This window comes from Leuresthes tenuis, unplaced genomic scaffold (genome assembly GCF_036924035.1).
Source record: "Leuresthes tenuis unplaced genomic scaffold, fLeuTen1.0.hap1 SCAF_16, whole genome shotgun sequence".
Taxonomy (NCBI): domain Eukaryota; kingdom Metazoa; phylum Chordata; class Actinopteri; order Atheriniformes; family Atherinopsidae; genus Leuresthes; species Leuresthes tenuis.
Genome location: NW_027325370.1, coordinates 19,882,144 through 19,935,569, shown reverse-complemented (window position 1 = coordinate 19,935,569; position 53,426 = coordinate 19,882,144). Strand labels below are relative to the sequence as shown.

At 39.9% G+C, this 53,426-nt stretch overlaps 1 protein-coding gene across 2 annotated transcripts; it reads left to right on the top strand.

Annotated features, from left to right (window-relative positions):
* Positions 1-19,875: 19,875 nt before the first annotated feature.
* LOC140271454 (DENN domain-containing protein 2D-like) lies at positions 19,876-52,911 on the top strand. Of its 2 annotated transcripts, XM_072366679.1 has the most exons (17): positions 19,876-20,126; positions 25,613-25,679; positions 25,796-25,882; positions 26,816-26,878; positions 35,942-35,989; positions 36,286-36,378; positions 42,901-43,073; positions 44,659-44,771; positions 44,869-44,938; positions 45,031-45,108; positions 46,350-46,490; positions 48,525-48,673; positions 50,572-50,743; positions 51,032-51,082; positions 51,192-51,273; positions 51,352-51,597; positions 52,326-52,911. In XM_072366679.1, exons 1-17 carry the CDS (start codon positions 19,929-19,931, stop codon positions 52,391-52,393), a joined length of 1,899 nt encoding a protein of 632 aa, XP_072222780.1. In that variant the 5' UTR covers positions 19,876-19,928; the 3' UTR covers positions 52,394-52,911. The 2 variants fall into 2 exon arrangements, with proteins under 2 accessions (XP_072222780.1, XP_072222781.1); XM_072366680.1 differs by lacking the exons at positions 19,876-20,126; positions 25,613-25,679; positions 25,796-25,882; positions 26,816-26,878 and adding an exon at positions 31,117-31,291.
* The last annotated feature ends 515 nt before the right edge of the window (positions 52,912-53,426 follow it).

Here is a 53,426-nt window from a genome sequence, read left to right as displayed (position 1 = left end):
TTCAGCTGTAGAATTTCAAAGTAATGTTGCAATATGGAAACGAACAAGACTGGAAAAAAATCAAATCGGATCAAAATGTAATTTCAGTTTAAATTTGTGGGCACAAATGCACGGAGTAACTGACTTTGTCTTCTGAGAAGTAAAGCATTCAACGATTTAGAGGTGTGGAGCTGAATCAGAAATTCTTTTGCCCCTTATTCTTGGCAGAAATTGATTTTTTTTTTTTACAGGGAACCTGATTTCAGAAGTATTCTTTCTTTTATCTGATAAAAGCAGTCGACTCCCAGCTGGAATGTAACTGCACTTCCAGCCAGTGGACGTAAGCTGGGTGAGAGTTGTTTTGGTGAAGAGCAGATTTAGGACAGGATATTGGCTGGACTTCTAGCTTGCACAGTAGGGGAGTGGTGGCACAGCACATTCTTGTGTTGGCACCATAAAAGCCCAAAGATGATGAGTGGTTTCAAACTCTTGTTTCACGCAAAGCAGGTGAAATGTCTGATATAAGCTGACAGATATGAAACAAATGAGATACAACAAGTGGGAGCTTTACGGGTGTTGGTAGGCCTAGCCATGATCAGCATGTGTTTTCCCTCTACTTGTACAGTTTCAGGAACACCTGAACTAAAGGATGTACTGATTAGTTTTTGGTAGTTAAAGCCACTGTAACACCACAAAACAATTTTTTTGTGTTGAATAACTTGATGAAGTTATGACATCTGAAAGGCCAAAGCTCAGCTTTACTTTATTATTATACATAGAACTAGCTTTATTGTGGTTATGCTTTAAGAGAGGGAGGACATAAATTTATAGTTTCCCTTGGAACTAAATCACAAAGTAATGATACTGCTCGTCACAATTTTACCATAAATTCTTAAAGGTATGATGATATAGAACATTGTTTTTTGGTTGTGTGGTACAGTAGAAGATTAAGTGAACTGTGAGCTCTCATGGCAAATGAAGCCCCACCTGAACCAGTATCCTAAGATCTACCATTCAAAATAGCTAATTGACAAAATACTGGAAACAGTAAATTGGAAAAACTTCAGCATGAAGTTATGCTCATTATTTAAACCATGCAAAAGTTAGAGAGCCCAAGCCTGGTTGATTGAATGCATCTATAGGAGAAGTAAGACAGATTTCTTGGCAAAATACAGGTAAAAAGTAAGAATTCAGACAACAAGATAAGCTTCACAAATAAATCAATCGTCAAGAATCTAGAGTATGGACAAGGAAAAAGGCAAAAAATTGAAAATAAGCTGAGATCGAAATGGAAAAACCAAAGAAACTGTTCTGTATTTTAGTTAACTTTTGTAATCAGTTTACGTCCAGCATCTGATTAACTTCACTTCCTGTTTGATTTTTCTCGAGCTTTCAGTCTTGAATTGTCTGTTGAGTTTACTTTTTGTTTTACTTTTGCCTCACCTGTATCTTGTTTGTGGTTATCTCCCTCAGTTATGTGTCCTGTATTACAAGGCAGGTTCAGTATATCCAGAGTATCTTGCTGGCTTAAGTGATCTGGCTTAAGTGACCCTAAAAATGGAGATAACTTTTGCTATCTCCATTGCATCTATGTGATACTAAGATGCTGGTTATCAACTCAGCAAGTCAACCCAGGTTTTCCCTCTTCAAGTTTCAGTATTATTCTGTCAGATTTAATTCTGGCTGGAAATCTGGAGATCTGTTATATTTCATTGATGATTCTTTTTACTAATGAAGTCACACATTTTAGTTAAAAATCTTTAAAAGTCCAGCTTTAGAGCAGGGATGTCCAAAGTTAGTCCTCGAGGGCCACTGTCCTGCAGGTTTTAGATGTTTCCATGCTTCAACACACCTGATTCAGATTAAATGGATCTCTTCAAAAGAGTGTTAAATTCTGCACAAGCCTGCTAATGATGCATTGATCTAAATAACAGGACAGCGGTCCTCGAGGACCAACTTTGGAAACCCCTGCTTTAGAGTAATCAATCCCTGTTTTAGGCCATAGAATCATTTCCTTTGGCTGATACATTTCTAATTAAGATGCATCTGAGTGAAAGTCAAACTATCATGATTATACCTGGCTGTGGTGTTTAGGTGTGCTGAGGTACAGGTTGGGTTGAGCAGGCTGCAGAGTTTTCCTCAGGGCAGACCCTGGCCAGTTCCTGTTTACACACCTGTTCTCCTTTACCCATGTTAAGAGACCTTCTTGAGGACCGGCAGGAGCAGCCAGTCTTTGCCAGATTATCTTCATCTTCCATGTGGTAATCAGGTCTCCTCTGAGTATCTCTTGCTGTCTATCTAAAATAAGTTTCTTACCTGTTTCTTGGATCCGTTCGGTTTCCACAGTTCAACCTGCCTCTACCTCCTCGAGTTTCCTGTCAATACCTGCAATGGATTTACTTACCTTTGCGACTACCTGCTTGGATTCCCTGTCTACTCTGAAGTCTGTTTACGTTGGGCTCTTCAAGCCATGACACAAACTGCATTTTCACTTTTTAACTCCAGTAGGAATTGGACAGAGACTCCTGGCTTTTTTAAATTATTTATTTATTTTTTTTCTTATTCTCTACGAGAAGTGATCGTTCTTGAGGTGGAGATTTTTCCATGTTTGGAACTCTTTTCTTTGAAATCTAACCTGCCCTGGAGCAGGTTAAATTTCCAGAGTAAGTCACTGTGCTGATACAAGGTCCAGGTACTTAGGTTTTCTTTGTTCAGTTCAGTTTCTACGTTATTGTCTTTGTTATATATGGTCTTGTCCATCTCAGGTCACACTGACTTGGTTCTAAGTCAGAATTGACTCAACACTGTTTTAAGTTTATGGTTCTCCTGCATTCGGAGTGCTTTAATTCATCGACTAAAAGTTAATTTATGTTGCACCTGCCTGCTTCTGGATCACTACCTGTATTTGGAGCCTCATCTTCTCCACCATAACACAAATTATTGTGACAGCAAGAGCAAATGCAACAAAACTTCCAGCATAAATAACTTTTTATTGTGCCTCTTCAATAAATCCTGATGATTGTAATGCCAAAACAGCTGTTTTCACAGAACTTTAAATATTTATTTGATCTCTTTGACATTTTAAACATTTCTGTCTTTTAGTTAGGTGAAGAAGCTAAGTTGAATGTCAGTGTTTTCTAATTGTTGCCAGTCCACCTTGCTGGCTTGCAAAAGAAAGCTATTTTGATTTTTGTCCCACTTAATTTAATCCCTCCATGAAACAAGGCAATAAAAGTAGAACTGCATCATGCCACGGCTGACTGAACCACATTGTTCCGGCTGAGGTTGGTCTTGTCCGCCTGCAAAGGAGTTTTCAACAGCATCAAAAACTGCACTCTTTCAACAGACACTCCTGTTCATGATCATTTCTGAGTGTTTTGAGCTTTGTTGTGTTGTTTCATGTAAATAAGAATATAGTTTTCTCTCCATGCTCTGAAATATTGCTGTGTCATGAAACACATTTACTTTTGAAGTCCTGCTAAATTAAAAAAAGAAAAACCTGTCATCCGTTATAAAATTTTGAGGAAGGAGCTGTTCACAGCTGGCTTGATAAGGTATGGAGGGAGAGCTCTCTCTCCTTGTGGCAGCTTGCGTCACTCCAGATAGGGAAATTACTCCCGCCTCTTCCCATGCAGCTATTCTAATAAAGCCCCCACTTACATTTGATTCTCATGGCCATGAGTTGGCTGTTGTTGTCCAAAACGAATATGCTGGTAACAATTTGCCCAAAGTCTTTTTTTTCTTTTTCTGACAATATCAGCAAATCTGTGATGAAAGAATACAGTAACTTTTGTCTTTGGCGTCATCTGTTTGCTGCTGTCACAGTTTAGATTTACAGGATGTGCGTCTGTTTAATGTATCTGAATATCTATATCAATCATACATGGAGGTCAGATATGTTCATTCTTTCTTTTACTGTGGACTCCTCCTCACATGGGATAAAAAGTCATGCTTATCTTGAGCTGAGCTGAACTGGTGGGGCCAGCCCTGGGCAAAGTGTCAGAGGCTTACAATCTCTGCTACTCAAGTAGACTGATTTAGTTCAAACACAAAGGAGACACACAACCTCAAGGCCTCAGATCTAAAGGCTTAAGACACCAGACCTGAGGGGTTTTCACTAAATGCATGTTAGAATCGGGGCTTGATTACTTTACTTCCTGTTGAGTCCACCCATCTTGTCGACTGCTATCTCTTCCAGGATGGCAGAGAGGAGCCCAAATTACTGCACAGTGATTGATTTTTGACATGTATTTTCATGTTTATATCCACTTAAAGCAGTCACAACATTTCCAAGTCCTCCTGTACACCTTGTCTTTAAATGACTTGATGATTATCTCACACATTTTACAGAGGAACAAAAACCACACATTACAAAAGGGTCCTTAAGAATTCTTAGGTGTAAAACCCACCAAAAACAAAACCTTGTTTTTTTTTGTGGTTCCTCTTTGTTGTCGTTCATCATTTAACGAGCCGCTCTAATTTTCATTTCAAACTGATGTCACTCCTTAAGTTAACATCCAACCTGCTCGACAGATGAAGTTAGCTTCTGGTGGAAATGTTCTGTTGTCAGCTGTACTGAGCTGAGGAGCATGCGTCTTCCATCTATCAGCAGCCTCGGAGGATATACGAGTCCAAAATACGACACCTTTAAATTGCAATACCACGGATGACCACTAGGCTAAATCATCTCATGCTAACTTATTCTCATTCCCAGTTAATCACAAACTGACACCTGGTGAGAGGCCTTTGCATCATGTTTTTCATTCACAGGATACCCCTTTACCATGATCTTCTGATGCACAGGGACCTGCTCCGCAGCTTATCTGCATTTATTTGTCTGCAGGGGTGAGTGACGCAACATCTGCGGCAATAGTGAACACAGACAGGAAAATGTTATTCCTCAGCTTTCTTATAAACATGTAACAGGTATGGTGGTGGAGACACACCTAACAACGACCGAGCATTGGAACATGGGACGCTTGACTTCCATCACTCTGCTACGCTACTATTTTGTTAGACTTTAAAAGTTCTAGTTAAGTTCAGATGAGGTAATATAATTTGTTAAAGTCTGAGAATGTTGCTCGGTGTTCATATGCACAGTAACATACATTATGGTGAAAAGATTCCTTCCCAGCGACCAGCACATCACTACAATTTTTGGTGAGCTATATTGTCCTAATATGTATTTTCCACACTGTCATGACAACATGTCCCGACACACTTCCTTTATCAGCGTTAGAAGATCTACACACATGCTAAAATTACCGAAACAGTCCTGACCAAGAGAATTGGTCCATTAGACATCTCTTCTCTCAATAAACATCATCCCAGTACTGTACTGTAGTCTTTTTGCAAGTCTTGCTTTTTTTGTTCACCGTTCTAGTGGACATATTGAAGATAATTCCTAAATTAAATAGATATTAAGCTTTAAGGATAGGTATTTTTATCCAGTCATATGCTTGCTGATGTGAATAGGCCATCATGCCACAATTTCAGAAAGGTTTTTCAACAATTTCAAGAGACGTGTGGATCAAATGCACTCAATATTTGCAAAAAGATGACAACAAACTTATCTCGGGGACAAAAAAAGCCGCAGACCAAACTGGGACACGTTTGTCTTTTAATATTTTGTGACTTTTAAAATGATTAAAGTTGACTTTTCATCACTGGTGCAGGTGATGTGGTTACGATGTTACTGCAGATGTGTGTTAAGCAGCCATTTTGTGATTTGGTTAATAATCAGTCAGAATGTGTGAACCTATGATTCGTGTTAATGTTTTGTATTAAATTCTCGGCTTATGGGCATTGTTTGTTACGTTTTTGTATCCCTAGAAACAGAAAGTTGTCATCAGTGTGATTTGCAACATGTTCCTGTGTTTGATTTGTTGTCAGTTCTCGCAGCACAGAGTTCTGTTGGCAAGTGTTTTGTGTATTTATGATGGCTGTGTTGTCAATTACATGAAGATGGGTTCATAATTTACAGCACATTTGTTTAATGAGTTGTTTTTTTTAAATTTCAGTGCACTGACCTCTCTTGACAACGGCCTAATCAGGTTTGATGTATCACTATCCAGCTGAATTGATGGTTGAATCAGCTACAGTTTCATGAAACCTCCAAAAAAGTGACACAGTGTTGGTTTCACAGTGTCACACACTTTTATTGTTGCAGTTTTATTTTGTGCAGAGAGGCTGAGTGCCAGCGGGATCACCTGCGTCCGACTGTGATAGTCCACCATGACTGTGCTCTGTATCTCTCTGTCAAGGCTGCAGAGGGATCTGGATGCTCTCCTTTTCCTTGTGCCATATCAGCAGGGTCGCATCTGCAGCAGAGCAGCTGCAAACACAAGGTGCCTAGCAAAGAGTCAGCACTCAGAGTGGACCAACAACACTTCATCTGGAAGCAGCAACACAGCTGGGCAGACAGAAAACAAGAGGGGAAAAAAACCCAAGGCACTCTGAGTCCATAACTATCATAATAAAATTTTTTGACTAAGATGGAAGCCTTCATCAGGCTGTTTTACTATTTGCAGTAGTTTCAATATACATTTATTTCACAATAAAATTCTATTTATCTCAACAAAAAATTCCGTATTTGATTTTTAACAAATGTGTTAGTCCCGATGTGCAGTAGGCCCACGCTGCTGACCTGATGGGGTCAGACTGCAAAGGTCTCGCCACTGCTGATGCCAAAATTCACTCACCTTACGGCTTCTCCTTTGTTTAGGTAAGCCTCAATAAGACCAACGGCTCTGTTCTTCTGTGGATCAGCCAGCTGTGGCATTGTGCAGACATGTGGGAAAGATTTACCTCTGCGGTCCTTTTAAAGCCCTGAACTGCAAAATTTTATAGTCAAAAATGTTTGTCAATTCGCATGACGAGTGAGTACAGCTCAAGACTAAATCTTGACAGAGTTCTACTCCACTCTTTCCTAAAAACGTCCAACAGAAACACAGACTGAGGACAAACATGCGCATATGAAGCAGGTGAGGCTCAACCAGAAGATTTTTTTTAAAAAAAGCATCTCCTTATTAAGGAAATTTCCCCTAAAATAGATGAGGGTTAAGCATTGTGAATCCCCTGGCAATGTTTAGTTCACATGCTGAAATCCCAAAAGTTACCCTCTGAAGTCATCTCCCTCTGTGAACTCAAATATGACCTCAATCTCAGCTGCTTTGAGAGAATTAGGGTTATCTGTAGAGTTGTAATGTCTGGCCTTGAGATATTCTTCAACACTCACTGTTATTGTATTTTTAAGCTCAGCAGCTCAGCTTCTCCCATTAAAGTAATACAAACAGACCCCTCTACTGGCACTTAAAAACCAGAGTTGATGCCCTGCGTAAGTTTTAGATCAGAGTTGAGGTCTTCCAGACCTGTTGCCACTGATTTTCAGTCCACTTCTTGTGTCATTTGGCATAGCTCAGCCTTTTCTCCCTGTTTCCCTTCCTTGATTTATTGACAGCCACCCTTCCATGGAGACCTCTTCTGATGAGGCTTGGGCCAACAGTAGATGGATCAGCTGAAGGTCCAGATGCATCTCTCAGGTCCTGTCAGGTCTTTGCTGGATCCTATTCCCTGCTAGTTTTCAGCTAATAGCTCTTTTTGAATCATCTTGTTGCTGCAAAAATCCTATTTTCTGTCTGTCAAACTGTTATCTTTGGTGTTTTTCATAGATAAAACTAAAGAAATGAGAACCAATGATGTGTCTTTGTGACAGGCTGCAAAGAAAAACCTTGAGAGACCTTCAGAAAGCCTGGAGAACTATTTTTCCACTTTAAATTAACATTATGCAACAATAAAAAATGTTAATGCAGTCTTTAGATGTTCATCCTCTGGTAGAAATGCAACATTAACATAACTATGTTGCCATTACTGAAGAATCTTGTGAATATTACAATTGTTGCATTTTCATTACCTTAACACACCCACTGATATCCAATGACGTCCTCTTCCTAAACCATACATGCAAAACATCCCAATAGACTAGTCCCTACATTCTACAACCTGGACCTTTAAACTCAAACTTCCTTTTTTTCTGTGGTGAAGTGTACAAATGGGCTCATTGAATAAACTTTTATGACTCAATGAGACCTTCAGATTTACAACAACAGATTACTTAATGATTGTAAATCATGGATTTTGTCATCATAAGACAACGTTATGGTGGATGACAATCCAGACTCTTTTCATGTGTTGTTCCACGGTGTTGGAAGGACCTACTGAGAGCTACCAGAACAGGGGCATCTCTGTCTATCTTCAATAAACTCCTGAAGATGCTGTTCTTCAGAGAGCATCTCCTACCCTAGCATTTACCCTGTAATTCCTTACCCTCCCAACTGCACTTTCTCTTTCTGTACCTCCCTCTATACCTGCACTCTATTTCTACACTGTCATCTCTGTCACCTCTGACAGAGCCTGACTACTAGTTTTCCTTCTATGTAGCTTATTGTTAGCTTTGATGTAGCTGTCATGTTATATCCTCATTTATAAGTCGCTTTGGATAAAAGCAGCTGCCAAATGCATAAACATAAACAACTGCAGCAACAACCAAATAGTTCTAGCTCTATTTCAGTTTTCTTGCTGAAGTTAGGCTACAAACAACATGATCTTTCACCTTACACAGGCAGTTTGGTGTATTATCGTGGCAAAAACAACAAAACTACTAACTGGCATTAAGCTGTTTTTGCATTACTTATGTATTATTTCAACACCGTCAAAATTTTGGGTTTTATTTTACGATCTTTTTTCCCATTTTGCACTGCTGTTAGTTTTGCTTCCTGTTCTTTTGTTTCACGCCTGTTTTCACTTCAGTTGATTACCACACACCTGTGCTCAGATTGTCATCTCTCTCCATATGTATTCCTCCTGGGTTTTGATTTTTGGGTCTTCTAACTGCTTCACCATCACAAACAGGTTCCACCACCACATTATGGTGTGTTACAACGATTTAGGAGTATCTCTATGAAACCGGGTTGAATGGAACAAAACTGGTCTGGGATCCTGTGTCACATGCAAATTCTCAGCTGACCACAACATACTGTAGGTAAATCAGTCACCTGAGGATGGAGAACCACGGTGGCTGTCCTCAGGCAAAGAGAAAAAGGTAAGACTAGAGGTTACACAAAGTTTTTACTCAAGCAGAAGTACGTAAATCTTTTTTTGCTTAAAAATTAATTCAAATTTATTTCAGTGAAAGTGAAAAAGTACATTTTATTTATAGAAGTAAAAAGTAACCTTTTAAAGGACAGCTCCGCCTGCTGTTTCAATGCAAATCTTCTATAAATACTATTCATTAAGAATCATTCTTACGACCACAAACTTTAAACAGTTTACTTAATAAAAGGCCAAAGATGAGAATTCGCTCACTACTCCGAATCTGTATTATTACAGACCAGGTAGAACAAACTGTGAGCCAAACAACAAGAAATAAAAGTACAACATTAATGCAAATTAAAAGTTTGAAATATTAAAAACAAACTACAAGGTCACACGAATGCTAGTCTATATAAAAATGTGTTTTTAAGAAGTTATTGAAAAGAAGTCCCTGATCCTGTGAGCCTAATTTCTTCTCAGAGCAGAGCCGTTACGAGCTTGCGTTGGTGTGACAGCTTTGAGAACAAGGTGGTTTTTGCTGAAGAATGCAGAGTTTTCACATGTTCAGAACATTAGCTGTTTAAATTCCAGGGCAACGAACTGTTACTAGATTATGCCAATCCTCTCAAATAACTGCAATGAACAGTGCTTTTTTTTTTTTTTTTTTTTTTTTTTTGTAAATCTCCGCATTCACATGTATATAACCTCATAGCAAAGGGATATGATGTAGGGATGAATTTTTTTTTTTTTTTTTTCTGTAGTTCTTTCATCTGTTCTGGACAGAACTGATTATATAGATGTATTGAATAAACGGCTAGACCTGCAAGTATTTTTGGTGTTTGGAGAAGCCAGTCCTGATTAATACCTGCCCAAAGAAACCCTCTGAACAGTCCTTCATAGCACAGTTCTTGTTTGACTTCTGGCTACTTTGATATACAAATTTTGCACACATTTGTTGGTGAAATACTGCCCAATAAGCATCTTTTGCACGGCTCTAATGTATGTAAAGCATCATGTCACCTCTCAGTCACACTGTCAGATTGTAAAGCAATAAATCAGGAAATGGATATTCTAATTACCTTTGACTTCCCAGAGTTGGGTTGTGGTTGGAAGTTTCAGGGTTGTGGTTTCAGTATCCATGTCTTTTTATTGTGTTTTTCTTGCTTGAGCTGGCTTTATTAGCATATGTGGACATGTTGTACTTGTATTTCCCTCCCATAGCACAAAGGTAGAAATGTGCTGCTTTGATCTGAGCACAGCATCTGGCAAGCTGGCTTTAATGGTAGATTCAGTTCATTGAACCAACTTTTTTTTTTTTTCTTTTTTTTTTTTTGTGTGTGTGTCCTGGTGTAGTAATGAAACTAATCTTGGTTACTCTGTACACCCCTAATTGGGAATAAACTAAGATCTTCAAAACGAGGGGTAGAGAGTAGGATTGTCAAGAATATATGTTAATAACAACTTGACAAATTCCCCTCGGTACCTCAAAACTTTTACTGGACGCAGGCATAAGTTAGGCATTTTCTGTGAATGTGACCCTTGGAAATCAAGAGGGGATGTAGCCTCATTTTTGGGATGGCAAGCTTAAATCGTTAAAGAAAATGGTCTTTTGAATGCCAGATTCATCCTCAAACCCTGCGAGATGACTCTTTTGACAAGACCAAAGTTATCTGCTGTTACTGTCAACATTGAATGTCCAAAATATCACTTGCTAACAAACGCTCGGCTGATGCAGAGATCCACACTTCCCCTCGCCAAAAGCCGACCTCACTGAGTAGTTCGAACATCAAAGGTGACATATTAATTAGATCATATTTATTAGGGTGTCTGAACTCACCAACAAGTGTAAAACTCCCCCCAAAACATTCCTGGAATTTTTTATTTTCCCTTAGTCAGAAAGTTCCTCATTTAACGAGCCGTTCGGATTTTTATTTCAAAAGTAAATCACTCCTTAAGTTGACCACCTCCTCTGCTAAGCCCCAACCTAATTCTGGGCAATCATGCAATTAATCATGATTAAATATTTCAATCAGCTGGCAGCCCCAGTTCAATGTCATCAGAAAAACTGTACAAGAAGGCTTGAAAATTCAGTTAAAGTACAGAAACTAACCTTAAATGGAAGCACCTTGCATCCAATTCCTGGAAAGGACATTGTTTTAAATCTTTACAAAATCACTCATATGTTTTTACTCTGTTTATTCACCAAGGTAAATGATTAAAAAGTTCTGGTAAAATTTTGCTGACTTGCATCAATCATGGCTTCTTTCTGAGGCATGCATCAGTTTTTCTGTCATGTTTGTAGTGTCTGATTCAGCCAGTGGGAAAAACTGGCCTCTGACCACCTGCTCAGCTTTGTTGCCCTCTCATTAAGCCGGCAGCAGTGTAAACACAAGGCCCTGTGTGTGCGGCGGCCTACACTGGACCTTCAGCGCAGGCAGCCAGATGCATGCCGACAGCGCTCGCTACCTTGGGAGGTGTTACTGCCTGAGACATTTTCAACAAGACCTCAGTTTGCTAGAGGGCGCCGTTGCTCTCAGTAAGGAATTTGTATTTCTGCACTTAACAGCCTGAAATGCCCTCCTCAGTCACTAGCCTCTGGCTCCAACCCTCTACAGGCCTGTCTGGGAAGCTCCAGCAGCCTTTGTGTATGCTGCATGGCTTTAAGGAGTTAAACTGAACACAGTATGCGTTAGCACCCAATAATGCTGTGTTTAAAGGGATTAGATGTTTGTGTACATGCATAAATGAAACAGTCAGTTAATTTGTGCCTCAAAGGCACCACCTAGGTGTCCCCACACCTAAAGAGGGTGCTGGTCCTGTGGGTCAGGTGGAAGCTTCTAAACATCTCGTCAAACCTGGTGACAAATGCATGAGACAAAGTCTCAAAGATCTCATTTATGGACGTTTAGCACTGAGGTTTTGTCCACCGTGCTCTGAACACTGGAGGTTTTGGTTCATTTTGTTGTTTTTCTCCACTCTGACCAACCAGAACAGCAACTTCTTTTTATTCCAGGACCTCCTCAGTTTTAAAAGCGCTCAATACAGATATCAAAATACAAGCCCCATGTTTTCTATTCTGTTCCATCAGCTTCCTTTTAATGACACTTTTTAATGGTTTATGAGGATACTAATTGTTGCAGTTTTTCAGAGGAATGTGTCCAAGATTTCAGCTGCTCAACAGTCCATGGTTGTCTGTCGTGGTTATTCACTGGTTGTGTTTTTGTTTTTCTTGAGCCACAGGTCGGGCTGAGCAGGTCTGGGATCCTTCCTCCGGTATGGAGTCTGATTCCTGCTCTCTCCGGACACACCTGCATCTCATCAAGATGCTGCTCTTAAGGACTTGCAGGAACAACCAGAGTAGATTGTCAACATCTCTTGGGTGGCTGCTTTCAAGTAATGTTGCAACTCGTACTTACCCGTCTTTCCTTGTGCCTCCTAGTCTATTCCTTGAGTCTTGGATGTGACGCCCGACCTATGCTCCTGGTCTGACAACCTCATTCAAACCTATTCCTGTGACTGTCATCCTGTGGAATACTCACACTTTTTTGGAGCTCTTACACGGGTGTTACTGTAATGTCAGGTCATGAGGGTCCTATAGGTTGTATATTATAGTGCTGTGTGGATGTTTTACTCACAAAGTTGCCCAGACTTAATTGTGCACATTTGGCAAATACTACTTAATATAGTTTTTTCTGTGCATATATCTTCAAAGTATAATCCGTCTTTTTAAGCAGTTTGTTTTATTTATAGAGGCATTTACATCTGCTTTCATTGTCATGCCCGCTTTAATACACGGACTTAAGCCCAATCCCTGAGGTCTTAAATTGCTCATAAAGCTTGGGAAACTAATGCTTCCAAAACTGAAAGCATTTCAGATGAGCCTGAAAGCCCTTACTTTATAAAACAAAAGATTACATGGATTTCACACAGAACAAACCAATGTTGGTACCACAAAGCTTTACTGCAATGAATGTGGTCAGAAGCCGCTCCCTAGTGATTAGCAAACCTGGTGTGCTTGTGTTTAGTTGGGGCAATGCCAAGTAGGATATCCTGCCTAAACACCTGTGTGCACAATGACCCACTGACTTTCTCTTGTCAGAGGATTTGAACTCATGGTCACATTTCAATTAAAAGGCTTCCTGTAAAATACATCTTGCGTGGTTGTTGACTTTCACTGGACTGACAACCTAAATTCCAAACTTTCTTGTCTTGATTGAATTTTGTTTTGCTCATAGAATGACTGTAGCAATCAAACAAGTTCACAGTGGATTGTGATAAGTGTTGGGATCCACTGCTGAGATTAGTACGAATGCAAATAAACTAATGATAGCTGAGCTTAAACAAACAGCGTTTGACCTCTTTTATAAACCTAATATTTTCATAACCTGCCAGATATTGTTGTATGATGCAATGGAGGTGAAACGGTTCAGCAGAATATGAATACATTTCTACATGTGAACTTTCTTTGTCAAATAAACACACTGTTACATGATCCTCCTGATTAGTTGTGATCTGTCTTCTAAGATCATGTCTGCACCATCAGTAAAATTGTCTTTTTCTGGCAATTTTGGCTCTTTTGTTTACACTTAAACAGCATTTCTCTTTAGATTTTCTAAAACTGTATAACTTGTGAATCTAGAACATGTCGCCATAGCAATGTGTATAGATGGTACACAGCTTTTGGCACTTTTCACTCGTCATTTATACACATTTTAAGCTTTTAGCGTGTCATTTTACGCCGATCAAATAACATGTCAAATGGTTGGGGTACAATATGGTGGAAGGTTTCCTATCACGCTACACACCATAAAAATAACTCTACATACAGTGAAATTGTGAGGGCTAAAGCAACAGAGCAGGACATGATGTCGTTGGAATATGTAGCTTAAAATTAAACATAATGATACACCAAATGATTTGGCATGCAGTAAATACGCCTTTGTGTGACCAGGCTGGAATCTAACTACAAACAAAAAGACAGCTCAAGACTAGACAAATACAAACGGAATAAATCTTATTTTAAACCAATGACTTAAGATTACAAGCAAGAAAACAGAATAAAACAAATGTGGAGATATCAAGACCAGGAAAAAAAAACAAATCCAAAATCCACAAACCTAGATTTGCTAGAAAAGCAAATCTTAAACAAAAATAAAAATGAATCCATTACTTGTGAATAAAAGTATTAACATGATATTAAACAGGATTTAGTCGGTCTTACTTTCTGCAGGCAGTTTGCCAAAACTTAAGTTTCATTATCAGTGGTGGTCTGGTGTGCAAGAAGTTGCAAAAGAAATTTGAAACTGGCACCGATCATCTGTGGCAAAATTCTAGATCTTTGGACATGATCACCCAGATGTCGGAAAACTGAAACCACCTCTGCTGACAACAGCATGAAAAATAGTGTGTATATGCGTGTGTGTGTGAATAAAATAGGCTTCATAGTGTCGTCAGTGTGGCTGTATAGGCTGGATTGCTTCTGGTTGTAATTCAGTAGAAGAAGTAGTTGTCCAAATTAGAAACAAACCTGAAGAAGGAAAAACCACTGTAGGGGACATCCACAAGAGAAAAATAGTGCTTTCAATGAAGAACTTTATCTCTGGAAATGTCTGATTCTGGTTAGTCATGTTTAATGTTTACCGGCTCTGACCGGAAACAGAAGGTGAATTGAGTCGGGTGACATTCGTAAAGTTGTTTCCCTTCTCCCTGATCAGACTTAAATTTTCTTGATGCGAATTCAAATCTCCAGTGGAAACGCAACTAATGACAGATGATGCCATCTGCTGTTGGACATGAAGCCAATAAAGGGCTACCTCAATGTGTAATACAACCAACAAACACTAGGGTCCGGATCTAAGATCTCCCAATCTCCAACAAATTTCCATTTAAAACGCAAACTTCTCTAATGACAGAATAAAAGTTATGGTCTCGTTAGCTAGACTCACACCTTTTGTTTAGTATGCTGGTGGTCGTTCTGAAAATAATTGAATAATTCACTAAGTCCTCAAAGCAACAGACTTTGATCCAAACTACATATGAAGGGAAACTTAAACATGTAATTCACCAAGCAAACTGAAACATACTAAAAATGTAGGCTGATATTTACAGTTGAGGAAAGGCTGTTTCTTTGGTGGAGCAGCTGTACACGAAGCAGAAAGTCTGTTTGATCCACAACTGCAAGTAAAGACCATTTTACTACCTGCCGTTTTCTCACATTGCTAATAAACCACAGCTCAGGATATACAGAAGTGGTTCCTGAATGTTTGTGAACCCTTGAGATTGTGCAACACTTAATCTTAAAAATTACACTAAACATTCAAACGCTTGAAGAAAACCCCGTCTTAAAAAGGTGTATCAAATGATAAACTTCAGCACTTTTGTCTAATAGAAGTACTATAACAACAAGATAATGAAGTGATGTAAAATTTTAACATGCAGAACAGGAACAAGGGGCTCCTCGGTCCGATATGATCTCATGTTTGAACAAGCATCGTGTAAAAAGATTTATCTTTGTGTTAGGTGTCGAATGCTTGGATTGGAGACATAATGAAACTCTAAATTGTGGAACAAGGACTTTGTGATTAGCCCTTGTCTGTGACCCGTTTCTCTGACATGTCCAGACTGTGTGGCTCTGAGTGACGTCCTGATCCAATCTGTCCATTATCACATCAGACTGACAGCACAGGATGTCTGAGACACAGGAACACATCAGTCTGAGGAGATGAAACTGCCATCGTTACATAACTTTGGTTATCTCAGCATGACTTACTAACCTTTAGATTTATTGTTTGCATAATCATCTGCTCAAACAAAGGACTTTTGTCAATTTATTACTGTAAATTATACCAAATGGGTTGAATTGTTGCAGAATTATAGGATGAGAATTAGCATGTTTTAGTTATAAATGAGGAATTCTAACATTCCTCAAAGGCACCTACCTTTTAATCTCTTTGTGCTGTTAACCAGCTTCACCTTCAGTTTTTTTTTTTTTTTTTTTAAAGACTCGATGGAGTTCCAACTGATGCTGATGCTACTGCGTTTTCTTCCTTTGGTCGAACTCATCTTCTTCAGGCTAAAGTCAGGTGATTGTAGAGGCTTAGGCAAATGAAACAGCACAGTATGACTCTGCTTACCAATTTGATACCATTTCTATGGTCTTATTGAGACGTACGAGACTAGCTTTGGTCAAAATACCTGTTGGTTTACGCACAGTGGCTCTTGTCTGACCCCTACTGAAACAGCTCTGCTGCAGCATTCTGTTTTATGGTGGAAACAGAGCAAGTGCTCAGCTCCTCCCTTCTGGTGGGGTCAGCAGCTGCTCGAAACCTTGGATCAATTGGCTACTAGAGAAGTTTAACCTTCAAGGTTACAATTATAAAGCTTCAGTTAACAAAGTAATGTGGTAACAATAATGTTAATATTTCAGAAAGTAAGAGCAATAACTCCTCAGAAGTTGTTGTACATCATCTTCATTAGCTAAGCTGTTAGCTACTGCTACCAAAATAAATAAATCAATAAATAAACCATGAGGAGTTATTTCTCAGATACTTCCATTTCCCTGCTCTGCCAGTTCCTGATTAGACCACAAGAGAGCCCCATTTTTCACTGTTGTCCACTTTTGCAAGCTCTGAAAAGCTTTAAATAAACCGTGTGTTCGTGGTTATTAACAGACTTTAGAATACCAATCTGGATCATTTGAAGAGAAAAGATTGTCAATCAGCTTCTCACAATAAGCAAAAGTCTCATGTAATCAAATGTCTTTCCAAGGCTTAATCTGAGTGTATAAAGACTTTCTATTGAATCCTGAGTGAAATGCAGAGAGATTTCTTCCTCAATCTTTGCAGACAAAAAGATCTCTTCTGAGTAAATGTTAGGTTTCCATTGTTCTTTCTCACCCAACACAACCACTCCTTTGAAAGCCCATATCTGAGTAGCTTTCTTTTCTGCAGCCTGCTGATCCATTTCCCACCTGTAGCTCACAGCTCCAGCTATGGTTAACTGCTCTTTTAGGCCACTCGGCGACACAGCTGATTGCTAATCCTGAACAGCCTGTGGACTCTAAAGACTCAAAAGCTCACAGTAACAGCAACCACAAATTTGCTTAAGTTCCAGCACAAGAACTTGATAGAATAGAAATGCTGTGTGACACTTCTGCTGGCTGCAAGTTTTTAAAGTGTGTGAAAAGGGTGTGGGGACATTTAGTGTACCCACATTTTCAGAGATAACCGCGCACCATAAACTAGATGAACAGGATGTGGTGGCAGCTATGGCACTGTGACAAATTCGAGGAAAAACTACGATAACTTGTCAGTATTAGTCATTGCACCATGGTAAACACAACAGTAACAACAGACAAAACAGATGCTCCTCAACTGATTTTTATAACATAAGACAAACTTTTTATTATAATTTCAGGTTTTATCTATTATAAAAAATAACAAACTTGAGACAGATTTGAGTGAAACTGATTTTTGCATAAATGTGGCATGAAGTCGCCTGTAACCCTGTAAAGTTGTATCTGAACCGGAGTGCCTCAAGAAGACTCTGCCTGACTGTTTTGTCTGGATGACATCGTCTTGGCTTCCAGCGCTACTGTGAGGAACCTTGAATGAACCAGGATATGTGCTTCATGTCAGAGGTTAACGTCTCCATACACACTCAGGATGGCGGATTCATTGGTCGGTACTGGACTGTATCTAATCGGACTTGTTCTGAACTTGTTTGTTTTCCCTTTAATGTGCCTTGAGATGACTGTAATTGTGCATTGGTGCAATATAGATGAACAAAGTTTCATTTAATTATTGCCTACCAGCTCATATCGATCACCCTGCTGCATCACTTTCAACAACACAGAACGTTTATTAACAAAGCTTATCACAGTTGAGTTAGCTCTAAGATCTGCTGAAATCTTTAAACTGGAATTCCAATTTCCTTATCAATCACACTCGTAAACTTCATGAATTTCCACACCACACAAGAAAGAATAAATCTCTAAATAAATTTGTTTTAGAAAGGAACTATGAAGACAATTTCTAAAACAAACGTAGTAACTTCTTTTTTTACGTCTAATATTTTAATGTAATTTTCAGTATATTCTTAATGTATGGAAATGTTTAAGATACTGCTTTCACAATGTCTTAATTACTCTATGACCTTTCCTGTATATTTCTTAATATGTTAGATAATTTATAAAGAAATATGAGAAATTTGATGTGAAAATCAATTGTAATGACAAATGCACAGTCTATTTGTTGTTTAATTTATCCCTCTTTAAAATTCCTTATTAATTTCCTGTCCATTCACTCATTTTTCATTTTTGTTGCTTCTCTCTTGTTCTACAAATAACTCTCCATGTTCATGTACTTTGCCTAAACGGCCTAAACTTAATTGGTTGTGATGTTCACACCCCTTAGTTTTAACATGTGGGATGTTTAGGCATTAAACTTCGTTTGGGTTGGGAACAAATCCTGGCCCACTGTAAAATAGAGCATGTATCAGAGTCTACTAGGTTACAATGACATTTTTCGGCTTACTAAGGGACGAGTTTCTACCTGCAAGGTAACGGGTCCGAACCGTGACATCCGTCTCCATAGTGACATTTTCCAGCTCCTGCTGGGGCATCCTAAGATGTTCCCAGGCCAGACAGAATACAAAGTGAGTTCTGGGTTTGCCCCCGAGTCTCCTCCAAACTCGATGTGCCCCAAAAACCTACAAAGGGAGGAGACCAGAAGGCATCCTAACCAGATGAATCACGGAGGAGCAGAGGCTCTACTCAGAGCTCCCTGTGGACTTTCGAGTGCCTCACCTGATCTCTAAGGCTGAGTCCAACCACCCTCTGAAGGAAACTATGTGAGCTTTTTGTACCTAGTTTTCTCCAGTCACGATTCAAATCTCATGACCATAGGTGAAGGCTGGAGTGAAGATGGAACAGTAAATTAAAGCTTGGCCTTCCTGCTAAGCTCCTTCTTCATGACCACAGACCAGAACAGCAGTCTCATTCCTAAAGAAACCACCAACTGAAATAACTCGTCACACAATGCAATGAATCTGGTTTCCTTTTTATTTCATGAACTGACCAGCAGGGGTGACATCTGGGTGGGGGCATAATAAAGGACTTTTTCTTTGTTTGCATTCTCTAGGAACGCTGAAGTCTGATGACAGTCAGCTCATGGGTCGATGAAGAGTTCTAATAATGCTCCTTACATATAGAATTGATAAATCCCAAGCTTCACTTTCCCTTTATTAGATTATGCACTAACGTTAATAACTCTTGCAGTGTTTAGTCAAAAACATGACAATTTTACCAAAACTCTTTAGTCACTTCCTGGTTCACTGTCGGTAATAAGATTACTTGGTTGGGGGTAGAAACTAATCATGGTTAGGACCAAACCTCATTCTTTCTGTCCTGCCACTGCCACCTTCATGGATGCCTCTTTTTCCACTTCACATGCAATTGCTAGAGGTTGCATTAATCAGGTCCTACTCAGAAATAGAGACTAAAAAGACCCCATAAAACAGTTCTATGAACTTCACTTAACTGCAGATTCTCTAGTGTGCAGATATAAAAAAGAAGGGAGAATTGCCAGTCCAAATAGATATGCAGTCCAAAAGCACCTCAGGCTGGTGCATGAAGAAATAATAGCTCATAATTCTGTCAGTTTGACTGCGAATAGAAACAGCCTCAGGCTCTTGGAGTGAATAAATAGGGCTAATCGTGACACAAATCTATGGACTAACTGGTTTCAAAAGCCGACGGACAGGTTTAATACACACCCATATTGTGCAGTCTGTGTAACTGTACTTCGGTTTCACCCTAAAAGAGGAAATCCCAGCTTCAGACTGAAGTCCGTCAACCACACATGTCAACGACTGCACTTCCTTATACATGTGCACTTCGTGCTTCATTACTCTCAACATCACTGCACGTTCTGTGGATTCTATCCTTATGTTTGTTGGTGAAAAGATTCAACCAAACTTATGCAAAAGCCGCAACATTAGCACTCAGTCAAGAGGACATTTGTCTCCTCTGCACAGCCAAGACGTCACCGAATGCACAGGTGAGCCGGTTTGTATTTTATGCTCTTATCTGTGATTAACCTGCAGTTTTACTCATTTCACAAATGATTAAACAAAGCTTAAAAACATCAGATCATGGTGAAATTTTCCAGTCTGGTCTGTCGCTGGTTGTGAAACCTTGTAAAAGAAATGACAAAGCATTTCCACGCCGTTATTTGGAAAACCTTTAGATACTTACATTTCCTGCCATTATCACATGACAGACAGAAAACAGAACTTTGATCTTGACAACTTTTACTTCCTGTGGTAAGAATTGCATATACACACTATTTTTCATGCTGTTATCAGCAGAGGGGGTTTCAGTTTTCCGACATCTGGGCGATCATGTCGAAAGACCTAGAATTTTTGCCACAGATGATTGGTGCCAGTTTCAAATTTCTTTTGCAACTTCTTGCACACCTGACCACCACTGATAATGAAACTTGGCTTTTGGCAAACTTCCTGCAGAAAGTAAGACTGACTAAATCCTGTTAAATATCATGTTAATAAATGTTAGAACACAGGTTTATTTATTCCCCTGTTGTTAATGTTCGACAATTATTTAAACGAGCTTCAACATGGCTTGAATAATTATATTCAACCTGCCACAGCTTTGTTTATGTCCTTGTACTGTAACAAACTACACAGTGAACGATGATATCCATGACTAAAATCCGGTTTTTCATCTTCTTTGTTTTTTTAAACATGGGTGGCAAATGAATGAAACAAGCAGAGAAACACCCTGGCTTGCATTTCCATCTTTACAACAGCAGGGGGCAGCAAACAGCTGGGATATTTAGCATATTTACAGATGCAAGAAATCTAAATTAGGAAAAGGTATAGGTACTTCTTACCCTTTGTCAGGCATAAAGTGACTGACTTCATGGATGAATCTGCTTTTTTTGGTAATTTTTTTAATAAGAAAACAAGATTTTTAAGACTAGAAAAGGGTCACGTTTTGTTCAAGTAGATTTTACGACTGGAGTTTATTATCAAAAATGTGTACGGGATTATGTCCTTTCATATGTCCACCAATATTAAATTAAATATTAAATATTCTTCTAAATATAAATCTTCTTCTTGTAACTTAACTCGTATGCTATTTTCGTGTCCTTCTCTCAAGGCATTTTTAGCAGCTACTTCAACTGAATTTCTCTTCACGTTGCAGTCGTTGGTCTTCCGGACAATTGGTTAAATTCTACCTGTTTTTTAGCAAGGCATTGGGTACTTCTGCAGTAGAAATCCAACAAACCTCCAGCCAGTTTTCAGTTATTTTAATTATTAATTATTTTTTCAAATTAATTAATTATTTAATTATTTTAACTCTGTTTTTTGTGTGCGTTTCTGTGTTTAAATCTCAGTGAGTGGGACTTTGGTGTCCCTTAAGGAACAAGTGTGGGCTGGGTTGGTTGTTCTGAATCAAAGTAGCTTAGTTTTACATTCTCTGTACTTTCTATTGAATTTGTATACAATTAATTTAGTATATTATCTGTAAATGTAGAGAGGAGTGGGATAAGTTGAGCCATCTTTCAGGTATTCTCTCTGTAAGATGAGAGTAAACGAGAGGGAAGTGGAATTAAAGTCTCAAACTAAATTTTAGGGTGTGTTTTTAGTTGCACTGTCTGGGGATAAACCGACCATTAAGCTGAATCTAAATTAAATCTGAGAAATGTTCAAGTAGACTTGCCTATTTAAGTAAAGAAATTACTATTTGTAGAACAAGAATGAAATAAACAAGTTGTTTACTTCCCCAAAACAGAGAGCTTGTTAAGTAAAACCACACAAATACTGAAGGAGAACAACCGAATAAATGTCACTGAAACTAAAACTGCTGCCTATGGCATCATATGGTCTATGTTGAATGCAACCCCACCCCTTTCACTTTGGGGAACTTGCAAACAAAGCAACAGCTGATGCCAATGATTTTCCATGCAGGTTGCAGTGAAATTATTGCCCCTTCCTTGCAGTTGGTCCAAACACCGGCTCAGCTCACTTTACCCTGCATTGTTTGACTCTCTTTGCCCCACTGCCAATAATAGCTGGGTTTCCAACTCTGGCATATATGTAGCTAAATAAATTGCATGGTTTTGTATGCTGACAAATTACCATTATAGCAGTCATTACACTCTGATATGTCAAAATTTTAATATTTTTTAAGGGGAAATTGGTGCCTATTACTCCTCCCATGTGTTTCTTCTTTTATGCAGTGTGACAGAAATGATAGACCGCCTTGGTTCCCCAGGTTTGGATTCTCGTTGTAGTGTGATCGTCTGTTCCTAAGTCTTTAAGAATTTTTCTTACCATCTTTCTTTGACCCCATGACTTTCCATAGACATCAAGGAAAATAGCTTTTTTACTTTCAACCGGGCCCTTACTTTCGTGTCTTGTCTTTTTTTTTGTTATTTCTATATCATGAATGCAGCTCAAAGCTTTAATAATCAGAATTAAAATAAAGAACATTTATAATGAGGGAGTTTGATGGAGAAAGCTGTGGGCTTACCTTACTGAAGCTTGAAAGAGACACTGGAGTTTTCCCATGGTGTATAAACCATATCATGTGTTACGTACTTACAGGTGTGGTCAAGTGTGGCCTCGGGAATCCCTTTGTTCTTAGAAGTGAATGATAAGCAGTGGAAAGACAATGTGTGCAGACTTGTTTTCATTCAAAGCTAAGACGAACATTTAAAGTTTTATGGAATCAAAGTCCATTATTCTCACTACACAATAGTGCAGTTAGTGGCAGACATAATGCACTTCGCTAAGTTTTTGTACTTTAATGCACGGAGCCAATGACTCTGTGGTTGCTTTAAAGGGACAGCACAACATTTTAGAAATGCACTTATTTTCTTTCTATGTAAGAATAAGATGAAGATCCATAAAGATAAAAATCCTATGACTCACATTGACCAAAGTTAAGTCTACCTCTAAAACACCTGTATAACTTAAACCTGTGTAGCCTAAACCTGTGTATGTGAACTGCTTAAATGACAATGTGATACCTCTAAGAAGCGTGAGAGAAGTCTGTTAGTTGTGATGTTATAGTAATGGTGTGTTTAATTTGGAACTCAGACTGATGTCACAACTGAGTTGACTGTGTTGGAAGTCAGAAAACTAGTAGAATCTGCTACAGTTTGCAGTAACTGACCAAACAAACTAGGGTTAGGGTTATCCCATGATGAGGTTCCTCAACTCTCAGTTTAAAATCTGACTCATAAGGAGGCAACCCAGTTGATTTTTCACACTGGGAACTCTGAAATTCCAACTTCGGAGTCCTAATGGAGTGCAACTAAAAAGATTGTCCCATTTTCTTCCTTCTGTATCGCCAATCCATCATCAATGCTTTCCTAAAACAACCCGGAGAACCATCTTTACTTGTCCAAAAGCTGTTTTAATCACAGTTTCAAGGGCAGTCTGGCAGCAGATTTCCAGTTTTCAGATCTATCAGCTTTGTCAGTTGGCCCTTACAAAGTTTCGATGGATGCATGTTATCAGAGCTTAAGAAGTAGCTCTGTTTTTGGGATTTGTACAAAATCATATTCTTTACTTTGCCTTCCTCTCTCTTGGTATTTCTGCTCAGGGAGCCTTTAACCTTTAAATGTTATCAGTCACTGCCTTTGCTCATCACCCGGCTGTTGTGTGATGTATTCAAAACAAACGAGTAACATAGAACTCATCACTTCCTGTACCAGAAATGTTTTTCCCAAATATGATCAATGACTGACGACGCAACATATCTTATGACTTTTAAAAGTGAAACACAGAATAATGGCAGAAAAACATGTCATGTTTGACTATAACAAACCAATATTGTAGATACTTTACTGTTTGCTTTGTTCCACTAACCCTGCCTTGATGCATTCCACTTGCACACTGGTGGTTTATATTGCAGAAAAGTTTCCCATGGGGCAACATGTCCTGTCATTTTGTTCTGCTATAAATAGGTCAGTGTCTTCCCATCCAGAACCAATAATGCTCATACACAATATGTGCAGTATGAGCCTCCAGCTGACTATTCAAACATGGTTCTTTATCTCAGAAAAGTATTGAAGCTCCTGCAATAAACTACAGGCAATAGCAGTCATTCCTTGGACTAGATAAAATAACAGACTCAGGCCAAGATATTGTTTCACCGAACAGCGCTATCAACTTCAAAGTAACTATCATAAAAATGGGAATATGTTTTGTACAAGAGATTAAAGCTTGGTGAGCTATATTGTTGTTTTTGGAGACTTGCCAATTTAGATTAATAAAACATATCAGCAGTACAGGATCATCCCAGTCTATGCATACCATCATTACACACATCATAAATTCAGGCAATCTGGCACCTTTACTGCTCAAAGAAGATAAATTTAACCCGATGTGATGCAAATATCTCTTTCAAAGTCTTCAGTTATCCTGTAAAATTGGATCCATGTTTAATCCAATTCATTCTCTACTATTCAGTGTAGGAAGAGTAAACAGAGGAAAGTAGGTCATGGAGCAGCAGGACTAAAGAATGAGTCAGAATCACCTGGGTGAGCACTGACTCCTGTTTTTATCAAAAAAGGTGGATAAAGACATTGTCCTCTAGCAAAGTCTCACAAGAAAACGTGTTGGTACCACGATTTGGGCTTAGGAATCATGAAATGGCTACATATGTGAAAGCTTTTTAAAAATCTTTTTTTTTATTTCTATGTAGGTTGACTTGACAGTTAATGGACGTCCTTGACGTCCTTGTCTATACACGTCCTCAAAGATTAAGCCTGTGTTTGAAAGCTGCAATATGTAGGTGACCTGTAGGGGCAGCATAGGGCCAAACTCAACCGGAATTTGGCAGCGGTAAAAGTGGAGGAAAGTTTTGAAAAGAAGCTTGTAGAGGTAGTCCGCAATTACCTAATCTTTACAGTGTGTCTTTGCCACTTCACAATGACAAATATGTTTGTGAAAATAGCCAGTTTGATGACAGTATCATTTTAGAAAAGTCTCCAAAATGTTGGAGAAACCGAATCATCCATTGCGCCCCCGGTGGTATCCTCCGGTAACAGGCGTAGTACACGGCAAGTAAGTGAACGATTACCCCCATGACGGAACAAGTTGCTTATGTGAACGTGTGATTAAATAGTAGATTCCTGGTCTAAAAGCAGGGTTCGTGGATGACAACCACCACACATCCTCCTTACAATCAAGCAAATCAAAGCCAAGAAAGTTCCTGTTTAGTAAAGTTGGCTCTTATTTCCTCACTGGAGAAAAACTATAGAGCTTTATTAGACGCCACCAAATGTTTATCTAACCTCAGGTGGCGTTACACTTATTTAACGTCTGACTCTTATTAAATGGCACTGGGGAAAGAATTAAAAATAATCAACCTAGTTGATATAATTCACATTGCAAGTTGAGGTTTTGAACTGGCACCTAATTATAACTGCTCTACTCTTTCTTGCCCACTAATTGATTTTCTTCTTCAATCATCATTCTATTGAACTATCTGTATGCCCTTTTCATTCAGGGTATGGAGGACCAGCTGTCTCCAAATACACGGAGGAGTTTCACATTCTCATCTCTTCGCATTAAAAGTAAGAAAGTGGATCATACGAAGTCACAGAGATGCTCATTTTTTGATTTAAATAAAGTCTCTGTCTGTTCAGCTCAGTAACACCACTTTTATTATCTGGATGTGAATCTTCCACAGAAAGGCACAACAGCGAGGAAGACGATGGATTTGCACAGAGAAGACTTTTGCGGTCTTTTTCATCGACCCGAGAATCACAAAGAAGTGGTAAACAAGACACTCAATTTTGTAGGATAAGACCAAGAGTTGAACAATTTTTCATACAAGTCTCTGCTCACATTGTGGGTCCTTCAGCAGATAAGAATGTTAACCATCTGAGTATCCTTTGTTCCTTTGCCAAGCAGAGGTGGTGTTTAATATCATTTGTTTGTCTAAGTTTAGGCAAAGGCAGAACCTGTTAAAAAAAAAAAAAGTATGGTAGATCTGGATAATAGTGCCTTTCTATATTAATTTTTTGTTCCTTCAAGCCTAATACTTTATACTTGCCGTTCTCGCCCACACACCAGGCAAAATAGGAGTCCTGTTCAAAAACTGACATCACAAAAGATTTTTGATTTTTGTATTTGGAAACCAGGAAGATCTGCAGTGAAGAGTGTACAAGCAAATCTGTCCACGACTCCTCATCAAAACCAGAGAAGGTAAAACCAGAGTAAATGTTCCATAACAGAAGGCTTAAAGTGGAACAGACTTTTTTACCGTCCTGCACGACTTCTTCTGAAGCTCTTTCATTGTTTTAGCAGCAACGCCTACTGTTCTGGAAGAGAACTCCAGTGAATACGGCACTCCTATAGTGCCAGTATAAAAAGGTTATGGCGCTGTATTGCCGTCACACTTTTCTATCACGACCGGCGGTCCTTTTAAAGACTTTTTTGCAAACGACACCACACGATGCCATGTGCGAGGGTGAGAATGGCGAGTATAAACGAAGCCTTAGCCTCAATATACCTTTAAGAAGACATCTTGGAAAAATAGCAATGCTAAAAAAAATGAGAGGGTCTAAAAATGTTGTAAGGGCCGTAAAGTAAGCTATAACTTCCAGACATGAACTAGTGAAAAAGCAGTTTATTATGAGTTTCACATTGAAAAAGAACAACTGGAAACAGTATATAAGGTAAGCCTGATATTTTTTCATTTTTAAAGCAGTCCCAGTTGAAGACGCCGCTGCAGAGCTACGCCGTGTTCGAGAACAGTTGAAGAAATTAGGTATGTGTGAAAGTAACACAAGCACACACTCCAGAAGTGACTTGAATCACGGGGAAGGATTTCTTTTCTTCATCAACGTTTAACAAGAGCTGAAAGCTCACCTTAATTCCAGTGGAAAAGTCAGCACATTACTTCCTGATGGGATTTTCTGAGCACTTTCTCTTGTTCTCATTGGAACATGAAGGATAGCAGAAGAAATTCACAAGGATTTAGAAGGCAACCACGCTCACATTAAGCTGTGATGAGTGTCTGCAGAAGGTAAATTACAGCTGTTAAAAGATATTCCCCAAAAAGCACATTAAGTTGCTTCAAATATTCATATATTGCTTCAATGTTAAGACTGGCAACTGAAAAAGCCACTAAAGTGAGTTAGTACTTAGTACGACTGTGTGAAAATAACCAAGCATCACTTGGAATGTTGCAGCCACAATGAACTGTTGGAGGGAATTATTTCCTTACCATTCATAAAGGATGGACCAGTGTTTCCAAGGCTAAGTGAAATAATAAAGGAAGCGCTAACTCTCCTTTCCTAAGCAGTTGGGGAGTTCCACCAGCTCTTATCATGGCTGCCATTTCCAGGTCATTTTACTTAGGAAGGAACTAAAGACAGAATCTCAGCTGTTCTGGTAGCCTACACTTAATCATCTGTGGGACACAGAATCCAAAGCAGGTCTTAAGTGTCAGAGTGATGAATACTGGTCACTGTCACACTACTCCAGAGGTGAGCAACCCGACTGAAACATTTCAATGGATATACGTAGTTTCTGACAAAACAGCAGACTTTTGGGATCCAGGGTTATAAACACAGTCTTAGATATTTTATTTGAAAATAAGTAAGCAACTTAATTTGTTATATGAATACAGATATATAGGCTGTATGAACTATTCCCAGTCTTTTTACTGAGCATTTTCAGAACTGTGCCAAACAGACGCAGGATGAAGAGAGGATGAAATACACTGTGCTTGTAAAGAGGATGTAGATTATTTTATTCTTTTAAAAAAAAAGATTACATCTCAGTTTCTTTGAAAGAGTGTTGGAAACAAGTCAAGAACTTTATCAATTACTGATGAGTGAAAAGTTCTGACACCCAAACCAACAATCAAAGACATCTGCATCAGTTTAGATGACAAAGTGTCTTCAGCTGGTAAAAAAATAGGACGGCAGAATCGCATCAATAAGAGGCAAAAATCACAATTTGGGGAATTAGGAGATAAAGGTTCTGGACCAAAGTAATTTGGCAAGATGATACCATGCAGTCGCCCAAAAATGTGGACTGGTTTTCTGCATCACTTTGAGCAAGATGTTTCTGATTTTAAGAGCACTTTTTCTTTTAGACATTTATGCTTTATTCAGACTTGGATCACTATACCCACAACAATGAAAAAGAAAACCATTATTCTGTTAAAGTAAGACAGCAAATCAGGTGACATATAATGCATGAAGCAAGAGTTTTCTTACCACAACATGTCCTGTTGCCATCACAATTCAACTTAACTCGATAAACGTGCTGTCTCCTTTTGCTGCCTCCTTTGTTTGCGTCAGACAGACAGGAAGCTGTAAACAGAGAGAGTATTCGGTATATATTCATTTCACTTTCATGTTGCTTAACTTTCATCATAACCAACAGATATGCTCCACAATAACTTTCCTATAACTCATGTTTGCACTTGTGGGGTAGTTACACATGAAACTGATGCAGGCCAGCCATGTGTTTCTGCTCACAAGTTGACAGGGTAAACACAGATTTGCAACCTAAAAGTTTAGGAATAATAGGAGGTACTTTCCGAGGAAGATGGTAGGTTTTCTGGACTGTGCTTACTCAAAGAGTCTGAGTCATCCCCTGCTTGTTGCTTCAGTGTTATAGCAAAGACAGTCTCTAATGAGCTTTTTTATGTCGTTATGACCGTATGTTGTCCGTATACAACACTGATGAAAATGGAGCGGCTGTACAAACCCTGAACGACAGACTGTAAAAGTTGTGAAATGCTAACAAAACACCTGCTGGAACATAACAAAGACGTCACTGAGCCAGTTACAGGCTGGATATTAAAAGAGCATAGTTGAGTTAAGATGAAGAAGAGTTCAGCTTGCAGTTTTTTCAACGTAAAATTACGAAGAATTTCAAGAATGTCTGGCTGTGGTCTATGGTTGGACGACCGATCTGCCCACGTCCAACTGAGCCCTGCAGTTCGACTTAATTTAAAGCTGCTTCTGTAGCCGTAGTTTTGTAAAACAGTTTTCATTAAAATCTCCATCCTCCGTGACTGCATTTAACCCACTAATGCAGCCAAGGCTTATGGCAGGGATCAATGCATCATTAGCAGGCTTCTGCAGAACTTGACAATCTTTTGAAGAAATCCATTTCATCTGCATCGGGTTTGTTGAAGCTGGGAAACATCTAAAAGCTGCAGGATAGCGGCCCTCAAGGACCAGATTTGGACATCAGTGGCTTAAGGCATAAACTTTGCGAATCACAGTTTGGTAGAGGCATGATAGTAGCCTCATCTGATTGATCAATCATTCTGTTAGCCGACTTGGTTCTGCCTCCTCACCAACGTTAATTTGGAATTCATTTTAAAATTAAGTGTCTTACTACACATTCATCACACTTGGACACTGTTTTATCATGAGAATCAGTAATAGGAGGAAATTGCTGTCTGTACTGAGTTGGAAACCCCTAAAGGATGATGAAGTATTGTTTGCGTTCACCAATATTCTTGAAAATATCAAACTGTTAGTCTTATGAACTTAATAATTATTTACTTTAATAAATTAACCAAAAGAAATCTGATTACTCCCAGTTGGGTCCGTCTCTTCTTTATTTTTTTCTTTCTCCATCTTTTCTCTTCTCTTCTACATTTGACCATTGGTAGCCAAACAAAACTAAGTGTATCCAGGCAGTAACGGTCTTTAAATAAATGGGTAATGGGAGAGCATTCCTCAGTAGATGGCGCTACCATCCCAACATAAAACATATCATGTTATATCCTCACATTCTCTAAAGTTAGACTGTAAGATGCATATGTTGGTGTGTGGTCGAGATTTCATTAGAACGGAAGCCGAGAGCGGCCTTGCGTATTTATTTCAATGGCTTTATTCTCTAGATCCTGACTTTGTTATTTTGTTATCTCAAGCTAAGAACGCTTGTTGATGTGTAATAATTTATCTAGTTTCCTCAAGAAATCAGCCTTTTTGTTTTCTCGATAATGAAAATCGTTATCTTGAGAAAACAAAATTTGGTTTCTCAAGATCACAAACTAACAAAACACATTAACCAATTACCTTAAAAAAACCAAGCCTAATTATCCTGCGATATACCCTGATATACCTATCATCACATAAAGAATGAGCTTTGTTTTCTTAAGACGATGATATAATTAACTTGTAATCACAGGATAACGACAACAAAAGCAACATGAGAAAATTTGACTGAATGTTTGCTCTTGGGCTCCCCCTACATTAGGGGATGTAACACCAACATCATATAAACAAATCTCCATGTGAACCCCACAAATGTACAGTCGTACACATTAATTTATTGCCATGTGGAAGTGGCTATCTAGAGACTGAAAAATGTCAAGTGACTGTTAAGCAAAACAATTTGGTGCGAGGCTGGAAACCAAAGTTGTGAATTGCGGTATCTTAGCTCCCAGGAATCTCAAGGCCGTTTCAAGCCTGGGAATGTGCATAAGAAAAGTCACTGTACTTCAAAATGAGTCAGAAGCACATGGTGTTAAGGTTCACAAACTTCTCTGGTATTACTTAAAACAAAGAAGAATATTTTCGAGCCTCTCTTGGCTTCCGTACTGTAGGTAGCAGTAGCTTCTTAGTAATAGATAATTACATTTGACCAAATCGAAAAGAAAAATCACTACATACAAACACCCCATGTCAATTAAACGGTTAAATTAAATGGTTAAATCTGGACCAAAATCAGAATTTTGACATTCAAAGTAAAAATTTTGAGTTAGAGGATCTTTTTTTCACAGTGGCAGAAATGGACTTCCATACCTATAGATCACAAACTCAAGCATCTTTTTTTTAAAAATAATTTTATTTCTTTTTAGGTAGGTTTTCCCCTCTGGTTGTTTCTTCTTTAATGTGTGGATGACCAGCTTTTCGCATCAAAACAGATTACCAAGGCAGTCGATAGAAACTAAAGTGATCAAATGTGTGTTAACCGCTGTGAACACTTTGAGAGTTGTTTTTACGCAGACCCCGTAAACGCAGCACGAACTCTAGATCGGCGGAACAGTTTTAACTCGCGGAGTCTGGTTTTCTGTCATCGGGATGGAAACGATGAAGTGCCGCTGAGAGAGTCTCACTGTGTCGTAGGAGTTTAGCAGAAATGAGTGAGGCGGTAACGAGGAGAAGGAAAAAAGGCGGACTGACGAACTGGAGGAGCAGATGGAGTGAGTCCCGCCGAGGCTGCCGACTTTGTTTTCTGTCATTTACCTTAACTGTCCGACTGCACGGGGCGCACGGTGGTTCGGTTTTTAGCACTGTCGCCTCACAGCAAGAGGGTTCCTAGTTCGGACTTTCTTTCTGTGTGGAGTTTGAATGTCATCACTGGCTTCTCCGGCTTTCTCCCACCGCCCAAAAACATGCATGTTAGGTTAATTGGTGACTCTAAATTGTGCCCAGGAGTGAGTGCGTTTACATGGCACCCGTTCAGGTTGTACCTATGATGGCAGCTTGGATAAACTCCAGCAACCCGACCCTGAATGGGATATACTGAAGCGGGTATAGAAAACCGATGGATAAATGTCCGACTTTACGTGAACAGGACCCGTGTTTAGTTTAAACCTCCATAGTGGTGTACCTGTCGGGAGGTGCTGTGTTTATTTACCTGGAGGTTCAGCAGGTTCTCCCTTTTATATCCGGACATGAGTGTTTTGTGACTTTTTTAGACAACCGAATTTAGTCTATTTTGATTTCTCTTGTATCACTGCGAGGTTTATGCCTTACACCTTTCCATTGTTTTGATTTGAAGTTTGCTTATTTTTAATTTTATGGCAGGCGGACATTGTGTTTTGCTACACTTTCACACTGTAACTAAACTCGCCTTGAACACCTGCTACCGACAACTCGCTGATTTATCTCACAAATCCATTATTTGTTTGCTGTTGAATGGATTTAATCGTGAAACAATGCTCCAGTTTTAAAGTTTTAGCAATGATTGGTGTTTTTAGGAACTCTTTTCCACAGCAAACAAAAAGTAAATGCTTTTTAGAGCTACACATAAAGTCTGGCATGTGGCTGTTGATGCAGAAAATGTGATCATAAAAGGTTTTTTTTAGACCTGCACACATTATTAAACAGATTTTTAGGGAGGTTTGGAATTGAAATCCAAGCTACAGGTTGTAGGACTGGATTCAAACAGCTTTCATAAAGCAGTGCTGACTTCTTGCTCTGATTAGACAACTGACAGCATATTGTTGTAACTTGTTCAGAAGCCTCAGGGCCTGAAGCTGCTACTCGGGGACTGTTATTTACACCCACATGCATCAAAGCTGAAAGCAGTAGCACAAGCCTGCAGCTGCATGATGGTTCAACAGAATTCTGCTGTGGTGTGAAAGACAGCAATGTCACCTAAAATCCGAACCAAGAAAAGGTTTTTGTTGTAAGTTTTCTATTTTTTCCTGTTTTTAGTTGAGGGTAAAGTTGCGCAACTGAAAGATACTGGGTGGGGAAGCATTTCTTTTGCTATTGACCCAGCACAAACACCTTGTCCTGCCAGGAGTGGTGTTGTATAGACTCAGTAAAAGGCTGTTGTCAAGGACCAGGGAGATTAGCCAGGCAGAAAGTGAAACCTGGACAACATCCAGTGGGATTCCTCTTTCTTTTTTTTCATTTTTTTTTTCATGCTGCAGCTGTAACTTCTCCAGGTCACTCTCACTTCTACTCAGGCTCACTCAGCTTTTTAACATAAACTTCCAGTATCTGAGTGCGTGATAAATGTGACAGCCTGACAGCAAGCTAAACTTTGCAGTGATAACCACAAACCAGCAAAAATGCAGTTTGTGGGGAAAATATTTGCTTTAATGTGACTGACATGGAATTAGAGCTATAGTTCCTGTATGATGAACTTTGCTTCACCAACAGCTCAAATCAAACTACCACATATTGTTCCACCAACATGCTCAGCTTATGTTTGCACTCTGTGAGCTAATTCATGTTTTACTTATTTCCAAGGTCATAGGAGAAACATACAGTTGTTTGTTACTACTGAGACAGTAAAGGTGAATGGATGTGTTTTGTTTTTCCTCTTGAAATAACTGAAAAAGGAGTTTTAGACTAAACAAGTCGAGTAAATCCTTCCTCGTTTGATAGTTGTAGCATCTGAGGACTAAAAGTTACATCCAGTAACTACCAGGACAAGTTTGTAAGCTATAATAACATGAATGAATGGGATTATGCTGCATCCCAGAGCCTGTGTTGGACACCAGTTTTTGATAATCACCACTTTCTGAGTTAGTTACACCAGTTTATTATCTTCACTTAAACCTTGGGAAGGAGTCCTCAATTACAGACTGTAAAATAGAATAATCATATCTCTTTTTGTCTTGCTAGTTGTTGCCGTTCTTCTCAGAGCTTCAATGTGAGATGTTATAGTCGGTAAACATGTGTTTCTGTGAAGGAAAAGTGAGCCATGTCCACTCTCGAAGCCCTGAGTGCAGCGTCTTTATCGAAAGTTAAGGTGAGCACCCTGGTGTTGTGTTCCCATCAATGCTGATTGGAGGTGGAGCCGATTAATACCTGTGACTGCTGTAGTCATTGCTCTCAAAGCTGGATTTTAGCCATTTTTTGATCAGAAAAATTGCTTAAGACCAAATCTGCGTTCTGACCAACAGAACCCATAACCTAACAACTCAGGGTTTTTTTTTTCCAGGAGCTAAAGAATTGTTTTAATCTTGGGCCTGTTGCATTTACACTGTGGTTACTGGTTCTGGGTAGATTAGATAAAGTCCCTGCACTCCCACCCTGACCCTTGAAGCGCCATAAAACCAGGAAGTCTGCTTTAGAACTACTTCAAAAGAGTCTTGGTTCTTTTTAATAGAACACTACCTTTGCGGAATTTTTTTTTTGTTTGCTCTAAATCACTTTTCTATTTTTATCATGACCGCTGCTGTCTTTTATTGTCAGCTGTGGTAGCATCAGTGCTCCGTGGTTTAGATCAGCCTGCAAACAAGGAAGTCTGCCTCTGCTTAACACAAAATCTGTTTCAGGATTTTTTGCTATGACTCAGAACATAACTGGTGTGAGAAGATCAGAGATGAACACAGTTTTGCTCTAATTTCACTGCCTTCTTGTCTCAGTTGGAGCAGTAAGTCAGAGTGACATCAATGCTGACTGGAGTCAGAGCCGATAAATACTTGTGACTGCTGCTGAGTCACCTCAGGCTGTTTCGTTTCCTCTCAGCTATCTCCCACATCATAGAAGAAACACCAGGAAGTGTTCATCAGCTTCATCTGTTTTCTAAGGGGTTTTTATTTGTGTCTTGGAGCATAACCGTGTAACAATCAGATTAATGTTTCATCGTGCTGCTGTTACTATTTTCTTGTCTGTGTCCTCATTCATTGTGTTTACAAACAGTAAGTCGATGGTATTTCATAAGCTTTTGTGGGCATTAAACCAGAAAAGACAGAGACAGAAAGGTGGAAAATAAAAAGTAAAATAAAATCCAATCAGAGGAGGTTCTGTGTAGTCTCAAAAGTACTACCGCCCTACCAACTCTTGAACTCTGTTTTGGCTCTTGTTACTGTGGAGCAAATGGAGGAGGATGGGAAAGAACCTGCTAAAAGATCCTGGTCTAAGTAAACTTAGACTTACATCACTTTGGGCACCGTGTAGCTTAACGGGTTGAGCGGGTGTCCCTTGTATAAAGGCTGTAGTTCCTTGATGCAGCTGGCTCGCATTCGAGTCCCAGCCTGTGGCCCTTTACTGTTGTTTACTGTTGTCTTCCCCAACTACTGTTGTATAATTGCTGCTGGCACCAAAAAAACCCTTAAAAAAAAAAAAGAAAAAAAGAAATAGACTCTGCTGGAAGACGGACGGTTTGAGGACCCCCCAAGAGCTGATGTCTTGGTGTGGCTGTTCTTTTTAAACTGTTTGTATAACACACATGCAGTTGGTCCCTAAAGGTAACGATATAGCTTACTGCCTTTAAGGTATCTTTGCATGCCAGTGCTAGTTTGTGGGAATCTACAGAAACCAGTTCTGGTCTGCGACCTGGTTTGTAATCTGGCTCACACAGCATGGGTTGAAGCTGCCTTTTTTTTTTTCTTTTTTTTCTTTTTTTCAAAGCTGATCTTTCCCGTGTCACCTGAATGCAGCACGAGTATGAAAATTCTTTCCTCAGAGTCTGAGGTAAACAGATGATTCAGCAGACTGTTAGTGCTGCTGTATACACAGATGATTGATAGTAAAGAGATGTTTTCTTGCAGCTTTGTTGCCGGGCAACAAGGAGCTGTTAATGATGGTAACTATGATAAAGCCAAACTATAATGATGGGACACTTGTCCTCATACCCAAGCAGCTGAGGGAAAGCCCTGCCGATATGCACCTTCATGTTTTCACCCGGAGGAGAAAAGTGAACACTTTCTGTTATTGTTTTATGTACTTTACAGGTGCTTCAGTGCGCAGGATTACTGTCTGGAGCCAGATTATATTAAAACAAGCTTCTGTTCATGTTCATTTGCAAAGTTACGATGGCAAAAAAAGTCCTCAAGACATGCCTGAGTCAGTCTGCCACATTATAGAAACACAACACTACAAAGGTTGCTCCCAATCAGTAGCTTAATGCTTGTGACATTTCACACAGTTAATTATAAGCCATGGGACACTCCTATTATTGAATCAACTATACTGTTCACATACACACGATCTAATGCACCGCAAGCCTTTGAAATAAAGCTAATAAGAATGGTGTCTACAGCCTGGCCATGATTAAGTGTTCTGCATCCTTAGTTTATTTTAAATGTAAACTTTGCCTGGAACTAGTTCATAAAAATGGACTCTAAGTGACTCAGCACTTGTGTTTGTGTATTTGCGTTGTCCAGGTGAGCAGCCCAAAGACAACCTCATCTCTGAAGTCCCTGGGAAACGCAGTAAGTACACGTCGCTGTTTCAGTCGGGCGGCTGCTTTTGGCTGTAAAGTCAGTTTGTATCTGATCAACCTTAAGGAACATGTCATCAGACTCGTGCGTTCTGTGTGCTGCTGAATAAATCTGAATGTGGTTTGTGATACGTGACTCCAATCTGAGCAGAACTGTAACCATCCAGTAAACTGCAGACACTGGCAGCAGAGTGCTGGGCTGTTGTAGGTAGCAGAGGAAGTGTTGTGATGCTAGCTCTGCTTTGTGGTTTCAGAACTGAGATGCTGCTGCGTTTGTTTCTCTGGCAGGTGCTGCTCCGTCAGAGGACACTGATGGACGACAAGGGGGCCTGAAGAGGCTCAGTGCTATGTGGTCCTCCTTCCGCAAAGGCAAAAGAGACAGTGAGTGCTGATGAGTACTTTTGAAGAAGGTGGGGGAGGTGGGTGTTTGGTCATGTTGTGATGAAGGCTCACACTAACACTTACGTGTGCTACTGAGCCCTCAATTCAGCTGCAGATAATTGGTGCGTGACATGTCTTTTTTTATTTCCTCTCTTGCATTTTTTGTCACAGCACAGGAAGTTGGAGCCATAGCACTATTTCAGTGCATCAAAGTAGAGGTTTTTTAATGTGAGGCCCATCTTCACAGGGGACATTAGATAGATGGAGATGGGGTCAAAAGAAGAGGCAAAATGCTCAGCTACTGTGCTGTGGAGCTAGGAAAGCAGGACATATGTGCAGTGATTTACTGAAACACGTATACATGTACAGTATATGAGGCTAAAACAGGCTTTGTAAAATTCTAAGGAGCTTAAAGTGAATATTTACTCTGAGCAGCTTTATTCTCCAACACAGCCTGAACCCTCTTAAACAAGCTTTCTGTCATTTCTTTAAGTAGTCTTCAGGAATAGTTCTCCAGGCTTCTTGAAGGACATCCCAAAGCCCTTCTTTGGATGTTGACTGCCTTTTGTTCCGTTCTCTGTCAGATGATCCCACACTGCTTCAATGATGTTGAGGTCCGGGCTCTGGGGAGGATTCATCCCTCCATAAAACCCGTTGCCACTGATTTTCAGTCCACTTCTTGTGTCATTTGGCATAGCTCAGCCTTTTCTCCCTGTTTCCCTTCCTTAAGAATGGCTTCTTGACAGCCACCCTTCCATGGAGACCATTTCTGATGAGGCTTGGGCCAACAGTAGATGGATCAGCTGAAGGTCCAGATGCATTTCTCAGGTCCTGTGGCAGGTCTTTGCTGGATTTTTTCCTCTTTCTTAAGGACATCACTTTCAGATACTGTTCATCTGCTGTACATAGTTTTTTAGGTCTTCTGTCCTACACTTGTCCAGTTTCCTCAGATGTTTTAAGGACACACAGCACACCATGCTGAGATATGCTATATATTTTCTGTCTGTTAAACTGTGTTATGTTTGGTGTTTTTCATAGATGCAACTAAATGATGTGTCTTTGAGACAGGCTGCTAGTAACAAAGAGCCTAAGGATCAAATGAAAAATTCAGATTCTTTGCTAAGTTGTCTGTTATGTGTCGACACAACACTGGTTCATCCCTTGAGTTAGGAGCCTTTTTTTCTGCTTGAATGATTCAGAGGTCAGAGTTAAGTGGCTTAACAAAAAAAAAAACACATTCCTCTGAAAATGGTCAGGTACAAGAACTGGACTGAAAATGAGTGAAAAAGCAGCCAATGTCCCAAGAAAAACTCTCAAAGAGCTTCAGAAAACCTGGCGAACTATTGCTGAAGACCACTTAGCTCAAGATTACGTCTGGCTAATGAGGGCTGAATCAGAACTTTCACATCGTGATGTATATGGTAATCTTCCAAAAACAAAAGGAAGTGACTTCGTTTGACATCCTCACAGATATCAAACTCTCCTCATACCTGCAGAACTTCTCTAAGAATGACCTGCTGTCTTCATTATCAAAGTAATCCATTAAGAGTTTTCTGGAGACATTTGCAGAAAGGTAAGAAGCGTTGTTGTCGTCCAGAGTTGCAGTCGCTAAGCAGACACAAAACTTGGATGAAGAAGACACAAACAGAACCACTGCTCTTGTTCATATATGAGAGAAAAATGTCAAGAAGTCTTCAGGAATTCAGCTGCTCTGTTAGTCTTTCATGTCAGGATTTATTTACTCTATTTGAAATTCTCGTCTGGAAGAGAAAATACAGTCAGGAAGGTATTTATTAGGTTATGTCATGATGTCACTTTTCCTTGAATAAATGTACATTTTTGCTGATACAGAAATCTTTTATCCTACTTTTGCAGCCTGAGGAAAATCTGTGGTTTTCTTGTCACATGAAACTCAGTGTAAGTCACAGAATCCAGGGCAGCTTATCACTTTACGAGCCTATTTAAATACCTTCTCAAACCCTTTAAAATGTAAGAGATTTCTGAACCAAGTGTCCATACAGTAATCACACACAGAAACTGAAAAGAGAGAGAAGAGGAGACAAAAATGCCCAAACTAAACTAAATAAAGTGGAGCAGATGGCCTCCACGCGCAACTCTGTCTACAACACCGCTAAACAACGTCGTTTAACTTTCCTGGAGATTTTTAATACAAATTTAAACGAGTGAATTCTCTTAATTTCTTTCGGAAGCTAGAGATGCTCCCACTTTCATCGTCACGTTGAGTCTGAAGTCTTTGTTTGCAAACAAGCTGCCTGTTTGAAGTGGGTCATGCTGCACATCCTGCCGCGGTGGTGGAGCTGGAGGTGATGCATCAGGTGCTTCGTGGTGAGCGCTGTACAGCATGCAGCAGGCCAAGATAATCCCTCTAACCTTACATAGAAAAACATGTTCCAAGGTTACGTAGAAAAACAAGTGGGATTGAAAATACACTGGAAGTGTAAAGGTTTATTTCTCTCCAGGCTTTTTGTCTAACAGCATCAGTTATTACAGAAGGAGAGGCTCAGTGTTCTAATCTGTATTTTATAAAAACTTAAGTTTAAGGTGCACTGCGTGGCTTTGTGTGCGTCTCTTAATAAGACCACATTCAGACGATGGTTGTGGAAGATGAGCTTTGCATTTATGGAGCGATAGTTCTCACATCTGCAGACCTGTGGCGACACTGAAGCTGAAAGCATTCAGTAATTCTCCCTTAAGAACAGTTTAAGACCAGTAGTTTGATAAAAGATGATCCATACAGACTGTATTTAAAGAATGATAAATGTTCTAAAGGGAAAAAGGGAGAAACTCAATCCGAGACGGAAACATGAGGAGATAGTCGAAGCAATTTGGGTTCTTTTTAGATTGTAGATTAAAACAAAAAGGCGCCATCTCCTCAGGGAGAGCCAAAGCCGACACAACAAAGAAAACATTCCCAACTCTAAATGAAAAGTACTGCTGAGCTTACCACAAATTAAAAAGAAAATATCCAAACCTACAACTAAACTCCCTAACTTCAACATAAACGGGTACAATCGGCTGAAATGGCTGCACGTCAAATGATTCGGAGACGAAGGAAGAAAGTGAAACGTATTTGTAAAGGTTTACATACAAATATCTAACAACCAAAACCAACATGACCGAAGGTCTGTGGCCCACACAAAACCACGGTGTAAGCGGCAAGAAGGCCCAGAAGTGCAGATCCAAAGTCCTTTTATTGGCCGTTCCTGAGCCATGACTGACTGGAGGAGACCACCAATCAGCAGGAGAAGAGGCATATGGACCAGAAAAGCAGGACCGCACACATCAGTATCTTTACACGTTCCTATGGGGAATGAAACGGTCCGGACACTGAGCCCCAGTCTTTAGGGAACAATCTGTTTTTTAGCCGTTCTCTGCACAACTTTGCTGTGTACGTAGGTTTAAACTCCAAAGTTGCTTCACTGCGACATACCATTGGAAAGCTGAGATTTTTATGACTTGATTGATGCAAAATATTCTATGATGCAGAGATTACAGCAGGTACAATCAACAAAAACCGCAACCCTGAGGCAGCTTAAAGCCTCCTGGTGTTTCACTGATCCACATTTTCCAAACAAAAATGGTAAAAAAAAATGTCAGACAAGGAAGGGGACCTTTCTGCGGTCTCTGTGGAGCTGTATTTTCTTTCAGAGCTCCTGAACATACCTTTTTTAGAAAAAAAAGCAGTAAAATATTAGCATTATCAGATTTGAACGAGGACTCAGTAAGGCACCAGGCTGTGGTCTGATCTGTTTTCCAGCTCATAGCTCACAACCGTTACACATCCACAGGCGTCTCCTTACAAGATCAGTGTGCTCACACATCTGTGACACAGTTGCAGAGACACTTAGAGGGATTCTGACTGTCTGGGAAAATATTTACTGTGTTTGCTTTCAAAAGTTGCCCAAATCAATAATTTACTCCTATTGGTTCGAAATGGTTCTCACTTTACTTTGGGTGTAGGTGTTTTAGGACACTTTTACCTGAATAGGAAGGGGTTAATGCCTAATCTAGCTGATAATTAATATGATTGAAGTTGCTGTCCACAGCACCCAGCCCTGTTACAGCAACATGTCTTGTCAATACAGTACCCAAGATTACACAAACTGAACAGCTCAGCCGCTGTAGCAACAATATTAAGAACTGCGATGGGTGCAGATGGAGGGTCAGGAAGTCACTCTGGCGTTTTTCCTTTCTTCTTCAGTTAAGTCTCATCCAGCTGAGCACAAACATAGAAACGTTACGGTACTTTGCAAAAAGCTTTTTGACACTTGAGATGCTTCGATTTGTGACACATATAAAGCAGGAGAACAAGATTAAACATCCAAACAAGTCCTGCGAGAGAACTCGATGAAGAAACTGAGGACACAGAAGGCTTAAATCCACACAAGAACTGTGGCAAGGTCTCCAAGGTGTTTTAAGCAACCCGCCTTTGGAAACACTGTAAAGTTGCTGGTGAAGAAACAAAGAGTGAATAACTGCCACTAGATATTTGGTTTAGGCTCGCCCCTTAATGCACAACACCGTGACTTTAGCACCTAAAACTGTAGAGGAGAGGAGTAAAAGGGAAAGAGAGGGCTTTCAACCAGAGAAAGAAAACCCCCGTGGTCCTGTTATTTCAGACTAAAAGGGAGGAATGCAGCAGAGAACACATGAGCAGACTGGCAGCTGAGGAGAAAAATGGAGCTGGTGTAGAGTGAGCGTTTGGAGCGATAGACTGTATTAAAAGTAATGATTTAATAAGATCTCCAACAGTTTATGAAGTGTGTATTTAAACTTCGGTCCAACAGCTCCAGCCTTGTTATCATCAGCTGGAGTTACTTACAAATTGTAACTGAATAATTAGTTCAACGTGCACTTTGGAGCCTCAGCTGTCTAATCTTGCTCTGAAAGTTGGATATCATGGTGCAACACTTGGATGCTTTCAGGTACACTCCCGTGTGTCGTTTTTTTGTGCTGGGGGTAAATGGGAGGCTCATTGTAAGCAGTGCACACAATATGTTTGCCTTATCCCCGTCACCAGCACCACAGGAACGTTTTTATCCTAATCAACATTTTAATAATTTATTGTCTATAGAGTCAGTGTGTCTGACTGAAGAGGTGTGTGCCAAGCTCTGCCATTATAACCAGATGCAACTTTTTTGTGCTTTTACTTTTCAAGCCTGGAGCCACGCACGTTGCACAAACATTTTCTGCACGCAAGCTATTATAATAACAATTAGAAAACAAGAGAAGAGCAGACAGAGAGTCGATGATTATATTATAAAACAGAAAAAAGCAGAAAGTTTAACCTGTTAAATGGATTTTATTTCCTGTTTATGTTTTTTTTTTTTTTAAAAAAAGGTCATAGTGGACAGTTATCCTCTGGTTTTTGAAGGCTTTTTTTAATCTAAACACAATACCCCTTTCCATCTACTTTGTTATCTAATTTTAGTTTCATGTATTGATTTTAAAATCGTTAATTGTTCCTCGTACAAGCTTAAAAAAACGGAGCCTTTCAGACTTTGGAACAATCTCCCACTCCAGCTTTATTTGTTGGAACAATTTTAAACCTGTTTATTTCACTGTGTCCTAACTTGATTTGGCTTTAGTGACACTTAATTTTCACGTTTATTTTACTCTCCTTTGCTGTTCATGGCTTTGCGACTGCCTGCCTGTCTGTGAAAAGAGCTTTATAACTCAACTCAACTTTACTTACTCACTTACTTTGTGACACGCTCACTAAGCCTAACCCCCACCCAGTCTGAAGGAGGGCAAACTGAATCGTCTCCATCATTGCTCCTGGTTCAGGTGTTTTGACGATGAGACCCCCATTGTCATTGTTGGGCGAAACTAACAGAGTTGGGCTCTATAATTGCCATTCATTATACTTTTATAGAAAAAATATTAGAAAAAACGTTATTTTTCTACATTTTGACGTTGATCGTTAAAGACCCTAAAGACAAAAGTATGAAGAAAAAAACAGGGATGAGTACTTGGAATACTCATGCCATATAATCCTGGATTGCTAATGAGCTAATCTGCATCAGAGGGTTAAAACTACAAAATAATTAAACTGGAATTCTGACCAGCTGTTTCTACCTTTCTGTTTGCATTCGCTGATAAGACCAACATGAAGCAGCGTGTTAATCAGTAATCTTTCTTTGGAAAGGGTGTTTTTGAACTTCAGAGTGAGGCTATCAGTTTGTGTGCTAAGATAGGCTAAACTTGACCTGACTGCAGAGGTCTGCTTCCATACAAAAGCAAGAAAGAAACTGAATAAGTACGTTTCGGAGAACAAAATGTGTTCGGGTGTTTAGTTTCTTACAATCTACAGATCTACCTCTCATCTGATAGCTGATTTAGCTGGTTAGGGATGAGTCTTTCCAACATTCAGTCAGTGTTTTCTTATATTTAAGATCTCAACTAAAGATTTTACTGCAGTGAATCCCTGTGAAATGTGTGGCACTACTGTGATATAAGATAAATCTGCACACTGAATTGTATTTGTGTGTTTCTGTGTAGAAGGGAAAGACCCTGAACCTGCAGAGCTGGTGAGCCCGGGGGCAGCAGACGACACGTCCAGGCAGCACCGCTACGTCAGTGGGCAGTACTTCTTTGAATATCTGGTGGTGGTCAGCCTCAAGAGCAAAGATGGGAAAAGCTATGAGCCTCAGATCACTTATCAGTTTCCTAAGGTCAGTCTGATGGTGCTTCACTTCAGGAAATATTGTCATGGAAGTTTCTATAGAATGAATATTTAATCTTTAACATAAAAAAACACTGAAATGTTGGAGTTTTAACAAAGAAAATTCTTGAGACAGAAAGAGTGAAAAGCTTGTACAAGTAATGCAATTCTAGCAGATTCCACAATCATGAGATTACCCGGTGACAGTATAAAATAAGCATCCAACAAAGGTTTAGTTTTCCAACAAGGATGGTTTGTGGATCACAACTTTGTGCCAAACTCAGTCAGAGAATCATCAGTAAGTTCAGAAAAATATGCAGGTAACAATGCATGAGAAACCGTCATGCCACCAAGATCAATACAGCCTCATGGGCTCAGGAAAAGCATTTTCACTCAACATAATCCACGGCTGCTTCCAGAAATGTAACCTGAAACTGTATTACACAAGGAGGAAGCCATATATCAACTCTGTGCAGAAACACGGCCCAGTTCTCTGGACATAAGCTCATCTCAGATGGACAGAAAGACAGTGGATACGTGTTCTGTGGTCAGATGAGTCCAAGTTTCAGCTGCTTTTGGGAAAAACTGACATCTGCTTCTACAAAGATGAGAAAGAGCATCCAGGCTGTTATCAGAGAAAGGTGCAAAAAGGGGGTGCATCAGTGTCCGTGGCATGGATGGCTTCACATGTGTGAAGGTACCATTGATGCAGAGGTGGATGCTGGAGTTTTGGAGAGACAGATGCTACCATCAAGGTAACGTCTTTTCCCCGGAGGTTCGTGGTTATTTCAGCAGGACGATGCTAGACCTCATTCTGCACGACTCTGCAACGATCCCAAAGCATTAAAAAGTGTCATTAGAAGAAAGCTGATGGGACGCATTGGTACCAAAAATAATTTCCTTTTCAGTTCTCTTTTAAATAAAGGTTTAAGCTAGTTAATAAACTACAGATTTAAGTTTTTTATATATATATATATATAAAAAACATGTTAAGGTTGCAAATAGAAAACATAACTTTCAGGCAAGTGAAATTTAAGATGACATTTTGTCAAACTGTGAGCTTAATGATGAGTATGAAGGGACCGCCCACATAACATGCTATCAGTGTGGGTCCTGGCTAAAAGAACATAAACCGGAGACGTACAGTTTTCCATTAAAAATGAATCGGGGTCAGAGAATCCAGCTGGAATGCAGACTCTACAAAAAGAAAGAATGAGGCTTGACTTGGACGAGAGGCCAATCCTCTTTAAGATGTGGCTTGTTTCTGTGCAACATGTTGCCATTCTGACACGTGGTTAATGAGGAGTCGCTTTCAGCTGTGACTGTTAAGTAACAGAATTCGATCTCCTCACACCCACTGACATTTATATGTCAATCACCTTTTCCGGTTGCAACAGAGAAAGTTGCTACATTACTGTAAAAGTATTATGGGGGGATTTTGTTAAAAAAAACTTGCAAGCTGATTTAATGCTGATGCTTTTCAGATTGATTAAGATGCAGCCACTTGAACTGCAGGAGATTGGGGGGGCTGTTATTTCTTTAAACCATGGAAGCTACTTGAATGAATGAATGAATGTTGAGGTGTTTACTTTCAGAGAGATGGGATGGCAAGATTTCAGAAGGAGGAGGAGGAGAAGACCCTAAAGGCGATCACTCTTTTTTGTTTTCCAGAGGGCATAAACTGGGCTCCTTTGACTGAATACCACAGGTACTACATGCCATTCACCTGGTAGTCTTTGATCTGTATTTCTGGTTGTTTTTATTGGCCGCGCCTTTTTCTGAGCATTCTTTTTGCTCCCTTCCAGTGAGACCTTCTCTTTCGTTCTGACTGAGATTGACGGCAGCAGGAGAAATGGATACTGCAGGAGGTTACTGGTCAGTGTGCAGATTCAACTCTCTATGTCATTCGAAAATAACTGTTGATGCTCACTGAAAAACTCTCCCCTTTTTTACTTTCCAATCTTCAGCCAGGAGGAAACGGAGCTCGACCACCAGAGGCTTACTGTATCATCAGCACGCTGGCTTGTTTTGGCCTTTTCTCTAAGGTGTGGCTCAACACTTTAAAGCGAGGATTACAAGTGTCTTTACACCCATTTCCTGGCGTGGGTTTACTTTGATGTGCTTCTCTAAATGCTGACAAACTAGGCTAATAGCATCAAGTGCATGCATGTTCCCCAATATTTGTGACGTAAACAAATGAATGACCTCGGATTACCCACATTTCATCATGTCATGGCATCAACTTTGTAGAAATAGTTTAAAATCTTTAAAAAGAATGAATGAATTTTCAGCATCTGAAAACCCAGATGCTGCATACGTCTGCAAAGGTTGAATAAAAAAAAAAACTCTTTTAATCTTTGTGTGCATGAGATTAATTTAGGTCAAAACAAAGTTGTTGTTTTTTTTTTAGATCAAAGATCTCCTTTGCAAGAGCATCCTGGTCAAGATACGCACGCCACACTATGAGTAGACATTTGGCATTAAAGCATAAAACTAATGATAAAGCCCTAATAAATTGTAAAACTACTAGATAGATGTCACAAATCAAAAACATTAACTTTTCTTCCTCTAAGTCCCATAAGATAGTTTTGAATTAATTTAGTGAATCAGCTTCCTGATTCCATGCACAGGGAGCAGCATAATTAAATGCCCTTTTCCATAATTTGTGCGGGCTCTAGGAACCTTACAGATAATCAATTAATCAGTGCATCGATAACCCCCCTCTTAATTCCTATGAGGGTTCACTTAATTTTTCACTCCTTATGGACCAGCTGATTTATTAGTTTTATTGCCCTGATTTGTAAAACCTCAAAGAGGGTGTACTTTCTTTCTCACCGTTGTGTGTTCGCTAACTTGAATCGCCATATTTGAATGTCTGAAAACAAGTACAGTGCAAATCAGATCTACGTTTCTGTGAGTATGGATCAAACTTTCGAGTGTGTAAGAAGTTTCCGGGTACAACCAATCAGCTTTATTGATGGCAGAGAGGGGGCTGGGAGCGCCTCTGTGTCTGCCACAGTGAGTCAAAGGTTTGCATTTTCACTGGGAGTTCGGTTCGGTATGTGAAAGCTGGGACAAAAGCTTTGTACGCGCAGAATCGATCCGTACCTGCAGACACACGTTTGATTTCGGCTTGAACTTGTTTTCACATATTCCAGTATGCTGGCTCAACCGATGCCATTGCACTGCACTTCTCATGCACAAGTTACAGAAGTAATGTGTGTCCCACTTTTAGCTCAACAGAGCTGCAGCTGCATCATGAGTGCGTGTTCTGCCATGTGTGCAGATATTTGATGAGGTGGAGAAGCGGCGGCAGATCTCCATGGCCATGATCTACCCATTGATGCAGAAGCTGAGAGAGACTCCATTCCCAGCTCCCGGGCACAAAGTGGAGATTAAGATCTTCTTTCCTGAGTCAGGCACTGAGGTCAGAGCAACCCCCCCCCCCCCCCCCCCTCCTCTGAACACAGCACTTGAAAAGTGCTGATGTGTATTTATTAGGGAGTCTGTCATTTCTGTTCTTCTCTAAAAACCCAGAATAGCACATGTTGAGTCAGTTTTAAACATAAAAAAATTCGCAGCTCGCTCAATTTTTTTTTCTGATGTCGAACTCGGTCCAATGAAGAGATCCTTGGTCATGTAAAGAGAGGATATGTTTTATTACAGGCAGGATTGAAGTTTCACAGCTCAACACATCGTTTTTGTTTCTCCGTGATAACATTGTTCTGTGAGAGTTTCGCTGTGATAACGGAATGTGGCAACATCCGTCGTACAAATGAGCTCGAGCACTTGGATAATCAGGACAGAGGGGAACCCAAAGGTCATCTTATCTGGAAGAGAAAATGAAACTGAACACTGAAGCGCTCACTCAAACTGCTAAAAACATCCTTTACTGTGTACAGACACACTTCCTGATAAAACTGGGATCGATTGATTCATTCAGTTTTACTTTACCTGCAGATAAAATGGTGGAGATAACGGCAGTTTAAAGTCCTAAAGTTGCAGTGAGTATTTGCTGTTCTTTGCAACTCTTCATTTCCTCTAAATGTGGGGGTGCAGAATGCAAAACTTACTTAGTGCCGATATATAGAGGCATTTATGGGAAACGTTCAAAGTTTAAAGCAGACCCATAACGGCATCATTAAGTTAATTTTGTTAGGTAGTTTTTTCTTTGTCATTCAGACCTGGTTCTGCACTTACACACAGATTTTAATCAAATCTCAATAATTCATGTTTTGGTCTAAAAACCACAGATAGAAATTCTGGTCTTTGGCTAATGTTACGAACTGTTCGCCGTGTTGGGGCGTTTGTTTTTGTAACGGTGGGTCCCACTGTTGGCTGTTGTTCCAACTGGGTGAAAGAAATGGAAGAAAGTGTTTCTTAAGTGAGCTATACAGCTGCTGGTGGGAAAATGATGTTGATATTTAAACAAAAAGCAAAAGTTTCAATTTCACACTTCAGAGGCGGCAAATTCATTATGACTTGAGGTTGGAGTTAGGTGGAGATAAAGATGGAGAGACTTGATGATTCTACTCTGTATCCTACAAATCTGTACAGCTCGCTGAATGACAATCGAGCCTAAATATCTGTTCTCAAGCACAGAAAAAGTGAGGTTTTTTTTCCTAATTTATCCTCTTTAAATCAGAGTATAGATTGTTCTCATAAAACTTTTCCTTCTGTATCAATCAGCTAAAACGTTTTAGCATGACTTCTTTATTTCAATATTTTGTGCAGCTCTGTTTGAAATCTTGCATTTAACTGCATGAAATACACATAGGTGTGAAATAAAGAGCCCTGGAGGGGAGATTCTTCAGTAATCTGGAGGGTGAGCCAACATCTAACTGCCAGCCAAGATTTCTGCTAGACTGCATTGAGAAAATGTGACTACATTCAGTGACACAAGAGGAAACCTTTACACAAACATCCAGGGTTTTCACAACTACTAAACATGAACGTTCAGGTGTTATTGTCCCGTTTGCTCGCTGAAACGCAAAGCGTGAGTACGGTGGAGCTCTAACTTTGTGATCTGTTGGTGGTGGGTGTGTTTGTGAGGAGCTGTGCCTGGACCTGTCCTGTGTTACCCAACCCTTACCTCAGAATAGAAGCTGAACACTTTTCCCAGCAGCCCACAGGCCAAGTTTCAACAACTCAGACATTTGAAGTATTCACTCATGCTGGCCATTGTTTGTGATAGTGACTGTGACCAGCCCACAGGACAGCGACAGGCTTCTGTGGCTTTGTAAAGACTTGTGTTCACGGAGGCTGTGAGAGCGCTGTTCTGAATGTTTACAAGACTGTAGAGAGGTGGCAGCAAATCACAGCAGTGAAACTAACCTGCTTTTCCTCCACTTCAGAGCTAAATAAGGCTGGAGAAGCAGACTGTAGTGGAGTAATTCTGTATCCTGTCTGTTGAGTGATGGGCTGGAACCTCTGTTGATATGTTTGTGACTCTCTCTCATAGACCTTCAGTCTGACCCGGCCGCTGGATTCTTGGCTTGAACACGTCAACTTTGGCACTCTGTTCAGCTGCCTGACAGACAAGGAGGTGTTGCTGGTGTTTGCAGCTGCCGTCCTGGAGAGACGGATCATTTTTATAGCAGAAGAACTCGGGTACATCACACTCATCTTTACACTTTCACACTGAGAGGCCATGGAGACGTTATTAATGCTCAAAGTGCAACAGAAAGTGAAAAGTTATTTCCACAGCCATAAATCAAATTCACTTCATACTTTTCCAGACACTGACCACAGCTTCCTGTTTAGCCATCACACAAAAATCTAAATCTTTACAGAAGCAATTGCACATATTCCCATATTTTCTCAGGAAAGTTTTTTTTTACACTATTCGATTACAGAAATACGTATAAAAGACTGACTTTAAAAGCAGATTTAAAAATAAATGAACACCCCACAGACTGCAAATATAGCAATGAATCAGAAATTGTGTGAAATTCTTTGACTTTATGTCAGAATAAACCCCAAATATTTCATGTTCTGTCTTATTCTTTTAATTTGTTTGTTACTGTACATCCATTTTTGGTACTGGGCTAATTTAGGGCTTGTAATGAGGTAAAGAAGAATGATAAGTGGCGGTGACCAAGAAGGGCTTAGTCTGTGAGGAGCAAAGACGTTCAGAGGATCTCCAGTTTGTCCACAGTTGTGTTTAAAAACAATGTTCCTTAAAGGAAAACTGGAAGGGATTTGCATATCTCTCCCTCTACAATGCAGAAAATCATTAAAGCACTCAAGGAATCTGGAGGAATTTCAGTGTGTAAAGGACAAGGGAGCAAGCCTGAGCTGGACACCCACGATCTCTGATCCCTCAGACGGCGCTGCATCAAGAACCGTCCTTCATCAACAGCTGATAGAACCACATGGATTACTGTGGGAAACCTTTGTCAAGCACTACAATACAGAGTTCCATTCACAAATGCCACTTAAAACTTCACTGGGCAGAAAAGAAGCCTTATGTTAACCTCGTCCAGAGGCGGCGTCGACTTCTCTGGTCTCGAAGGCATCTGGGATGGACCGTCACACAGTGGAAACGTGTGTTGGGGTCAGACCAATCAGTGTTCCAGATCTTTGTTGGAGGAAATGGAGCAAAAGGAGCGTCCAGACTGTTGTCAGCAACCAGTCCCTGCAGCCAGGCTCTGTGATGGCATGGGGTTGCATCAGTGCTCCTGGCAAAGCTCCTTTCCACTGCTGTGATGGCAGCATTAATGCAGAAAGGTTCTCAGAGATGTTACAGCAACATACGCTTCAAGACCACATCTCTTTCAGGGACGTCTGTGCATTTTCTACAAGACAATGTAAAGCCACATTCTGCACACATTCCAAAGGCATGGCTGAGGAAGAAGAGGGTCCTGACCTGTCCCTAATGGAGAATGTTGGAGAACTTTGAAACAACCTCAACCCTGTACTGTTGCACACCTTAAGACGTGTTTTCAGAAAGAATGGGACAAAACAACACCTGAAACTCTTCATCACTTGGTATCTTCGATGCCAGAACGTCTTTTAAGTGTTGGGAGAAGGAAGTGGGAAAAGATTCACTGCCCCAGCTTTTCTGGAATGTGTTGCAGGTCTGAAATGTGAAAATGGATGTAAATTAACAAAAGGAATTAAGTTGACGAGTCAAAACATGCAAAGTATTTTGCTTAAAGCAGCTTTCATTTTCCACACCTTCCAAACTTCTTCTGATGTGTGTTTCATGCAGATGATTTAAAGTCACAGACTTATGATACGTTGGTGATGCTTAAAATGACTCCAGTAATGATATAGATTTGAATTAGACTCGTCCTCCATGCAACATCATTTACCAAAGGCCTCTTGTTCATTTTAACTGTGGATTAAGTAGTAAATGGCATAGTAGCATCTGTATTCCATAACAAACTCTATAGCAAGGTAAGAGACGAATAAAATAGATGTTTCTCCATGTGCATGAACATAGAAACAATGCACTTGTCACTTATTTGGACCCATTTGACTGATGGTGCTCTGTCTGTCTGCAGAACGTTATCTCAGGTCATTCACGCGGTAGCAGCCCTCCTTTACCCGTTCACCTGGCAGCACACCTTCATCTCCATCGTTCCGGAAATCCTGATTGATGTAGTGATGGCCCCCACCCCCTACCTGCTGGGAGTCCAGAAGCGCCTGCTGGACCTGGTCGACGACCAGGGTGATGTGAGTTATCAGGAAGAAGACAAGTTAAAGAGTCTGAAATCCTTTCAGACCTGTTCGTCTCACCCACCTTTAAAAAGCACTATCGATAAAGTTGACGGCAAAGTCATTCATTTGTAATAAAACCGGAGGTTTAAGATTTCAAATGGCTTCTTCAGAGGTTGGAAGTAAAGCTCTGGAAAGCAGTTTCCAGAAAAAACCCTCGTTTTTAAAGGAAGCCTTCGGTCACTTCTGTGTTCGTGAATATCGGAGGAACTGTCTCACTCTGCTCCCTTTCTTTGCACAACACAGCTGCTGTTGGTCGATTTGTCTGAGGGTAAAAACAAGACCTTCATCGCTTCGGTGAGTGCCTCCAGAAACGTTTGGTTTTCACCTCTGATTTTGAAATTCATAAGAAGAAGAAGAACCAACGAGTTGAAACATTTTTAAACTGTGAAATCTTCAATTCCAGATTGGTGACGAGGCCTCTATTCTGCCCCCAAAGCTCCAAGCAGAAGTACTAGAAGCACTGAGTAACAGACAAAAAGCATCAAGTGAGTAAAATAAGCGATGAGCGAACACCGCTGCAGTAGTCTGGATCACTGGCTGAGTTTTCTGTTCTTCTCCTTCAGCGGTGGAGGAGCTGAATCGGGTGGTGTCTGAAGCCTTCCTGCATTTCTTCGTGAGAACAGTCGGCCATTACTCCTCATATGTCAAATGCAGTAAGTCAGGAGAGCCCGCGGTGTTTGAGAAGAGAAGTTTCTACAAGGCCATCGAGTCCAAAACGACTCGACACTTTGTCAAGAAGTTTATCCAGACGCAGATGTTCGACCTGTTTATCCAGGAGGCGGAGCAGCAGCAGCCTGGGCCACAGCAAGGTGAGCGTGAAGACTCAGTCAGGTTCAAAACGTCATTAGAAGATGGTAGCATGATGACGAATTTGGGGTTTCTGACTTAAGTAAGCTTCATTGACCGCGACTTCCATATTTTTGTTTTAGTATTTTTTTTCCCAATAAGAGGCAGCTTACCACAAACACATATTCTTGTAAGTGAACTATATTGCTGCCGAGCATTTTATTGTTAAAAGCAAAGCAAAGCAAAGCAACCTTGTTTTCTCCCCACTTCGTACAGTACTGTCCAAAAATCCTGGTGCACCCCTTATTTCTTGGTCTTTTTCGATGAAGACTTCCAGACTTTCTTGTCATCTTTTAAAGTGGTCTTGAGCTTTCTGAAGCTCTTCCAAAGTTTTTCTTTGGACTTTGGCTGCTTTTTCTCTAATTTTCAGTCCAGTCCTTCTACATGAACATTTTCAGAGAAATGTGTTTTTTCTCTGACCTCTGAATCATTCAAGCAGAACAAGCGCTCCTAACTCAAGGGATGAACCAGTGTTGTGTCGACACATAACAGACAACTTAGCAAAGAAGCCGTTTTAAATTGTATCTTTAGGCACTTTGCTACTAGCAGCCTGTCACAAAGACACATCATTTGTTCCCATTTCTTTAGTTGCATCTATGAAAAACACCAAAGATAACACAGTTTGACAGACAGAAAATAGCATTTTTTTGCAGCACCTTCATATTTTGTTGTCTTTTGTTTTGTCTTGCAGGAATATTTCACAAAAAGATCCGTGAATATCAGGATAAGAAGAAAAGGGAGAAGACGAAGAAACACTAGCTGTCAGTGTTGGACTTGGCTGTCAGTGTGTAGATACCTCGAGGGGTACATAGCAAAAGATGTGAATATTGTGTGTTTTATGTCATCTGTCGGTTAGGTTTTAAATAATTCTATACCAATGTGTGAATTACTGTATGTCTGTGCTAGTGCTACTCGCAGTGTGAAACACTGTTACCATGAGAGACTTCAGTTCCCTGTGTTGGTCCTCAGCCTGTGGCTGCAGCTGAGTTGTTGATGAGGAGGAAAGTCATTTCCAATAAAGGCTAGTTTTATTTAAGTCTGTGTATCTTCAGGCAGTGATTTTTAGGCTGTAAGGCTTCGACGGAGGTAAATGTTTTGTTTCTTCTCTCTCCATCCTCGGTTTCTGTCTTATTTGTGACTGACGTAACTGACAGCTGAAGCCTTCTTCCCTTTCATGAGCAAAAAATGCAGAGAGTGTATTTATACTTTTTTAAAATTTCAAATAATTTCTAGAAAAGTTGGGATTTTTCTTAAATGCAATAAAAGCTTGAATCTGTCGTTTGCTCATTTGTTTCAACAACATAATTTCCAGTGTCTTCTGTGTGTCGGCTTGATGTAATTTAGAAAATGTAAACAAACGTAGAATCTGATGCATCAACGCACTCAGTAAACGTTGTTCCAGAGTCATGTTTTGCATTGTGTTCCAGCAGCTTCCTTTTGATTATACTTTTTAATGCTTTGGGAACTGAGGACAGTAATTGTTGCAGTTTTTCAGAAGAATCTGTGTCTGTGTATGAAGCCACGCTGTTGGAAGTCGTGCAGAATGAGGTCTGACATCGTCCCTCCCGGGAAAAGACGTCACCTTGATGGTAGCATATATCTCTCCAAAATTCCAACATCCACCTCTGCATCAATGGTACCTTCACACATATGAAGCCGTCCATGCCACGGACACTGATGCACCCCCATACCGTCACAGATGCTGGCTTTAAACCTCTCTCTGATAACAGCCTGGATGTTCTTTCTCATCTTTGTAGAAGCAGATGTCAGTTTTTCCCAAAAGCAGCTGAAA

Coding starts and splice junctions, on each gene's coding strand:
- LOC140271454 (XM_072366679.1), top strand. CDS start 19,929: ATGTCAACGACTGCACTTCCTTATACATGTGCACTTCGTGCTTCATTA. Junction 20,127..25,612: donor AGACGTCACCGAATGCACAG/GTGAGCCGGTTT, acceptor CTTTTCATTCAG/GGTATGGAGGACCAGCTGTC. Junction 46,491..48,524: donor TTCCTGAGTCAGGCACTGAG/GTCAGAGCAACC, acceptor TCTCTCTCATAG/ACCTTCAGTCTGACCCGGCC.